Source organism: Bos taurus, chromosome 8, assembly GCF_002263795.3.
Source record: "Bos taurus isolate L1 Dominette 01449 registration number 42190680 breed Hereford chromosome 8, ARS-UCD2.0, whole genome shotgun sequence".
NCBI classification, from domain to species: domain Eukaryota; kingdom Metazoa; phylum Chordata; class Mammalia; order Artiodactyla; family Bovidae; genus Bos; species Bos taurus.
This window is the reverse complement of record NC_037335.1, coordinates 103782135-103853634: the sequence shown is the minus strand read 5'-3', so window position 1 is coordinate 103853634 and position 71500 is coordinate 103782135. Positions and strand designations below refer to the sequence as shown.

The 71500-nt window shown below is 46.3% G+C and overlaps 3 protein-coding genes across 7 annotated transcripts; 1 reads left to right on the top strand and 2 right to left on the bottom strand.

The window, feature by feature from the left end:
- Positions 1 to 1617: 1617 nt before the first annotated feature.
- Positions 1618 to 13542, top strand: TEX48 (testis expressed 48). 5 transcript variants are annotated; one of them, XM_059889535.1, is made up of 5 exons: positions 1618 to 1651; positions 8434 to 8536; positions 8776 to 8895; positions 11576 to 11701; positions 13214 to 13542. In XM_059889535.1, the coding sequence occupies exons 2-5, from the start codon at positions 8533 to 8535 to the stop codon at positions 13315 to 13317; spliced, it is 354 nt and encodes a 117-aa protein (XP_059745518.1). In that variant the 5' UTR covers positions 1618 to 1651; positions 8434 to 8532; the 3' UTR covers positions 13318 to 13542. The 5 variants fall into 5 exon arrangements, with proteins under 5 accessions (XP_059745518.1, XP_059745515.1, XP_024852120.1 ...); XM_059889532.1 differs by having other exon boundaries at positions 1620 to 1651; positions 8773 to 8895; XM_024996352.2 differs by lacking the exon at positions 1618 to 1651 and adding an exon at positions 3374 to 3462.
- Positions 13543 to 25901: 12359 nt separating this feature from the next.
- TMEM268 (transmembrane protein 268) lies at positions 25902 to 53206 on the bottom strand. Its single transcript, NM_001024561.3, is given in 10 exon segments — positions 25902 to 29472; positions 33796 to 33981; positions 34860 to 34940; positions 36863 to 36973; positions 40452 to 40539; positions 40542 to 40600; positions 41324 to 41431; positions 43940 to 44049; positions 49547 to 49733; positions 52941 to 53206. Coding segments are annotated over 9 exon segments (1032 nt in total). The 5' UTR covers positions 49656 to 49733; positions 52941 to 53206; the 3' UTR covers positions 25902 to 29292.
- An 8076-nt stretch (positions 53207 to 61282) lies between these two features.
- ATP6V1G1 (ATPase H+ transporting V1 subunit G1) lies at positions 61283 to 70273 on the bottom strand. Its single transcript, NM_174245.2, is given in 3 exon segments — positions 61283 to 62003; positions 65256 to 65356; positions 70053 to 70273. Coding segments are annotated over 3 exon segments (357 nt in total). The 5' UTR covers positions 70135 to 70273; the 3' UTR covers positions 61283 to 61829.
- Positions 70274 to 71500: the final 1227 nt, after the last annotated feature.

Below are 71500 nucleotides of genomic sequence, written 5' to 3'. Positions count from 1 at the left end.
TTGACCCCATCAATAATACTGTCCTTGAAAAGCTAAAAGATACATTTATACAAGCATCAACAAAAGTTAGGTTTTTAATATTTGTTCTGTAAGTCAGTAGTTTCGATGCTGGCTGCAACTTTAAAGTCATACTATATTATAAATCTCAAGGTTGGTAAGAGGCTACATCTTAATTGTTCTCAACAGGAAAAGGAAATAATTATGTGAAGTGATAAATGTGTTAGCTAACACCATCCTAGTAATCATATTGTGGTAGATAAATATATCAAACCATATATTTGATACAAAATGTACAAACACTGTTGTACATCTCAAACTTACATAAACTTATATGTCAATTATATCTCAATTTTTTAAAGGGTGGTGGGGAGAAATTATCTGGGGAGTTTTTAAAATTCCCATTGCCCAGAAATAGTGATTTTATTGGCCTGTAAAGTGGGCACTGGGCGTGGCATTGTTCTTTTGGCCACTCTGCACAGCGGGTGAGATCTTAGTTCCTCGCTGGAGACTGAACCCGCAACCCCTGCAATGAAAGCTCAGTGTCTTAACTACCTGATCACCAGGGAATTCCCAAGCTTGACATTTTTAAAACTTCTGCAGCCTTTGCAAGAATCACCACTTACGTGTATAATAAACAATCTCCACAACGTAATTTAGTAGTTCTCAGTCTTGATTACATATGAGAATCACCTGGAAAGCTTTTTAAAAATACTTATGCCAGGGTCCACCCACTGCTCCAGCCCTCCCCACCCCCAACCAGGATTCTAATTTATCTGGAATTAAGCCCCAGGGTGTTTCTACATTTTAAAAATATCTCAGATGAATCTCACTTTACAGCCAGAGTTGAGAACCGTCAACATTACTACACTTAGGAGGATTTCTTTACAAATGAGGTTTAAAAGTCTGTTTCGGTTAGGGCACCTCCCACTCCCACAACAACATCTAGCCACCCTCCACCAGGACACCAAAAACTGGGCGGAATCTTTGCTCCTTTCTGCTCCTTTTGTTTCAGGTGGCTTCCAGAAGCATCAAAAGATAGCACTGATTGAGAACATTTCAACCTAATTTGGCTTCCCTAAATAGAACTTGGTTGTTCCAAATAAAGGAATTGAGAGTGCCCCCCAAAGGGCTCAAATATAAAATATGCCTTTTCCTAGAAGATAGATTGGGAAGAGAATGCCACTTTATTTTTGCACCTATCATTAACAACAACCATTTCTTGAATGTTTACTATACCTAGGCACCGTGTTAAAGGTTTGCCTGATCCCATTTAATCCTAAAACTATAATTTCCAATTAAATAATAATAATTATTGCCATTTTAAAACCGAGATGCAAAGTACATTTGCCTGAGGTTACCCCCCAGCTGGGTATGAGACAGAACCTGGACCCAGGTCTTCTGCATCCAGTGCTCTACTGCCCCCTTCTGCCCAGCCATCCTCAAGAAGCCTTCACAAGAGGCACCAAGACTTCCATCCCAAGTGCCCGAAGGACATGGCATTGTGGACGAGGGAAGGACCACGAGAGGATCAGCAGACACCCTTCGCCCTTCCTGCACTGACCATCAGCCAAACCCCTCTGTCCCCAACATTCCCTGGTTCCCAGGCTCTGTGACATCACAGACAGCCCCATCTCTGCTCTGCCAGCTGCAGGTGAGTGAGGCTCAAGAGTTAGGTCTTAGAGCAGGAGGGGCATTTTTTCTCTATTTAAAGGGACATCGTCTCCATCACGCCTTTTCACTTTGCTCCAGGAAGCAGAGGCCATCTCTCTTACCTTGATCCCACTGCTCTGGGTCCCAGCCTCCCCACCTGTGTTGAATGACCCCCCCCCCACCCCCCACCAAGGGCTCCTCCAGCTCCAGAAGTCCTCCTCATCACACAGAAGTGTGACCTCATCAATCTTTCCTGTTCTGGTCAAAGTGCTCCAGGGTCACTGGAGACCTGAAGTTCACAGTCACAGCAGGGAGGGGTGGGGGTGGCGGGGTGGGTAACCTGATGGCCCTTTTCTTTAGCTCCTGCTTCCATCTAGAGGAGGGCATTGGCAGTGCAAGAAACACCACACCCAGCCCACCGAGCCAAATCAAGCCCACATTTTCATCAGAATCAGCTTTTACAATTACTGAGCCTTTCCAATGTGCCAGACAGCTGTGCTAAGCACCTCCCATTACTATTCAATCCTCAAGACCACATTCAAGGGTAGATACTATTATCATTCCCAGCTTACAGATATGAAAACAGAGGTTCAGGAGAGTTATATTCTTTTAAATTTCATAGCTAATAAGTAGTGAGTCCTTAGGAATTATATCCCCAAAAATGTGCTTGTAATTGCTACACTGCCCTTCCTAAGATCCTCTCCATTTCTGAAGAGGGTTCAAAAGTTCAAAACTCTTAGTTATAAACACTTAGAGGAGAAAGTGGTTCTACCTGTCTCCTCAGTGAACTGCTGGGGAGTAAAAATATGAAAATCATCAGTACTAGATTCAGATAAACTTATATTTGAAAATTTTTGCTGTGCTGCTACTACGGAGAGATCCTCAAGACACTGGGTATGTATAAGCTGCTTTAGAAGAAGAGATTTCCATTTTGTTCCATTCAGTGTGTGGAACAAAATCTGACTTTAGTTACACAAGGGAGACCTACGCTTTGATGACAAAGTCTCCGAGCAAAACTAATGGCTGGTGTCTTAAGGGTTTGTGAAGGCGCTGAGTTTGTGGTATTTCAGAGGCAGGAGTGCCTAGGGATGGCAGACCATCGGCCATGAAAGTGTTAACTACTGTCTGTTACTTTCAGGAGAATGGTCATTGAGGTAAAAGTTCATTAACAGATTGAAGGCTTTAAACAGGTCCTGGTGATTATCTGTTATCAAGGTTACAGAGCGATTGGTCTTCACTTAGAAGTGTAGGAACTCCCCCTTTTGGCCCTTCCTAAACCAAAATTGCCGGAGAAGGCAATGGCAACCCACTCCAGTACTCTTGCCTGGAAAATTCCATGGGCAGAGGAGCCTGGTAGGCTGCCGTCTATGGGGTTGCTAAGAGTCGGACATGACTGAGCGACTTCACTTTCACTTTTCACTTCATGCATTGGAGAAGGAAATGGCAACCCACTCCAGTGTTCTTGCCTGGAGAATCCCAGGGATGGGGGAGCCTGGTGGGCTGCCATCTATGGGGTCGCACAGAGTCAGACACGACTGAAGCGACTTAGCAGCAGCAGCAGCAAACCAAAATTGCAGGAGATACTCTTGGGGATTGTACAGATCTTCACCACTGTTACTGACTTTCCTTAAAGACACAGTTCCAGTTTTCCACTTACAGGGATCTGGTGTTCAGTTTGAGCATCAACCAGCCTGATGTCTTCTTGTTTCTGTCCTTAAATTATCTGCAGAACCATATATCGGGCCAGTTGCTGCATAGAAGTATTCAACTCTCTGGACAAGAGGCAATGGATGACTAAGACAATTCAAACCTGTGAGCTATGGATTTTCAATTGGTGGTTTGTGCCCTAGGGTGTGAGCAGAGAAGGCAATGGCAACCCACTCCAGTATTCTTGCCTGGAAAATCCCATGGCTGGAGGAGCCTGGTGGGCTGCATTCCATGGGGTCGCTAGGAGTTGGACACGACTGAGCGACTTCACTTTCACTTTTCACTTTCATGCATTGGAGAAGGAAATGGCAACCCACTCCAGTGTTCTTGCCTGGAGAATCCCAGGGACAGGGGAGCCTGGTGGGCTGCCATCTATGGGGTCGCACAGAGTCAGAAATGACTGAAGTGACTTAGCAGCAGCAGCAGGGTGTGAGCTGTTTTGTACTATGTCAGTAAACGTGAAGGAAAATGAGCACTTTGTGCTGTCCACCTCCTTTGGAGGGCTCACTGTCCTCAAAAGTCTAGGGTATTGATAACTCCATAAAGACGTTTTTTCCTTTCCAACACTGTGTAAGTCCACGGAGGTTACTGGGGAACTGGACACTTGGAAAGGTCCATGTAGTCATCAAAAAAAGAAAAACAGTCGCAGTTAGCATTGAAGACTGATGTTCCTACAAGAAATAAACCATGTCACCAATCAAGCAGTATCATTGTCCACTTTCATCAACTTTATTTGCAAGTTTAGAGGAAGGACAGGCAGGTGTTGAGTGCTAAGGCTCCTTAGAACGGCATCACTAGACAAGTCTGGACATTTGACCTTTGGCCATAATGGAACATGAGTTCTTCTAATGGTCTTTCTGCTCAAAGTATATGCAAGTATCTTCATCCATAGAATCCATATTCCCTAAGAACAGAGGAAATTTTGGTCCTGTTTTTATTTCAGAAACCAACTGTTTTATCTAGGAGGTCTTAAGTCATTTTGATTTCTAGTTAATATTTTAGGACTATTTGAAAATAACTTAGAGATCTAAATTGACATTTCTCATTCCAATTTATTGTCTCGAAGTCCACATTTCAGGTCTAAGTCCTTTGCAAGAAGAAAAGAAAAGTTTCCCTTAAGCTGTCGGTTTACCCCAGAATGTCCTGAAGTTTGTTCAGCCTCCTATTGATTCATCTTGGTTTTGTTTGCAATTCTGAATCTTTGTCCAAACTACCTTTCCCTTAAGAGAAAAGTTTTTATTCTTTTTTTAATAGCTTCTGAAATAATTTTATGTGGCATATTTTCTGTTTCTACACTTCTCAAGCCCTTGACTCTTTTAGGAATTATGCATGTGTGCTAAGTTGCTTCAGTTGTGTCCAATTCTTTGTGACTTCATGAACTGTAGCCCACCAGGCTCCTCTGTCCATGGGAGTCTCCAGGAAAGAATACTGGAGTGGGTAGCCATTTCCTTCTTCAGGGGACTTTCCCAACCCAGCAATCGAACCTGCATTTCTTATGTCTCCTGCATTGGCAGGCGAGTTTTCTACCATTAGTGTCACCTGGGCGGAGAAGGCAATGGCACCCCACTCCAGTGCTCCACCAGGCTCCTCCGTCTATGGGATTTTCCAGTCAAGAGTACTGGAGAGGGTCGCCAGTGCCTTCTCCGTCCCCCATGTTGAAGGTTAACAATTAAGTGAACTAACTGATACAAGTGTGATAATTCAGGGCAATAGTAGCTGAATAACAGAACCCTGAACTGGACTGCAACTTTCTGTTCTGAAATTTGGCATGATTCTAAATATTTCTCCTCAACTCAGCTCTCATCAGATTTTAAATTCAACCTCTATGGACCCACCTTCTTGTACAGGAGTTTTAGAGGAATATTGTGCAATGTTGACTGTTCGTTTCTATAGAAATGCCCCATAAAGAAAGTTTATGTAAGCAGTTAGGGAAAGGAACAAGAGAAGTTTAAGTGGGTGATAAAGATAAACCTGGGCTCTCCTGGTGGCTCAGACAGTAAAGAATCTGCCCAAACTGCAGAAGACCTGGGTTCGATCCCTGGGTCAGGAAGATCCCCTGGAGGAAGGCATGGCAACCCACTCGTCTTCTTGCCTGGAGAATTCCATGGACAGAGGAGCCTGGCGGGCAACAGTCCATGGGGTTGCAAAGTCGGACACGACTCTTTGTGCACTATTAACATGTGCACAAAGATAATGCTTCGTGGAGGAAGAGTGAGAGATGAAATGAAGCAAGTTTCAGGTTTGAGAAGGAGTAAGATTTTTTTTCTTCTTTCTGGGGTCAGAGTATATCAATCAAAGAAGCCTTCTATTAAGTATCTGAGTTTTTGTCTTCTCTCTTTTCTACTGTGCCTCTTGAATCTATTATTTTTGACACTGAAAGCTTGCCATAATGGACATTGTCATTTTAAGTCATCTAGCAAAATTTTTGTCATTAAGATAAACACATCAGAGTACATTGAATGAGACTATATATACAAAGCAAGAGTTTTTCTGGAAAAAGGCGGCAATTTCATATAGATGAGACCATGAGAAACAGGAAAGAATACACTGTGCTCTGCTTAGTAGCTCAGTCATGTCTGACTCTCTGCAACCCCATAGACTGTGGCCCGCCAGGCTCCTCTGTCCGTGGGGATTTTCAAGGCAAGAATACTAGAGTCTGTTGCCATGCCCTCCTCCAGGGGATCTTCCCAACCCAGGGATTGAACCCAGGTCTCTCCAATTGCAAGCAAATTCTTTACCATCTAAGCCACCAGGGAAGCCCAAGAATACTGAAGTGGGTATCCTATCCCTTCTCCAGGGGATCTTCCCAACCCAGGAATCAAACCAGGGTCTCCTGCATTGCAGGCAGATTCTTTTATCAGCTGAGCTACCAGGGAAGCCCAAAAGAATACACTACAGTTAGTCAAGAGTTTATACTTTGCATGGCATCTTGAATTTCTTGGCCAAGGAGAACCTTAAAGAGTTCATATGATCTATGCCCTGGAAATCACTAATTCCAGAATACAGGCTGAGAAAAGTGACCATTCATAGATGCTTTAACCTCTGAGCCACCAGGGAAGCCCCTTTAACAAGATAGACATGTGCTTATGAAGGTTTGGAGATACCCAAGGCAAAACTTTAGCAATTCCCTTCCTACAAACTGACCACCAGTCTAACAGACCTCCAACCATTAGATCCCAGGGCTGCCTGGTGGGGTGGTGGGGGGTGGCGGGGGGAGGGGGTGGCTGGCTAGACTTAAAGCCTCCATTCCCTCCTATGAAGCACTGCCTTCTACACTCACATACATGAGGTAATCTAGAACAGAGAAAAACCCCATGAAGCAAGAGTTTATATAAGTAGATGAAGAGAACTGAAACTACAGCAAGCAGCAGAAGAATCTGTATTAATGGCAAGCGTATTTGCTAAATGATGCATCTCCAAAACAAAAGATCTGATTGCCTCATATTAACGTCCATTTGTTTATAAATCCTAAGAAAATAAAACAAATTCATTAAAGAGTCAGTGAAATACGTCACAGCTCAAATTATGACAGAAAACTCAATTGGCAGCAGATCCAAAGGACTATCAGAGATTGAGGCTGCTGCTGCTGCTAAGTCGCTTCAGTTGTGTCAGACTCTGTGCGACCCCATAGACAGCAGCCCACCAGGCTCCGCCGTCCCTGGGATTCTCCAGGCAAGAACACTGGAGTCTAGATGGGCCCAGAAAGTACCCTTCTTGGTCCAAGGATCCCACATAGTGGAGACATCTGTATGTGTTTAGTCTGCTGAGGGTATCTAGCCACAATATATAAAGGATGCTATCAACATATTGAATAGCTTATGTGCAGGAAGTTAAAGATTTTTGTATTCATTATTAAGAAGTCAGTTGTGGCTCAGCTGGTAGAGAATCCACCTGCAATGCAGGAGACCTGGATTCGATTCCTGGATTAGGAAGATCCCCTGGAGAAGGGAAAGGCTACCCACTCCAGTATTCTGGCCTGGAGAATTCCTTAGACTGTATAGTCCATGGGGTCGCAAAGAGTCACACACAACTGAGCAACTTTCACTTTCACTTTACTAATAGAAAGCTATTGCCATAATTCAGGGTGGCTTGTTTGGTATCACAGTGGAGAAAGTGAGACAGAAATGCCTACGAATGAGACAACTCATCTACTGAATTGAGTATTGTGAGGGACATCTAACCAATACCATGAGAAGAATTTTCTACAAGGGGGTTTTACCACTGAAAGGGAAAGGAGAACAGGAAGCATCCAGAAACCTGGAAAAGCTGGTACACAATGAAAGAACTTTGGGATGAAAACAAGGCCTTTTTCTGGACTGTCCAAACTAGGAAGATGCTTCAAGTGATCATGCAACCTAACTTCCTCTTATTACTGGTGAGGAGCCTGAGACAAAGAGAGAAGCAAGGACTTACTCAAAGCCACACAGCAAGTTGGTAAGAGTGTGCTTCATCACCATGTTCTCCTGCGACCCAGACCAGCAGAACAGTTTTGTAGCCAACGAGCTACATGAAGGGAATGACCATTGACTAGGCACTTTGAGTACCCAGCGCCACAGAGGTCACTTTGTGTATGTTTAAACCTTTCCATCGGAGAAGGCAATGGCACCTCACTCTAGTACTCTTGCCTGGAAAATCCCATGGATGGAGGAGCCTGGTAGGCTGCACTCCATGGGGTCGCTAAGAGTCGTACACGACTGAGTAACTTCACTTTCACTTTTCACTTTCATGCATTGGAGAAGGAAATGGCAACCCACTCCAGTGTTCTTGCCTGGAGAATCCCAGGGACGGGGGAGCCTGGTGGGCGGACGTCTATGGGGTCGCACAGAGTCGGACACGAGTGTAGTGACTTAGCAGCAGCAGCAAACCTTTCCATTTGCAAAGCAGGCACTGCGATTCCCATTTCCCACAGGATAAAAGTGAGGCTCGAGAAAGTTAAGGAACCCACACCTAGAAACAGAATAGAATACAGGTCTGCAAACACGTTTCTGTGCATCTCTGCATGGCCCAGCATTTTGCTGCAGTGACGTCCGACCTGGAGCATGAGCATTTTTCATCCTCAGTCTTATGTTTATTTAGGAAACAGCCCTGCCCAAGAAACTGGGCTCAAAGATCAGCTGATTCAAAAAGGCAGCCCTGCAAGCAATGCTGAAAGAATAGAGGCTTAAACTCCTTTCCATGGGTAAGAAAATTTTGTATAAAACAGGGGAAATGACTTTAAGAGAACCACTACACTCCCCACTGTAGCTCCATGGGGGAGCTACAAAAGATTGGGGAAAGGAGAAGACTATTATACCTTGGGGGAGGCTGAGCCTATATGACCCCCCTGCTCCCTGCCATCACAGTGAATTTCCAACGGGGCATCTGGAATTCAGGCCCTGGATCCCAAGGGCCCCCATTCCTTTTTCTTCATATTAGCAGCTCACCAAAACCTGGCCTCGAAGATCTTCTCTTCATGCTGCAAATGCTGTGAGAAACCTGATGCTGCAGATGACGCCAAGATCCCCAATCAAACCCAAGAGCTTCAGCTGTTGAAGCATGGTAGGTACCAGGCAAGAATGCCCTGCCCGGCCTCGGGAGACCTCATATTGCTCATCCCCCTCTTGCTGGGATGCCCTCAGATTTCCTTCAGCTTTTGAGTGAATAATGTCAACCTAAAATGAGGTGAAGACTGACCGGCTAAGTAACAAAACTGATAAACAATAGAGCTTAAAATCTTGATACTTACAGTGGGATACTTGGACTAGCAACATCAGCATTCCAGGGAGTTTGTTAGAACTGAACTTTCAGACCCTACTCCAGACCTGCCAAGTCAGAACCATTATTTTAATATGACCTCAGGGAAACCTGAATGTATATCATAGTTTGAGAATCACTTGTCTAAAGACTATAAAGATAGTGCTTAAGAACCCTGCCTTAGGTATATCTATGACTGATTCATGTTGAAGTTTGGCAGAAACCAACAGAATATTGTAAAGCAATTATCCTTCAATTAAAAATAAATAAATTTAATTTTTTTATAAAGTTTTTTTATGATTTTTTATAAAAGTTTGTTTTTTATAAACAAATCAACAGAAAGAGCCCTGCCTTTGGGGCTGAGGTTAAATTCAATCAGCTCTGCTACAGAACTGGACAAGTCAAGTACCCTCTCACTCCGAGCTTGTGTCCTTACCTGTAAAACAGGGATACTTATACGGTATTATTGCTTTTCAGAATCACTTGGAGGGTTAAAAGAGGGAATGTATAGAAGCAAAAAGCACAGGGCTTGCACAGAGTAGGAATTCAACAAAAGTCAACAAATGAAGACTATAGTATAAGGTATTGGTCAGGAGAAGACAGGCTCTGCTGCTGCAACAAACATGCCTTTAAATCTCAATGGTTTACAAAACAAAAGTGTATTTCTTGCTCATGCAAAGTCTGTTACATATTATTTTTCACCTTTAGCCAAGGCATATGGAACACACAGTTTCCAAGACTATCAGGTATAAGAGGGAAGAGAGAAAGAAGGCATCCTGGCCTTCAGTTTGTAATTATATCCTTCTTAATGATCCAGGACAAAAGATGATAGTGGAGAAGACTGGGGGTCAAAATCAGCAATTTCAGACCCCAAAAAATATGCATTATTGTCAAGATCAGGCAAAGCTAGGACTAACACACAGCTGAGTGGTGAGTGGTGGCATGGTCCTACTGGAGACGTGGCAGTTCAATGGCAGGAAAAAAATTCTCATGGCATATTTTGCCAGAAATCCATACCTAGGAGCCTTTAAAACATTTCCCCTGGGAACATGGGATTGGCCAAAAAGTTCATTCAGGGTTTCCCATGTATTTTATTCCATTGGGTTTTGACCAGCCAAATAATTTCATGATAAAAAAGAAGAATCTTAAAAGCGTCAGCTCCTTTTTCCAAGATGATAGTAAGTACTGAGCCCCTGTTAGATGCAAGGCACTGTCTAGGCACAGGGACCCAGCTGTGACCAGGTAAGTCCCTGACTGTTTCAGAACTTAAACACTAGAAAAGTGGCCTTATTTAAGTCCCATAATAACTCTAAGAAGTGGATCTGATTATCCAGAATGAATGTATTATTTTGCAGTTCTGAAAACAGAGGCAGAGAGAGATGAAGCAATTTGTTCAAGGTAGGCAGCTAGAAAAGAACAGAGCTGTTTATTACAGAACACTGCTTAGTCTGTTGACAAGACTGTGTTACACAAGAATCTAGGAGTATATAAACAAAGTCTTATATACAATGTGCATCACAGTGGTGTTTATGGTAGAGAAATTTGAAAATAGTCTAAACACCCAAAAATAGAATATTGGTTAAATGAATCCTGAATTATCCATAGAATATTATGCAACCATTGTTTTTAAAGCTTACTGACATAAGAAAACAGCTTATGATACGCAGAAAGTAAAAGCATGCATAACATATAGGATGTGATGGACTATGTAAAAATTGTTGTTGCTCAGTCATTAAGTTGTGTCCGACTCTGCCACCCCATGAACTGCAGCACACCAGGCTTCCCTGTCCTTCACCATCTCCCAGATTTTGCTCAAACTCATGTCCATGCAGTTGGTGATGCCATCCAACCATCTCATCCTCTGTTGCCCCCTTCTCCTCTTGCCCTCAAGCTTTCCTAGCATCAGGGTCTTCTCCAATGAGTCAGCTCTTTGCATCAGGTAGCCAAAGTACTGGAGCTTCAGCTTCAGCATCAGTCCTTCCAATGAATATTCAGGGCTTATTTCCTTTAGAATTGACTGGTTTGATCACCTTGCTGTCCAAGGGACTGTCAAGAGTCTTCTCCAGCACCACAGTTCAAAAGCATCAATTCTTCAGTGCTCAGCCTTCTTTATGGTCCAACTCTGTTAAAAACATCCATAGGCAAACCCTGGAACTGTGATCATATCTGAGGGAAGTGGTGTTTGGGGCATTTTTTTCCTACTTCATATTCTTCAATATTTCCTAAGCTTTTGTATAATGTATATGAATTATACTTATAAATGGGGAAAAGTAAACTTTATGCTTGTAAAGAAATACATATTTTGAATCCAGTACCTGCTTATGAGGGGGGAGAACTTAGAAGACTAGCCATGCTGATTCAGGTACACCTCATTCCATAAGTATCGCCGCCAGTCCATGTGTGCGCTCCAGAGTTGACAAAACACTTTGGCCTCTGTGACCTCCTCTGAGCACCCCACATGACCACGTGGAATTACCATTGCCAGGTGTGCAGAAGGATGAGCTCAACAGACAAAGCCTCAAGCACAGTGATGCAGCACCCTGCATGAGTATGGGGAAAGCCACGCTCCCCTCAGAAAAGACAACTTCTTGTTTCAGCAGCAGTGAGTATGGTGAGTTCGAAACCGGGGCCCTAACGCTGACCGGGAACCTCTTGGGTAGGGAGCCTTGTCCTCATGTCCAAACCCGAGTTCGATACTGAGCTCAGTGGGATGACAGGAGTGGCAGGACTCCTCCCTTTAGGATGCTGCAGTCACATTCTAGAACACACCAGACAGAGCCCAGAGAAAGACCTGCCTGTATGATCCTCCGAGCTGGGAATTACATGAGGAGCAGGAGCCCTGAGAGGAAAGAATACACGTCCATACTTTCCTTCTAAGTCCCCGTGGCAATGTCTTACATGTGTACAGTGTGTGAGTGTTTGCGTAATGTCTGCTTCAGCCTCCAGATGGTAAGTTCCAGGAGGGCAGGGCCTACATGAGTGTCATTCCTCCAAACTCAACCAGATTCATAGCAGATAAACACGCCAAAAAATGCCTGTGCATTGAGAGTCTCCAGGTGGAGGAGGATGCCTCTGAGTCCTGGACTGTAGCCATATCCAGGAAGAAGAAATGTGGCTCCCTTGATGGGCACCGACGCTGTGCCCGGGTGACCTCACATAGCTCACAACCACCCCATGAGGCTGGCTGTTGAGAGGTAAAGGTCCTCCAGCCCAGTCACTTCAGAGGGATTCGCAACAGGGACTTCCCTGGCAGTCTAGTGGTTAAGACTCCACACTTCCAACGAAGGGGGCACAGATTTGATCCCTGGTCAGGAAACTAAGATCCCACATGCCATGCACATGCCACGGGGCACAGTCAAAACAACAACGAAAAGGCTACCAACCCCTTCTTGGAGTAATGTATTTATATGCATTTAATAAAATACACGGAATTAAAAAGGACATCAATTACATATCATATATATGTAAGATAAATAAGATTCCACATTTGAAACAAACAAACAAAATTCTCATAACAGCTAAACCTTCCTTGCAACCAAAATCTCAAAGTCCAATTTCTATAAAAAATCAAAGAGGTCCTGCTGTGCTTGAATTGGGCATGAGTGTCTGGGTGCCCCACTACCTCCCCTCCCCCCACAGGGCTCCATGGTGCATAGTTTAAAAGCCCATCTCTGATTGTATAGAGGAGGCTTCAGTCCCTAGTGGGAAGGGGCTTTCCCAAAGCTCAGCAGCTGCTGCTGCTGCTAAGTCGCTTCAGTCGTGCTAGATTCCGTGCGACCCCATAGACGGCAGCCCACCAGGTTCCGCCGTCCCTGGGATTCTCCAGGTAAGAACAGTGGAGTGGGTAAGCTCAGCAGAGAGAGGTGGTAATGTCAGAACCAGGCTGGGCCCAGTTCTTCTATTTTCTAGGCCAGTGCATTTCACAAGACAAACTGCTGTCACTTCATGCTCCGATAAGAGTACCAACACGTCCCAGACCGGGAGTGGAGGTGGGGGGGCGGGGGGCACATGACTTACAGACTATTCCAGAATCTGATCCTGAACAGGGATGGAGGTGACCGCAACAGTCCATCCAGGCCCAAAGCAGAGTCTTCGCTCAGTGTTCTTCCCTTTCTCCTTTCAGATGTAAATTTACAAGTTTCCAAAAGAGGGTTTCACAAGAGAAGGCTCAGCCGCTACTCCCAGGATCACTGGCCGTACCAACCATGCCTCATCGGGAGGCCCTGATCATTCTAGACGGCAACCCCCTCGCAGGTCTGGGAGCCTGCGCAGCTGCGGAGAGTTTTCAGGAGAAAGAGGGTGGTGCACCGGGGCCATGAAGACTGATTCGGAAACTCCCTTCCAAGAGGAGAAGATGTCTGAGCCAACGCTGTGCCGCCAACAAGAGTCACTTCAGACCCCAAAAAGCCACTTGGGAGGAGCTGCCTCCAATTAAAGTCTTTGGTGACGTCACAGGACTGTGTACCTCCTCTCTCCCCTCCCCCTTACCCGTACATCCAGTTTATAGAGGAGTTCATCCATGTTTGTTACATGTTGTGGGCCTTTATTTCTTACATCTAGATCCTTGTTCCGTTTCACATTTATCATTATATATATTAGGTATGGATCCATATCTTTTTGGACATTTATTTCAAAGACCATCTTTGGCCCAATCATTTGCGATGACTCCTTTATCCTCATGTACAAAAATTTCATATGTATTTTGCTTTCTTTCTGAAATTTCTATTTTATTCCACTGTAAGTCGGTCTGGTACCACCTCGTCTTATTCCTCCATTTTTTTAAATTTATTTTTTAGTTGAAGGATAATTGCTTTACAGAATTTTTTCTGTCAAACCTCAACATGAATCAGCCAAAGGTATACATATATCCCCTCCCTTTTGAACCTCCCTCCCATCTCCCTCCCCACATTCCTCCATTTTTTTAAAATATAAACATTAGTATCTATTTGTCTAGATCCATTTAAAAAAAAACATTGATATTTTGGGGGATTTGTCTGGCGGTCCAGTGGTTAGGACTGTGCTTCCCAAGCAAGGGACACAAGTTTGATCCCTGGTTGGGGAACTAAGACCCCCACATGCTGTGCAGTGCAGCCAAAAAAAGAAAGAAAGAATTGATATTTTATTGTGACTGTACTAAATTTTAAAAAGACGCTTACTTCTTGCAAGAAAAGTTATGACCAACCTAGATAGCATATTGAAAAGCAGAGACATTACTTTGCCAACAAAGGTCCGTCTAGTCAAGGCTATGGTTTTTCCTGTGCTCATGTATGGATGTGAGAGTTGGACTATAAAGAAAGCTGAGCACCAAAGAATTGATGCTTTTGAACTGTGGTGTTGGAGAAGACTCCTGAGAGTCCCTTGGACTGCAAGATCCAACCAATCCATTCTAAAGGAGATCAGCCCTGGGTGTTCTTTGGAAGGAATGATGCTAAAGCTGAAACTCCAATACTTTGGCTACCTCATGCGAAGAGCTGACTCATTGGAAAAGACTCTGATGCTGGGAGGGATTGGGGGCGGGAGGAGAAGGGGACAACAGAGGATGAGATGGCTGGATGGCATCACTGACTCGATGGACGTGAGTCTGAGTGAACTCTGGGAGTTGGTGAGGGACAGGGAGGCCTGGTGTGCTGCGATTCATGGGGTCGCAAAGAGTCGGACAGGACTGAGCGACTGAACTGGAACTAGTACTAAATTTTAAAATTAACCTAGGAAATAAATATAAATTAACATAGGAAGAACGAACACCTCTACAATTTTGACTCCTCCCATCCACATACAAATGGCTTTTCATTTGTTCAAACCTACTTTTTTGTCTCTCAGGGCTATTTTTCAATGTTCTTCATATACATTTTGCAAATTTCTTGTTAAATTGGTTACTGCCATGATAGCACAGAGGCCAAGACAGGAGGGGAAGTAGCAGCAGCACTGCCACCCCAGCAGAGAAGGAACTAAAATGGTATAACCCACTTGTAAAGCAATTTGAACCTTTTAATATTCCACCTCTGATCACTTCATTTGCCAATTACTAGCAGTATCACTTTAGCCAAAATACCTAATAAATTTTGTGCTTCAGTTTCCTCATCTGTAAAATGGGTACAGCAATGACATCTACCTGTGGCACAGCAAACTATTAGCCAGTTCTTCACCTTTCTTGGCCAAATCTTCTTGGTGAAGTGTCCTTTCCTCCCCCTTGACTTTGAACTTCATCATATGACCTGCTTTAACCAATGGAAACCTAGTAGATGGAATACCAATAGAAGCTTAGAAATGTGTTTTCACAGTAGGGCTTGCTGTCTCATGCCTCTAGAATCCCCCTGAGAAGAACATGCCCCAGCAACCTATTCCAAGGAAGGAGCTACATGAGGCAGAACCACCCCAGCCAGCCTGATGAACATGGGCAGACGCCATGGCATCGTGAACCGAGGGAAGGTCAACGGGACAGAGGGTCAGTAAACGTCCTCCCCCTTCTTTAACTTTGTGGTCTAGTCAAACCCTTCTATCCCCAACATTCCCTGGTTCTCAGGCTCTGTGACATCACAGACAGTCCCATCTCTGCTCTGCCAGCTGCAGGTGAGAGGGGCTCAAAGGTTGGGCCTGAGAGCAGGAAGAGTACTTTTCTGTATTTAAAGGACAACATCTCCATCACTCCTAGGCACCTATCCACTTTGCTCCGGAAGCAGACGCCATTACTCTTCCCATGACCCCACTGTTTCTCTCCCTGGGTCCCAATCTCCCCACCTGTGTTGAATGACCCCTAAGGGCTCCTCCAGCTCTAGGAGTCTTCCCCTCTGACCTCACTGATCTTTCTCGTTCTGGTTGAACTGCTGTGGGGTCACGGGAGACCTGAAGTTCACAGCCCACTTGGGGGCAAACCAACGGCCCTTTTCTTTAGCTCCTGCTTCCATCTAGAGGCTGTCATTGGTAGTGCAAGGAATACCACACCCACCCCACCCCAGCCAGCATTTCTCCTGGGAAGACAAAGCCCATGCAGATAAACTCTTGGATGTGTTGGAATGCGCCAAGGGCTCTGCAGAAGAATGAACAGGGACTGCCAGGGGAGGGGGAGGGCCATTTAAATAGGGTAAATAATTCAGGTGACTTGGCCAGAAGACCTCACCAGAAAGATGACCTTTAAGCACAGCCTTGAAGGAGGGAGGGGTGAGCTTGCGGATCTCTAAGGAAGGGCGTTGCAGGCCAAAGGTGGAGCATGGAGCATGTGCAAAGGCAGTCGTGGTGGGGTGCTGGGTGCAGCTGGATAAAGGAAGGATGAGAGGAGACCGCAGGGGTAGCAGTGAGACTGTGAATTTTTGAGGGAAGTCCCAGAGAAGGACTTCAGCATTTCCTCGACCTCACACGAGAAGCCAAGGAGCAGAGGGGTGACACGATCGGACTTACACTCTCAGCTGTGTTGACACTAATGGAGACTGGGCTGGGAGAGGCCAGGAAGCCATTGCAATAATTCAGATGAGAGATGGTGCTGGCTGGGAAGGGTGGGGAGCCGGCGCCCACGGGTGAGGCCAGGAAATGAAGCCAGTGTGATGTTAGTAAAGACAGCCACCAAGACGGAAATTCCCAGAGTGGGGCTTTGGCCAGAGGGAAGAGGGAGCAAGGGCAGGAGATGACCAGGCATCTGGGAGAAAGAAAGGAGAAGCTGGGACTGAGACAAGGGCTTGCAGCTTGTGTCATCAGAGCCGGAAGGATCCCTGGAGAGAAGGTGCAGCCCAAGTGCCTCCTATTACAGACGGGAGCCTGGACTCAGAGCTACTGAGCAAGTGAGTGATGGAAGCAAGAGTTCAAGGAGCAAGGCTGAGCTAAGTTACCTATTCCAGTGGGACTGGAAAAAGAATGCGTGCTGAGCCAGCATCTATACGCACCTGCCACCCCAGTGGTCACCGTGCATAGTTAATCACTTACTCCTTTAAGGTGGGTACCACTCAACACTAGTGTTTTCCAGGCAGGAAAGTGAGGCTCAAAGAGATTACAGAATCCACCCAAGAGCACAGACCTAGAAAGCAAAAGACAGATCTGACCCCTAAGCATGGGCTGGCCTGTGGGCGCTGCCAAAAGTCCTGGCAGAGAAGGGACTGGCTTTCTCTGGCTGTAATCTTCTATTCATTTAGGAAACAGCCTTGTCCAGAGAACTGGGCCAGACTCTAAGATTTGCTGATTTCAATAAGGCGACCCTGGGGTAAAGACTGGGCTTCCCAGGTGGCGCTAGTGGTAAAGAACTCGCCTGCCAATACAGGGGGTGCGGGAGCACGAGGGTTCCCTCCCTGGGTCGGGAAGATCCCCTGGAGGAGGGCATGGCAACCCACTCCAGTATTCTTGCCTGAAGAATCCCCATGGACAGAGGGGTCTCAAAGAGTCGGACCTGACTAAAGCCACTGAGCACACACACACGTGGTAAAGACTGGCAGAGCAGAAGCAGTACTTCCCATGGTTAAGTGACTTTTGGGCAGAAGAGGGCATGGATCTGCTGGCGCTACAGGAGATTTGGGAGAGAAGAGGGGGGTGATATCTTGGGGGAGGCTAGTCCAGTATGACCCACTGCTTAAATAACAATGGGCTTCTGGATTGAGGCCCAGAACCAGACACCGCAGTGCCCTTTCCTCTTCCCACCACCCACCAAAGCATGGTGTCAAGGATCTTTTGTTGCTGCTGCCCTGATGAGGGGTCTTCCACCACAGGTAGCTCCCACAGTCAAAATGCCTGCCAACAGCGTCACCCACGGACCTTTGGTAGGTTCCACACATGGGTGTGGTGGTGCTTTGGTAAAAACACAGAATCATTTCTCTGGACTTCTGACTCCCCACCCAGCTTCTGCTCTGGGTCATTTCAGATTTCTTTCAAGTCTTTTGGGGGTGTGGTAGGGGATTTTTTTTTATTCAAACCTATAACAGCACAGCTAAAAACTACATCAGTTATTAAATAGACACTTACTCCTTGGAAGGAAAGTTATGACCAACCTAGATAGCATATTAAAAAGCAGAGACATTACTTTGTCAACAAAGGTCCGTCTAGTCAAGGTTATGGTTTTTCCAGTGGTCATGTATGGATGTGAGAGTTGGACTATAAAGAAAGCTGAGCGCCAAAGAATTGATGTTTTTGAACTGTGGTATTGGAGAAGACTCTTGAGAGTCCCTTGGACTGCAAGGAGATCCAACCAGTCCATCCTAAAGGAGATCAGTCCTGGGTGTTCATTGGAAGGACTGATGTTGAGGCTGAAACTCCAATACTTTGGCCACCTAATGAGAAGAGCTGACTCATTGGAAAAGATCCTGATGCTGGGAGGGTTTGGGGGCAGGAGAAGAAGGGGATGACAGAGGATGAGATGGTTGGATGGCATCACTGACTCAATGGACATGAGTTTGGGTGAACTCCAGGAGTTGGTGACGGACAGGGAAGCCTGATGCTGCGGTTCATGGGGTTGCAAGGGGTTGGACACGACTGAGCGACTGAACTGAACTGAACTGATGACGGACTTAAGTCCTACACACCAGTCAGAGCTCAGTCTCAGCTACTTACTGTGCATGTCCCTGAATCTCTCTCTGAGCTTCAGCGTCTTCTCTGCAAAATGAGGATCATGAGAATATACCACCTGCTTTTCAGGCTGTTAGGAAGATGAAATGAAGCGACGTATATAAATGACTACAGCCCCACTCCGGCACTCAGTAGATGGTAATTGTGTATCCGTCAGAGTCAGGGCCAGACAGGCTGTGCTAAAGTGACAAAGAAATTCTAAGATCTCAATTCCTTAACCCAATTTGAGGTTATCTGTAGCTTGAGCAAGCAGAATATTTTTTTTAAGTCACTAATAATATGCAAATATCCCAAGGAGGATATGACCAAGACCATTTATTCATATGTAATTCAAAGCCTTTACCCGGGATAAATATTTTCCTCCACTCTTCCAGATCTGAATGCAGACCCTCAAAGAAATAATATGTCAACGAGATACCAACATCATCATCACCATCACTTCAACAATTTTGCGTTGAAGAAGTGTGTTCCTGGGAGACCCTGATTTGTATAGATGGCAGCCCCTTGCATGCGTGTGAGGCTGCACGGTCACTAGAGTGTCTCCAGGAGGAAGAGGGTGGTGAACAGGGACCATGAAGACTGATTCAGAAACTCTCCAAGAGGAGCAGGTGATGTCTGAGCCATCCCTGTGCCACCAGCAAGAATCGCCTCAGCTCCTGGAAAAACCATTAGGAGCTGCCTCCAATTAAAGTCCTTAGTTGCATCGTAGGCCTGTGTTCTTCCTCTTTTTTTCCCCTCTCCCAGCCCTGTTTCTGAGATCCCCTTCAGTAGGGGACAATTAGAATCTGGCATCCCTGATTACAAAATGAGGTTTGATAAATGTCCATCCACAGAGGAATGGATAAAGAAGATGTGGTACATATATATACAAGGGAACATGACTCAGCCATTAAAAAACGAAATAATGCCATTTGCAACAACATGGATGGACCTGGAGATTGTCATACCGAGTGAAGTCAGACAGAGAAGGAGAAATGTTGCATGACATCCCTTAAATGCGGAATCTAAAGAGAAATTATACAAATGAGCTTACTTACAAAACAGAGACTCACAGTCTTAGAGAACGAACTTGTGGTTGCTGGGATAGAGGAAGGATGAGGTGAAGGGATAGGGAGTTTGGGAGGGACGTGTACACGTTGCTGTATTTTAAATGGATAACCATGAAGGGCCTACTGCATATTATTAAAAAAAAAAAAAAAAAAAACTAAGTAAAAGAAAGCAACAAGGAAATGAGGCTTGATTCTAAGCACTTTCAGTCACTCCTCACCCACCTGACGAAGGGCTTGGGAGAGGCTGGTCAGCGTGAGGGGCAGCTCTAAATAGACGTGGCAATGCCTGTCTGGAGCTGGAGGGCACAATACTGCTCGCCTATGCAGGTCTCGATTTGGTGCTCGGGGCCCTGATGAACAGCGGGGCAGGCAGCAGCCCTATAGAGATGCAGCGCACAGCCCATGCAGATGTAGGAAGCTGTCTGTGCTAAAACACAGAGCATGCCAACATGAGTAACATGCAAGAGCCCCCAGGTGGCTTCAACTTTAGCCAGGGAGCCAGGCACAGAAGCAGTCGCTTCACACAGCAGACCACGATTTGGAAACAATAGCACTGGGAAATATGGCAACCAACTTGGGGGGATGTGGTGGAAGGTTTCCTGGTGCTTGAGCTTCCTGAGAGTCAAAGGGAAAGAAGAGGCAGGAATGGTATTTCAGAAGAGGGGAACAAAACAGGCAAATCTGGGAAATAGAGACACAAGCTGATAGGAGTACAAGGTGGTGAACTTCGATGTTTGGAAAGATGAAAGTGAAGACCTGAGCCAGGGCGTGGGGGGAGGTGAGGGGAACAGAGCGTTAAGAATCTTAAATCCAGGAAAAGAAAGTTAGACTCTGTCTGGAAGGTAATGGGGAGTCAAGAAAGGTAATGTTTCGGCAATAGTTGCATAGCCATATTTCTAGTTTTTGCAGTGTGAACATGGTGAGTTGTTAAGGCAACATTTACTCCTTGTGTCTGCCCCCAGCACAGAAGAATAAGGGAAGAGGATGTCTTACATCAGGATATCATAGATTACAATTCATACCTACAACAGAAAGGTCATCATGGCTGCAATTTGAAGGATGTGCTATTTGTAAAGGAGTGTGAGCAATCCTGGTAATGTATAAATCCGGTATATTGCTTACTTTTCTAAGTACTTTATAAGTATAAATTCACTTAGCGTAACAATCCAACAAGGACAGTACTGTTACTGCTCTGTTTTTACAAGTCAGGAAACTGAGATACAGTGCCTAAGTCTCTGCAATCTACACTAATAGTATCAGGGCTGAGATTTGAACCCGGGACTCCTGGTTCCAGATTCAGTACTCTTAACCAACCGGTTATGCTGCCCTTCACAATGATGGTAGAATGGCAGTCAGTGATTGCTTGTGGCTCCCAGCGGACTATTTGTTGCCTGCTCTTCAAACCTGGTGCTGGGCCCTTTGAACTCTTTCCCCTCGGCAGCTAGTGCAATGCCATGCTTTGTTATTATGGGGTGGTCCAGATAGTGGTAGACACAGGGTTCTCCTTCTGCTCTGGGGAGCTCCTCTTAAGAAGGCTCCTGTAGCAGCTCCTTGGGTATCTGGCTCTGGCAGTTCACATGGCTTCTCCCGCACCCAGATCCAGAAGCATGCGGTGGTGGTCAGTAACACTTAGCAGCCAGCAGCTTCTCCCATGCCTTCCCCCAGCAAATGGAGCAGTGCCCCCATCTCTCCGTGACAGCTAGAGATATCTAGCTATCTATCTAGCACCCTAGAGGGCATATTTCTAGAACATTCTGTCAACATGGCATCTCAGAGACTTCTCTGCATCCAGGGGGCCACAGCCATATCATTTCCAAGGTCCATACTTCAGCTGGGGATGGAGCAGGGGTGGGAGGGGGTCTCTTCCTAGGGGGGCTCTATCTCAGCCCTTTGGTGGTGGCTATGCCTTAGATCTTTTGTTTCTATATTCTTTATAGGAGATTACTTCTTATTAACTAATCCATTATTTCGACCCCCCATTAAAGTTAGTAATTCTCTATATTAAATGCCTTATATTCAAATGACTGTGTACTTTCTGTCTTCTGATTGGCCCCTGACGGATACATCCAAAAAGAGGCGGCCTAAGCAATCAGGACAGTGACATACGTATGCACTAGGTCAGCAGCTCTAGGATGGAGAAGAGAGTCCCAAGTTACAATATATATCTCAGGTAAAGCCACACTGTAACTCAGAACCGTATGGGGAAGAAGATTCTGTACAATGAGGTTCTTGATTTCTTTTGCAAAGCACAGAACTGAGAAAAGGGCGGCAGTGAGGCCAAGTTGACCGCACACAGGCAATCATGTCATCTTGGGCTATCTCAAGCTAGAGGAGCCTATAGGACATCTAGGTGGCCACATCCAGAAGAGCTTTAGAAATGTGTAGCAGGAAAAGGTAAAAGAACAATGGCTGGAAGGGAACCTCTAGAAAGCCCTAGGTTCCTCATGTCTTGGAACTGTTTCCTGCAACAGATACAGCACGTGATCTGCACATAAAAGATGCTCCGTAAATGAGCATCTCCTGCATTGAGAAGCCACTTCGCAGAACCTGTCAAATGGCTCTTGGCCTCAGGATGATATCTTTCTTTAGAGGATTTTCAAATAATAAAAATAATAAGGAAGCCACAGTTGGGCCTCACCTCTGAATATGGCACACTAGCTGGTATCAGACTAACCCTCCTGATGAGAGTAGCTTAAAAGCCTGTGGTTTCTTTTTCCTTAAATCTGTCTGAATGTATCAGAGAGCTACCAAGGCAGTGAGGACTTGAGGAGCTAAGATTCTGGAGAGAAATGAAGTCCAGAGAGATGAAACGGACATCAAGGTCTTCTCACCTACTCCAGGCACTTGCCAATTCCTAAAAAGAGTCTAGAAGGCTGAAAAAGTGGGCGGAGCTTCCAGCAGAATCACAGCTTAGAGGCTGGGGGCTCACCCCGGAGGAAAAGATTGGCTGTTAAAAGCTTTTATAAAATAGGTTTCTAGTTAAAGTTCCCAAAGAGTGAGGACCTGAAAATCAATGCTAACCAGAAACAGACTAAATCTCACTAGGACTAAAACCCAGAGTCAAACTATTTCAATTTTACCTTTCTCAGAAGCAAAAACAAATCCTTTCTGAAGGAATATCCAGAGTCTTGTACATTTCTTCAATCCTTCATTTTTTTTAAGAGTCTAGCATTCAATCAAAAATTACCAGGCATACTAGAAGATCAGATCAACTGACCAAAAACAAAAGGAACATATTTACAGAAGAACCAGATATTGGAATTAGCCCATGTGTACTGAAGAAAAAAAATTTTTAATATTGAAAAAAATAGATGATAGGATGGAAAATTATATCTGAGAACTGTAAACTATTTTAAAAATCAATTAAAAACTATAGGACTGAATATTACAATAGCTGAAACTAAGAACTCAACTGAAAGGACTTCTCTGGTGGTCCAGTGGTTAAGACTCTTCACTTCCTGTGCAGGGGGCTGCAGGTTCGATCCCAGGTCTGGGAACTAAGATCCCCACATGCTGCATGATGTGGCCAAGAAAACAACAACAAAATCAAACAAACAAAAAACAAAAGAGAGTAAAAGTAATGGAGTGAAGATAAGTCAGTATAAAAAAAAAAAACTCATACTAAATCTTGAAGAACCAAAAGAACAGAAAACACAAGAGTCTTAGAGATACAGTGATAAGACTTTAACACACATATCCTTAGAGTCCCAGAAGGAGACAAGAAAAAAAAAGGTAGAAGCTATGATGAAAAATACTATGTCCGATTTCAAGATGTGCTCTGAACCCCAAACAGGATAAATATAAAGAAATCTATACCTAGGTAGATCAAAATACAATTGCTGAAATGCAAAGTGTAGAGAAAAGTTTAAGAACAGCACAGAACTGACAAGTAGTGAAAACCAATGACATCTTCCAAAGGTTGGGGGCAGAGGGAGTGCGGTAAGCTGTAGTACTCTGGAATTCTTGACTTCCCAAAAATTTCTTTCAAAAATAAAAACACAATAGAGACCTCTCAGCAAACCAAAACTCATTCTGTCACCAGAAGATCTGTACTGGAAGGAAAATACTAAAGGTACTTTTAAATATAGTTAACACTATGCTGTAGAAATTCCAAAGGCAGTTTCTGGAGAAGGTGAATGAATGGAGACTAATGTATGCAAATGCAGGAGGGACAAAGGGTCACAACAAAGTAACACATGAAGAGTAACAAAAAGTAAAGACGTGGATAAACCTAATGAACACCGACGATATAAAACATTAATAACGATGTCTGTTGTGGTTTACCATACAGCAAGAATTGAAACTCATTGTAACCAGAGCATCACAGGCAGAAAAGGTGAGAGAGTTCTAAACTCTTTGGATTGTCCAGAAAGTGGTAGAAGGATTCTCTTGTAACATACTTGATAAGTATGGTGCTGGTGAAGATGGTGCTGTGTTGTGAAGTGGGAGCGGAGGGCTTGGATTGAGTGAGTCAAGAATGTATGTTGTAATTTAGGGTACCACTAAGGGAGAAGAATGCATACCTCACAAGCTAATAATACACAAATCACAAAGCCTTAATGCAAATGAAGGCAAAAGAGTACAGAAAAAAGAACACAGAAAGGGAGAACCAGTGGAAAGTAAATAGTAAGATGGACTATTTAAGCTCAAATCTATTTAACATATCAGGAAACACACTAGACATAGCATAGTAAATACTGTAGTTAAAAAACAAAGACTGAATATTTTTAATCCCATGTTTATAAGAGGGGTATCTTAAATATAGGGATAGAGATAAGTTGAGAGTAAAATTACGAAGAGATATACTACATAATCACTAACCAAAAGAAAGCTAATGTATCAGACAAAGTAGATTTTCAAGGCAAAAATCTAGTAGAGATAAGGAGGGACATTTCATCAAAATAAAAGGGTCAAATCAGGCAGTTTTAATGATTCTAAATGTGTATGCATGGAATAAGAACAAAATTTGTCAGAAGTGAATTAAAATACGTGTTCACACAAAAACCTGTACACAATTGCTCATAGCAGCATTATTCATAATAGGCAAAAAGTAGGTTCACTACCCCAAATGATGAATGGATAGACAAAATGTGGTGTATAAAAGAAACGGGGTCATTAAAAAGGAGTAAAGTACTGATACATGCTACAATATGGATGAATCTTGAAAATATTATGTTTCGTGAAAAAACAGTCAGACCTAAAAAGCCACAAACTACATGATTCCCTTTATACGAAATGTCCAGAACTGGAAAATCCATAGAGAGAAAAAGTAGATCAGTCATGGTCAAGTGCTGGGGAGAAGGCATAGGGGGTGACTGAATGGGTAGGGGGCTTTTTTTGGTGGGGAGAGGAAGAGGTGATGAAAATGTTCTAGAATTAATTAGTGGTAATGTTTGTGTAATCTTGTGAATATACGAAATACAACTGAATTTTATTCTTTAAAATGGTGAATTTTGAGTCGACCCAGGGAGCTGCGCGCGGCAAGCAGCTGGCTCTCTTGCTTGAGGCACTAGGGCTCGGGCGGTCGGACAGACGGAGTGAATAGAGAGACGCCCAGCGGCCGCGAGCTCCGCGCAAATCCCAGGAAAAAAATAAATAAATAAATAAATAAATAAAATAAAATAAAATGGTGAATTTTATGGCATATTAATTACATCTCAATATGTTAAACTCTGCAACTAAAACAAGAAAACTTGGCAAAAGTAAAAGGAGAAAACAGAACATCTACAATCCTAGTTGGAAACTTTCCTCTCCTGATAGAACCAACCAACCAAATTCAGTAAGGATACAGATTTGAATAACGTAAGTAACATCTTACCAAATAGACACAGATAGAAAACAGCATGCAGCAGCTAAAGAAAAGACAGCGTTGGATGACGGAGGCCTTCCTATGGACCACACTATGGACCAGACCTGTGCTTGCCATGCATCACCTCAACTCATCTCCCTGTCATCACACACGCCCTTAACAGATGAGAAGCAACAGAGGATGAGCATCCAAAATCTCCAACCAGCTTGTTCTTAAAACCCCACCAGGCTTCTTCCAGTACTGAATTTCAGAGAGATCAGACTGGAATCTTTATTCATATAAGTACACCTCACGGTGCTGGGGTAACTGAGCTCTGATGCAGAATGAATAAACATGAACTGTTAATGAACCATGTCATCCACAGAAACATACCTGGGGCACCTACAGCACACAAGACATAGTGAGAGAAAAAATAATAATGACAGCCACAATTTATTGAGGTTTTACTCAAGTTTGCAACTCACAGTTGTAAGCACTTTACAGTATTTTTCCTATCATTTAATCTTCACAATCAGTTGCCAGGTAGGCACACTTATCCCCACTCCACCTTTGAGGACTGAGACCCAAGGATGGGAGGCACCTCCCCTAAAGTGGCAGACCTTGGATTTGAATACATGCAGCTCTGGAATCCAAGCCCTCCGCTCCCACTTCACAACACAGCACCATCTTCACCAGCACCATACTTATCATTAACACAGAACCTTGAAACAGCCCACACGTTCTTTTATGGAATCTCATCTTCACAGCAACCTTGTAAGGTCTAGGCAAGACAGAGATCACAGAACTTTCTAAAAGAAGAAATGAGGCTTGAACGCAAAGAGACGTATCTTGTGGGCATACCTGAATGGCCCATCTGCCCGGTGAGACCACCAGAAACTCTACAGAGAGGGAAAGGCAGGAAAGAACACATCAAGGGCCCTTTAAGGAGAAACTGCTGTTTTCTCAAAACACACACATTTTTATTCTCTATTATTATACTTACCAGGGCTTTGTGGTTGGATGATAAATGTGGGCTTCTACTGGTCACATTCACAGCCCACACTTCCTCTGTGGCAGGTAGAAGAAGGCAGTGATCACTTTTATGAATAAATCTCATTAAGCAAAGCAGGCCACAGCATTGGCCGAAGAGAAATGCTTAAAACAGCCATTTCTAAGAGCTGGTCTGTGCTAATGCTTTCTCTTCTCTGGCCCAGAGAAAATGGTCAGATTCATCTCTTACATGGTAAGTCAGCCACATAATTACAGTTCATGTTCACTAGAGTCATTTATAGAGTGAACTGACATTCAGAGAGGTTAACCTAGCCAAGGTCACACTGCTAAGAAGAAGCAGATCTAGGATGAGAATCCAGGTCTCCTGCAAGCCTATCCAAATGATGATCAAGTCTGGGCACCTTATCTGTGTGAAGCTATAGAACCTTTCTACATGTAGACAAAGGCGTAACAGACAGAAAGGCCAAGGGCAAGAATGGAACAGAAAATGCTGGAACTTTCCAGATATTTGACTTTGAAAGGGCCAATTAAAAAAAAAAGGAAAATCCAAGCTACCCATTATAAAGATGCATAAACTGAGGACCAGCCAAAAATTACATAGCTAAAAGTGTTAGTTCAAGACCAGAACCCCAGTCTGTGCCAACTGTACTCATCATTCAACTGAGTACAGAGAGTGTTTTGCAAAAGCTACTATTGAGGTGACAGCACTCGATCTACAGGAATTTCTTTTCCTTAGCAGGTCTAGGTCATACACAAAAAGTATAAGTCTTTGTCCTTGAGGGGTTTATGGGCTAGCTAGAAAAACAGGCCTGTGCACAGGAAATCAGAATTAATAACAAAACGGCAGTAAAGGCAGCTGCTGCTGCTAAGTCGCTTCAGTCGTGTCCGACTCTGTGCAACCCCAGAGATGGCAGCCCACCAGGCTCCCCCGTCCCTGGGATTCTCCAGGCAATAACACTGGAGTGGGTTGCCATTTCCTTCTCCAATGCATGAAAGTGAAAAGTGAAAGTGAAGTTGCTCAGTCATATCCAACTCTTAGCGATCCCATGGACTGCAGCCCACCAGGCTCCTCCATCCATAGGATTTTCCAGGCAAAAGTACTGGAGTGGGGTGCCATTGCCTTCTCCGGTAAAGGCAGCAGCTACATCAAAAACTCAAAGGAGGAAATTCCCGGGGGGCCCAGTGGTTGAATCACAAACTTTCACTGTAGAGGCCCAGGTTTAGTCCCTGGGCAGGGAACCATCCAGCATGCCATGTGTCACAGCCCAAAGGCAAAATAATAATAGTAATTTTTTAAAAAGAGAGAATTTAAGGGAGGCAGAGTCAGGAATTCCCTGGATGCCCAGTGGTTAGGACCCAGTGCTTCCACCGCCAAGGGCCTGGTTTCAAGCCCTGGTAAGGGAACTCAGATATGCAAGTCCTATGGTGTGGCCAAAGAAAAACAAGGTGAGATGATTTGGATTAATAGATTAAAGAGGTAATTTTAAAAAACAAAAAAATAGAAGTGGCAGCGATGTTGGAAGGCTTCCTGAGGAGGGGTAAGGACAGCTAGGCTTTAAAACATGCAAGGACGAGGGGCAATATGGAGGAGGAGACTAAGAGGAACAGACTCCCATGTATAAAATAAATAAGCTACAAAGATATACTATACAACACAGGGAATACAGCCAATATTTTATAGTAACTATAAATGGAGCATAACCCTTAAAAATGAGGAATCACGACATTGTACACCTGAAACGTACATAGTATATCTTACATCAACTATACCTCAATTTTAAAACATCTTTTTAAAAAAAAAAAGCATGCATAGGAATCCAACAGATGCAAAAAATAGCTATGTCAGTTCAGGAAACATTTTCAACCTATGAAGGATTTTTATGGGCGATGAGGCCAAAATTGCAGATAATGGCAAAGTCCTCGGCACTGGGGAGCCTTTAAATGCCAGGCTGGGGTCTTTAGATTCGGGCCCAGGGAACAATGGGTCTTCATATTTTTTCAGAAGCAGAGCACCTGGAAGCCTCTGAGCTCTTCATGGAATTCCACGAGGGAGAGATCTCGCTTCACTGCAGGACAGCGTTAGTGTGAGGGAACAGGACTGCTGTTCTCTCTGCAGTGAGACCACACCCACAGGCATGTGTGCCTTGGAACAAAGTAAGTCCTCTAATCAGACAGGATCAGTCTCTTCCAAATCTCATTAGGTACATACTGTTCGTTCCTTCCTTCTGTCTCCTGAAGGCCTGCGTGCTAGCAGACAAGCCCAAGTGACATCGTTTTTCAGAAAATGTAGGGCAAGAACAACTTAAAAGTGGAGAACATTCTGAGAATTTACCTCTTTGCTTCAGACTGGGAAGGGGGCATCTTATAATTTAAGGGGCTCGAGGCAACGCCACACAGAGCAGAGTCCTTCCGGAGTCTCCATCTGACGCGAAGCAGGTGAGGACCGGAGCATCGCCTGAGAGCCAGCTTTGGGCCCACTTTCAGCCCCGTCTGGTCATCTTCACATTTTCAGGGCTCACCAGACAATGAAAGGGATGGGCGAGGGGCCCCTTCCACTCATGCCAACAGTTCTAAGCAGCACAGAAAGTAGCTCAGAGTGGGACCATCCGCTTCTGCAAAGGCCAGGGGTCAGCGTGGACTGTCGACAAGCCATTTTGGTGCAGGGTCCTGGAGTGAACACCGGATCCCCAGTGCTGACATGACTGACAGCCTCAGGGCACCCCAGAGCCTCGCCATCAGCCACCCCGGGGCTCCAAGGCCTCCCTGACCTCTCACCTTCAGTCCTGGAGGAAGAGGAGTACCTTCGTTCCAAGGTCACCTGGTCAGGAATGGGCAGCACCCGGTGCCCAGGATGTAGGCCTCTATGAGCTGGCAGGGGCACGGAATCCTTGGAGAGTCCATGTGTCGTGTCCCCAGTGCCTGGGGAAGCTGAGAGGTCACGAGGAGGCGGGTGTAGTAGCCACCAAACACCGCCAGCAGCTGCTGGGCCATTTCCTGGAAGAGACAGGGAAGCAGAGTGAGGCCCACAGAGAAGTATCTAAAGAGTGAAGAGAAAGCCAAGTGGTCCTCGGCTTTGACACTGGTCCCGCAGTGACACTCACTAAGAAGAACCCGGCCAGGCCCTCAGCCGAGGTTCTTCCAAGATGCCTGAATGGGTCCGGAACTCTAGCTCTCAAGCTCTGTGGGACTACTGCAGTCTCAATTTCCTCATCTCCAAGGTGGGTAACCTAACTGCTAGGAGGCGATAATATGCACAAAAAAGCTTCCCTAGCGGCTCAGACGGTAAAGCATCTGCCTGCAATGTGGAAGACCTGGGTTTGATCCCTGGGTCGGGAAGATCCCCTGGAGAAGGAAATGGCAACCCACTCCAGTACTCTGGCCTAGAAAATCCCATGGACGGAGGAGCCTGGCAGGCTATATAGTCCATGCGGTTGCAAAGAGTCGGACACGACTGAGCAGCTTCACTTTCACTTTCATGCACAAAAAAGCTAGGGAGCACTACAGAAATTACCATTAGCTTATAACAGCCAATTGCACACACACAGAGAGACACCCTGTCTCTTTCTCTCTCTTCTTCCAGTTGCAAGTGATTTTGTAAAGTACAGAGGTCCAGGTAATGCACCTGAAGAGAAGCGCCAGTAAACGGAGGCAGGGTTTGGAGAATACCCCTATGACGGCAGATTCTTCAATTTACACAGGGTAGTACCTGCTGTATTACTTCAGGCTAGTATTCCTATATTAAAAGTGCTCATCGAGGCTACCAGATCACGCTTCTCTCCTCTATGCTGTGTGAGCCCCCTAGAGAAAATAAAGGATGCTCTGATCCAGGGAAAGCGGGGTTTAGGGCCTGACTCAGTTGGATACTTAGGGGCAAAAAAAAGCTGAGCCTAAGAGCGTGAGGGGACCATCCCCGTCCCACTGAGAACCTGCCTTCACTTCCTGTCCTCATGCACGTGAGAGGAGCAGGTTTCTCTCCAATAAACTACAATGCATCATTTCACCCTGTTCACACATTTGTTTTTGTTTGCTTGTTGGCTGGCTGAGGCCAAAGACCTCTTCAATCAGAGGTGTGTGTACAAAGGATCCGACACAAGACAAACACAGTATGATTCCACTTAAAAGAGACACATACAGCAATAAATTCAGGAAGCCCAGGTGGCTCAGCGGTAAAGAATCCACCTGCTGATGCAGGAGACCCAGGTTCAGTCCCTGAGTCCGGAAGATCCCTTGGAGAAGGAAATAACAATCCACTCCAGTATTCTTGACTAGAAAATTCCATAGACAGAGGAGCCTGGTGGGCTACAGTCCATAGGGTCGCAAAGAGTCAGATAAGACTGAGTGACCAAGCACGTGTGTGTGTGTGTGTGTGTGTGTGTGTGTGCATGTGTGTGTTAGTCGCTCAGTCACATCCGACCCTATGGACTGTAGCCCATCAGGCTCCACTGTCCATGGCATTCTCCAGGCAAGAATACTGGAGTAGGTTGCCATGTCCTTCTCCAGGGGATCTTCCCGACCCAGGTATTAAAGCCAGGTCTCCTGCGTTGCAGACAGATTTTTTACCACTGAGCATGCACACACAGCAATAAATTCATAGAGACAGAAAGTAGCATGGTGGTTCCCAGGGGCTGGGGAAGGTAAGAGAGTTTGTATTTTAATGGGTATGTGGTTTCAATGATGAACAATGAAGATAAAACGGGTTTGGAGGAGGATGTAGTGACGGTCGCACAACAATGTGAATGGACTTAAATGCCCTTGAATCATACACTTACAAAGAATTACGGTGGGAAATTTAATATTGGGTATATTTTATTGCAGTGGAAAAAAAATTTAAGTAAAAAAAAAAAAAAAGAATTGGAAAAATTGTGTTTACTGCATGCTCTTATTAACACATTTGGTCTCCAAAGTTCCATCCACCTGTCTGGCAGCTGGGATTCCAGGGAAGATGCTCTAGCTCCTTAACGTGCAGCACAGCTTAGGTGGTAGCACCCAATAGAACTTTGGAGCAGGAGGAAATGGAATTCAACAGAGATGCATATAAGATTTCAGTATCTAACTGCAATTTAAGGAGATAGATTGATGACAGACTGGCTGATAAACAGATTTTAAAAAGACCCAAATACTTATCAACATGTTCATGTTTAGGTAGGCTTACCATCTATGGACCCACAACTACACATCCCATGGAACTACACAAAAAAAATACCAAGACATTTTTTAAATGGGGGGGTACCTAATAAGTATTTTTTATTTAAAATTTTATATTTATTTTCCTCTTTCAGAGATCTTTCACAGTCTGAAGGTAATGCAGTAAGGTGTGGGTTACACCCAGGCTGTTTATGTCGGTACAGTTAGGCATCAAAAAAAGTGGGAATATCAGCTCAGCCACCCTGGGACAGACCAGAAACAAGTCACTTCACTTTGCTGAGCCATTTCCTCAGCAGCAAAAGACAGAAAATCGAAACATCTTTCTGATTGTGCTAGAGTAAGGATTTATTAAAGGAACTTATGGAAAGAAAGCCCAGTGTGCAGTACTCAATAAATGCCATCAATATCACTATCATTATCATTATTCAAAAAGCAGAAACTAGCTCTGTTGGATCAGTGTTTCCTTAGAGTTATCCTTTGTGCTAGAAAAATGCTGAAAACATCAAATAGCCTACCACTTACTAATTCAGATTGAGCTTTGCACCCATTTACTTCAAAATTGATTAACATAAGCAAAGAAACTCAACAAGAAAATTTGCCTCCTGAAAATCATAGGCTGGTTTCTGCCCTGGATTCTGCCATATTCTCCCTTGTTATGTGACCTTGAGTAAGTCAGCTGACCCCCTGGAAGTTTATTTCACCCAACAAGAAAAAAGGGAAAATAACCCGTATTTTAGAGGAAATGCTAAAGAATTTTATGCATGACAAAAATCTATAAAAATGTAAGAGGTCATTATAACTATTTATCTGCCTTTCACACATCCTGGGTTCCTCCTGAAATAAGACAGTCTGGCCCAGGCTGAGACTTGGGCATCGATTGTACTTTCCCTCACTACGTTGTAAGGGCAGCTACTTTAAAAACATGTGCACACGCACTGAGACTTGATATTCATGACAGGAAATTGTATTACTATTGGTTTGAGTGAATTTGAAAAAAATCATTTAAAAGACCCATCATAGTTAATAGGCTATTTCACATAAACCCAGACATGCATGCGCAAGAAAGAATGTGACCTTATATTTTCAGCTCTTTGAAGAGATTAATATATTTATCATTTTCTCTCATAATGGTCCTGTTTGCAGGCTCCCCACTCCGCATCCATGCAAAAGGGAAAGTCTGGACTGGACTCGACTTTTCATCTCCAAATCTAGTGGCAAAAAACCAAAGGCGAGTGCTCTCCCGTATCACACCCTGCCGGAGATCACCCCTCGCGGCTTGTCATCCAGACCATCTGTCCTCACGGTGAGAAGGGGCTTCCACAAGCTGCAAACCATATTACCAGACTTCTGGTCTACCAGCTCTTAGCCATCCCAAACAAACAGCTTAGCTAGCAGGACCCAACAGAACTTTGGAGCAGGAGGAAATGGGAATTCAACAGAGATGCACATAAGATTTCAATATCCAACTGCAATTTAAGGAGATAGATACATTGATGATAGATCGGTTGATAAACAGATTTTAAAATGACCCAAATATTTATCAACATGCTCATGTTGAGACAGGCTTACCATCCATCAACACACAACTACACATCCCATGGAACTATACAAAAAAATACCAAGATATTTTTTAAATGGGGGGGTACCCAGTAAGTATTTTATATTTAAAAATTTATATTTATATTCCTCTAAGCTATCTTTGGAGAAGGCAATGGCACCCCACTCCAGTACTCTTGCCTGGAAAATCCCATGGATGGAGGAGCCTGTAGGCTGCAGTCCATGGGGTCACTAAGAGTTGGACCCGACTGAGGAACTTCACTTTGACTTTTCCCTTTCATGCACTGGAGAAGGAAATGGCAACCCACTCCAGTGTTCTTGCCTAGAGAATCCCAGGGATGGGGGAGCCTGGTGTGCTGCTGTCTATGGGGTTGCACAGAGTTGGACACGACTGAAGCGACTTAGCAGCAACAGTAGCAGCAAGCTATCTTTTAAACTGCTGCAGTGAGGAAAAAAAATATTAAAAAAAACTAGTAGGCTGGAAGAGGTGTATTGTCCCAATCAACTCAGTAAAGGCACGTCCAGGAATCTACAGTAGAACTTGAGAGCCATGCACGGACTCTATGCAAACACCCGGTGAAGGAGGGCGGCCCTACCGGCCCGGGTGCCTGTTACCTCCGGCTCAGCCTCAGGAACAAGCTGGCGAAGTTCAGTCTGCATGAGCGGCTTCTCCGTGGAACCTGGACGGTCGGGCAGGAGAGGAGTTTCCTCCAGCAGGTTCTCTGGCCCCTCGTTGGCTGTGGGGCTTACCCCAGTCTCCATGACAACACACAGCTGGCTCAATCTGCTTCTCAGCAAGGACTACAAAGGAAATAGAGAGGGGCTCAGTGGTGTCCTCAGTTGGGTGGATGTAGGAGGCCAGGTGGCTAGCCAAGCATCAGACCCACAGAGGATGGGTGGACTGTCTACAGATTCAGATGCTGACCTCAGGAGACCCTGGAGCTGAGCCACATTGGAGAGATCAGATAATTCCTGCAAAAATACAGTCAGAAGCACTTTTCCGTCCATGCTCTCATCTGTTCCTCAGCGTAGCCTGGGACATGGAAATCTTTACCCATATTTGCAGATGAGCAATTGAACTCAAAGGCCTTCTCCTAAGCCACACAGGGACTAACTTAGCTGGATCGGGGCTAAGCCACAATCCTGAATTCAAGACCAACTACAGCACTTTCGGGACTGAGGAAATGGGTCCCATGAAAGAAGCACAGGGCTCGAGGATGGGAGGGCTGGGCTCCGAATCCAGCATTTCCAGCTGGCTCTGGGCCTTCTCAGAGCCTCAGTTTCTGCTTCTGTGTAGGTGAAGCAAAATCTCCCTGTTCTTTCCCAAAACACTGAAGATTCTAAACCAGGGAAAGTCACTTAAATATATGGTATTTTCCTCTGCCAGAATCTTGATCATTGTTGTTGTGATAAATGAAATCTATTATTATTTATTACTATTATTATAATTAAAATAAACATTCACTATAAGAAATGTGGCAAATGCAACTAGTTATACAGGAAGAGAAAAACAGCCATAATATCCTGGGCAAAAATAGCCATGATTCCACAGAGGTATTCTTCCTTCCAAGTAACTTTTTCCTTAGACATTTTCCCAACACTGAGATAATGCAATCTATACAATTTAGCCTCCTGGTTTATTTTCTTCTTTTGTTTTTCACTTAAGGTATCTTACTTACTTCTTGGCTCATCTTCATCTCTCGAATGTGATCAGACAAAAACTGCGCACAGGTCTCCAGGTCAAAATAGACAAACCAGAGCTGGGGAGAGAAGCAGTCATGACCACAGAGGACAAAGCCTGCCGGACCTTGAACTCTCCATCCCCAAGACGGGCCTCACCCCCTGCCTCCTCCCCACAGGCCCGCCCTTCTGGGGATGACCAGATTCACCCTGGTCTCAGATGGGAGCCATTCTGCTGTCTCTGAGTTCCCCTACATAGCCGATCCCCTTTGGATGACTGGCAGACAAATGGCTTTGTGTGCAAAATTCGGAAACTGTCAAACCCTGTCCCAAATGGCTGAAGTCCCATCTCTCTCAAGTCACTGAACATCCCAGATAAACTCTGGACCATCCTGGACATCACATATCCACCTGGGATGAACGCATGTATGTACCCCCTCTATCCACAGTGGTTGGGATGCCCTTCTGTCTGGAACCTAACAATCAAACGAGTGAAACCCTTCAGAGCTATCACCTCCACTGTCCGTGGCCAGGTCAGAGGTCAACAACCTGGGGGCTCTGGAGGCAGGAGCGGCTAAGAAGTCTGCTGGCCCCTCGCCATCACCTCCCGTTCCACCTCCACCTCCACAGTCCCCAGGAGGCCGGGGTAAACTCAGCCAGGTGGAAATCCTCCATGTTCACACATCACAACCTGAGTTCTGCAAGAAACCACTGGCGCCTGGCCCACGCCCCTGGCCACAGACCCACTCCTCTGGATCTCGGGCCTCCCTCTTCCCGGTGAGACCCAAGGTCACATCTCTCCCACTACCTCACCCCCAAGGGAATATTTGGATTCCTTTTTTACTTTTTATCATGAACATATATACACAGAAGAAGAGCACAGGAAGTCATTAACTTCCAGTCACCCATCATCTTGGTTCAGTGATTACCTCTTCACGCTGCACTGATTTCACCTCTACCCTCACCCATTACTCACCCTGGACCCCTCTATGCCGCACATCCCCCCAAAAAATCCATTATATCACCCCATCTCAAGATGCTACTTTGTAACTGGAAGAACCTGGTTTTTTAAAAGATGTGTCCACTCCTTAGTCAATCCAGCCAGCCAGCCAGCCATATATCCAACTAACACTTGCCAAGTCGCTCCTCTGTACCAAACGATAAAAGAGGATTTAGAGGTAAATGAGGCTGAAAAGACCCCCAGATTCAAGAAGCTTCTGATCTACACTATCACGCTTGACCTACCAGTAGTCTAGTGATCAAGTTCACCCTTGGTGTCAAGCAAGATCCCTTTACATCCTACACCATCTCGGGCGTGCTTCGTAAACTCAGGACCTGCCTATGTCTGTTCTCTGCCATAGCCTCAGTACCTAAAACAGTGCCTGGCACATTGTGGGCTCTCGGTAAATATTTTGGGGATGTACAGGTCGTGTGCCCAATGGGCTTCCTACCAAAGACCACCTGTACCCCCACCCCGGGCTCCCACTGGGTGAGATGCAGGCGTGACACTGACTGAGGAGATGCACCAATCCCACTGGCAGAGCACAGCCAGGATCGGGAGCCCTGAGCCTCATCCAGCCCGGCTGTGTCCCAGACACACTGCGTGACCTCCTTCTGGTCGCTTCAGATCTCGCATTTCCCTGGAGCCAAGGAAACAACCAAGCCAGGGGCACACAGCCTCCAGGGTCTGACCTGCCTCTCCAGGGACCTCATCTGGGCACTGAGGGCTTGAAACAGGGGAGGCCCCATCTCTCTGCTGAATAAATGTTGAAGGCAGAATGTAGCTTGGCTTCCTTCAAACTGTCCTTCCAGCCCTGCCTTGTGGAGGTTCTAGGCTGCTGCTAACCACAAAGAGAGGAGTCTCCAGAAGGGGACACAGGAGCAGGGAGGAAGGAAGGGCTGCTGATGCCGTCTCTGTTAGCAGACCCGGGCAGACACTGCACAGACCTGGGGAGCCCGGCCTCAAAGCTCCCACAGAAGGGGTCGCTCGATGACGCAGTACCTGAATCACACTCTGGCAACCTTCCACCGTGTCTGTAACCCCCAGCAGCACCCGGTGTCTCAGGAGGGCTCCGTTGGCAGCTGTCAGCCTGAGGTCTGTGTTGGTGTTGGCCTAGAAGACAAACGCCAGCCTCACGGCCTGAACTTCATGTTGTCGGGGCACTCCTGGGCCCAGGCAATAACCATGCACTGTCCCAGCCCAAGACACCACGGGACAATCTTGGTCTTTAAGACACAGCCACTGTCTCCCCTATACAACAGACTGTGGGGTTGTTGGGACAATAAATTCAACAGTGTCAGCAAGCCTGGGGTGAAGCCCAGCTCCGCTACTTCTGGGTAGTGTGGTCCTGGTCAGCTGTGTCCCTTCTCTGAGTCTCGCTTTCTCCAGTTCTGAATAAGGATAAAAAGTGTCCCCAGCCCTTAGGAAGGTGGTGAGATTGAATTGAGACTGTGTGTGTGAAGCACTTCACCCAGTGCCCAGGACACAGTCATATGCCACAGGTATCTGCAGGAGGAGGGGCTCCTACCTCTCCCAAACAGGGGAAACCAAAGCGGTGTGTACAAATGCTGAGGCTCTCAAGGATGTTGTGTGATGCAGGTTGAACACAAACAGTCAGAGTGACGACGGTCAGGGAGGGGGATCTGCAAGGTCCTGAGTAACAAGGGATTTGAGAAGAAGTCCTTGAGCTGAGGCTCAAAGGAAGACATAAGGAAGGCTGTGTGACCACAGACCAGTTACTTAACCTCTCTGAGCTTTGGTTTCCCCACTAGTGAAGAGTTAATACGTTATATAATACCAGGTAGGATTATGCACTCCCCTTGTGGCTCAGATGGTAAAGAATCTGTCTGCAACGCGGGAGACCCAGGTTCAATCCCTGGGTTGGGAAGATCCCCTGGAGAAGGGAATGGCAACTCATTCCAGTATCCTTGCCTGGAGAATTCCACGGGCAGAGGAGCCTGGCGGGCTACAGTCCACTGTCTCACAAAGAGTTGGACACAACTGATCAACTAACGCACGCACACAAGTAGGAGTACAAGCACGCTGCGTGTATTACATCGTTTAGTTCTCCCGGCAATCCTATGAGGAGCTACAATTATCATCCCATTTTACAGATGAGAAAACTAAAGCCCCGAGAGGTTAAGCCATAAGTCACCCCAGGTTGTAGGGCTAGCAAATGGTAGGGGTATCCTGCCTTCTTGTCAGGTTGTTGGGCATAGATATCAGGCCCCAAATACAGAACACATAATAAGTGCTCATTAAATGATGGCCATATTAGAAAGTAAAGGATCCTGGAGGATCAAAAAACAGCAATGAAAGAAGAGCCATTATGCACCTGGGGCCTCCATGCTGCACCTACGAGGAAAAACAGTTTTGTTCATCTCTCTGCCCTATGCCCAGCACATCCCCTGGCATTGCTGAGCCTTCGTGAATACCAGCTGAATAGGGAAGAAACAGAGGAAGGAGGCAGAAACCCACAGCAGGCCTCCCTGAACTGCCTCCCTGAAGCACTTGCCAGGCACCAGATATTTTTCTTGCTCCTGATAAAGCAGAACACTTAGCATTTTCCCCCTCCCCAAGAGAAGGTTCTTATTGCAAAAGCAGCCAGTTCAATTTATTTTTTTATAGGCCAAACACAAGACCATGAAAGCATTAACGGAGCCCAAGGGCAGCATTATTTTGTCAGCCTCATCTCGAAGCTCAACAAAGATCCTTTCAGAATGATTGAGCCATAAAGTTCCTATTCGTTCCCGCGAGCACAGGCGCTAAATGGAATTCATACCCTAAACTCTGACCACATTTCCTCACATCCCGCCCTCTCCTCCTGAGTCAGGCAAGAGTAGAGTGTTTACTAAAGGTCTCAAAGTCCATCTCTGTGCCAGGTGCTGGGGAGCTTCCTAAAGTAGCTAGGAGAACAGTGGAGGGGCTTCCCTGGTGATCCAGGTGTTCAGAACCTACCTTCCAACGCAGGGGACACGGGTTTGATCTCTGCTCCAGGAAGATCCCACATGCTGCAAGGTAACTAAACCTAGGCGCCACAGCTACTGAGCCCACACTCCAGAGCCCATGCTCTGCAACAAGAGAAGCCGCCACAATGAGGGCCTATGCGCTGCAACTAGAGAGCAGCCCCTGCTCGCTGCAGCTAGAGAAAGCCATGTGCAGCAGTGAACACCCAGCACAGCCAAAAATAAACAAATAGATTTTTTTTAAAAAAAGAAGAAAGAATGACGGTGGAGGTGTGGTAGGCAGAATAATGACCTCCCAAGGCTGCTTAAATCCTACCGCACAGAATCTGTGAATTTATGTTATATAACACAGAGGAATTAAGGTGGCAGATGGAATTAATGATGCTAATGAGTTAGCCTTAAAATAGGAAAACTGGCCCAGATTACCTAGACAGCCCAAAGACCCAGGGATCAAACCTGAGTCTCCTGCATTGCAGGCAAATTCTTTACCATCTGAGCCACCAGGGGAGCCCTAAAGTCATCACAAGGGGCCTTAAAAGTGGAAGAGGGAGGGAGAAGACTCAGAGTCAAGAATGTGAGGACTCAATTCACCACTGCTGGCTCTGAAGATGCAGGAAGGGGCCATGAGCCAAGAAACGCAGGAGGCCTCCAGAGCTAGAAAAGACAAGGAAACAGATTCCCCACTAGAGATTCTAGAGAAGAGATAGCCCTACCCTGTCAAAACTTTTAAACTACAGAACTGTAAAACAAAACATTGTTTTAAGCCACTACAGTTATGGTTATCTGTTACAGCCACAGAACACCGATGCACTTGGGTATTGGTCCAGAACATGGCTTGGCATCTGAGCTCCTGGCTTTGAATTCCAGCCCTGCCATTTATTAGCAGCTTGACCTTGGACTACTCCTTGGGCCTTTTGGAGTCTCAAGTACCTCACCTGTAAAATGAATATAAAAGACTCTGCCCAGAGATTTACTGGGGGGTTCTGAGTTAAGGTATGTAAAGCACTTAATAGATGATCTACCACATATGAAGCGCTCAACAGTAACAAAAGACTGATGCTGAAGAAGCAGAAGACAGTTAGCAAACCATGCATTAAGCCAGAGGTATCAATCTCCTTTGTGAATGGAGGCACAGGAATCAGAGGGTTCAAGCTCTGAACTCCCAACTCTGCCAGTCAGACTGGGATTGGCACAAGTTACCTAAACTCCCTGATCACCCACTCTTGGCCTCAGAGGTCGCTACTGAGATTAAAGGTGATGCAACTGTCAACTGAGAGCCAGGCTGGAGTCCACCCACGCACACGGCTATCGCAAGCACACAGGCAGGGGGAGGCGCATGGCAGGGGAGACCCAGTCGCCTCAAAGGGCCGTCCCTGCCACTCCCAGACTCGCTCAAAACCCAGCCCGCTTCCAAAAAACAACACACAGGGATCAGAGGGAAAAACAGAAAGGACCTGATCACACGTGTGACTGGACTTCTTTGAGTCACTGGACACATGGGCCAGGGCGAAGTTTCACAGCTGGGGAAATTCTTTGAAGCAGGTGGAAGAAAGGTCTGACTTGGGGTTCTCCTGCTGGTACAGCCTCTCTGGAGGGAGCATGGCTGGGGTCCCCGGAGGGCTCACCTTCCTCTGGTGTCTCTCAAAGATGACCACGAGAGTCAGGGTGAGGCTCGTGGCAGCCAGGGTCACGAGCAGCACGCCTGCCCAGTGGTTCCCAGGGCGAACATCTGGCTGGTGGAGTAGATGTTGGCCCACACCACCACGTAGAACACCTGTGAGAAGCCAGAGAGAGGGCATGGTCAGGGACACCTGTCCTTGGGTGGAGCAGCTCCACTCCCAGGGCCACCCTCTGGCCACTTCAGACACCCTCTTCGGATTTAGAGAGCTCACAGTGCCAGACAGACCAATGCGGGTGTGGGGGCCTGTGAGAACAAGCCCTTGTTCCTTGTTCATAAGCAGATGGAGAGGCAAGGGGTTAGAACAGGTATTCCAAATTCCTTCTTACTCTGATTTTAAATAAAACAGAAAAGGGCAGGGCTTGGGAGTGAGATGAATCTGAGTCAGAAGCCCACTTTAAATGCTAAGTGGACTTGACATGTTATGGCACCTCTCTGAGCCTCAGTTTCCTTATCCATAAAATGGGGACAATAATACCTCCCTCATGTGGCTGTTATAAAGGTCAATAAAATAACCAAGTCCCAGAGAGCAGAAAGGTCTTCACAAGACCAGATACTAAGACTGGGGTCTCGGGGGTAGGTCTGCAGATTCCCAGTCCCCCATCCTCTGCCCTTAGTAAATCTGCCATCCACCCCTTACATGAGGAGCTGGTAACAACTCTCCCCCATAAACCTCCTCCTACACCAAACCCAGGGCCGTGGGTACTGCTCTCTCCCCGGCAGCCTGGCCACCAGCCCCTAAAGGCGTTACCAGCACCCACAGGCTGCAGGGCGTGGCACTGAATTCAGCAGTGTCTCAGGGGACCCCGCCCTCCTTACCACAGCGAAGGCCAGCCGCATGGGCCTCGAGTTGTAGATGATGTATCTCCTCACTTGGGGCTCTAAGAGGGCGCTCTCAGCCAGGCTCCTGTACTGGTCAGCTGGGACCTGTTTGGCCACCCAAGGGAAAGAGACCCGTCGGCCACAGAGAACCATGCCCCTTCTTCCCACCAGCAAGCATGCTGTGTCCAGTTCACGTGGCTATCATGTGGAAGTGGGGTGAGTGCATCCTGGGCTGCCCTAGAACGCAGAACAAGGTGCATGGAGCCCTGAACGGCATCACAGGGTCAGAGAAGGACGGGCCCTAATGGGGAGGCGGGACAGCTCAAGACCCAGGGAGACGTCCAGGAGAGGGATCCCCATAACCCCAGGCTCAGCACCTCACAACAGACCCAGGAGAGCCTAATGGTTAAGGGGCAGGCCCTGGAGTTGACCAGCCCTGGGTCCAAACCTTGGCCCTGCCCCTCATGTGCTGCGTGACCCAGAGCAAGGAAACCCACTTCTCTGAGCCTCACTTTCCTCCTCTGGAACATGAGGGTAATAATTGTACACTTTATAGAGGTGGTGTGCATATTAAACAAGATAATACATATAACACTTATATATGTATTATACCGAAGAAGGCAATGGCACCCCACTCCAGTACCTCTTGCCTGGAAAATCCATGGACAGAGGAGCCTGGTAGGCTGCAGTCCATGGGGTCGCTAAGAGTTGGGAACGACTGAGTGACTTCACTTTCACTTTTCACTTTCATGCACTGGAGAAGGAAATGGCAACCCACTCCAGTGTTCTTGCCTGGAGAATCCCAGGGACGGGGAAGCCTGGTGGGCTGCCGTCTCTGGGGTCGCACAGAGTCAGACACGACTAAAGCGACTTAGCAGCAGCAGCAGCATGTATTATACAGTGAGTGAAAGTCGCTCAGTCTTGTCCGACTCTGCGACCCCATGGATTTAGTTCATGGAATTCTTCAGGCCAGAATACTGCAGTGGGTAGCCTTTCCCTTCTCCAGGGGATCTTCCCAACCCAGGGATCGAACCCAGGTCTCCCACATTGCAGACGAATTCTTTACCAGCTGAGCCACAAGAGAAGCCCATATATTATACAGTAAATATATGTATTATATATATATATATATACACATATTATCTGGACATCCCTGGGAGTTTCTGCTCTCTTACTTGGGGCTTCCCTGGTGGCTCAGATGGTAAAGAATCTGCCTGCAATGCCGAAGACCTGGGTTCGATCTCTGGGTTGGGAAGATCCCCTGGAGGAGGGCATGGCAACCCACCCCAGTATCTTGCCTGGAAAATCCCCATGGACAGAGTACCCAGGTAGGTTACAGTCCATGGGGTTGCAAAGAATCAGACACGACTGAGAGACTAAGTACAGCACAGACTACACACAGAGCCGCTCTCTTACTTAGACGGATATCTGTATCTAACTATCTGCTTATCCAAGCCCAGGGCACCCTTCCAAAGTGAACACTTGATATACAAGTATTAGTATCAAACTACATCAACAGCTATTAATGCAGTCCAAGATACTGAAAACTCACATTTTTCTGCCCAAGCAAAACGCCCTAGAGCATAAAGGTCTTACGAGAATGAACTGCTTAAGAACACAGAATTTAATCATTAGAGATGATAGTTAGGAGCATGGTAAAACAATATGCAAACTGTTCACCAGTGAAGAAAACCCCATCTGAAGACAACTGTTTAAGGAAAATGTCCTTTTGTACAAAGGCTGAAAGGAAGCGTGGGAAGGAAAGCCAGCTGTCATGCTGATGTGGGGTGAGTCCTGTCAACTTGGAACGCTTCCCTTTAATGGTGCTAAAATGTTTTAAACCATAATACAATTCTGTGTTAAAGGAGTAAATTCTCAAGTCTTCAGGGTAAAATTAGCATTGTAGCTTCCTTATCCATAAATAATCCATCCCAGGCAGTGATGATCAGACCTCATACTCTAAAGGATATGAGAAGAGTGAGAATCACACCTGTGGGAACTTAAGAGCCACAATTTATTGAACATTTACTATGTGCCAGAGTCAGTGCAAGTGTTCCTCGAGCATTATGTCTTCTCATTTGCACAAAAACCCCAGTGTGTGACCCCAGGCACGGGGACCTAGTCACCTCTGTAGCAATCACTGAGCAGCTGTGATTAAGTGCCCAGCACAGGGCGGACACCCCCAAACACACGTCTATTAAGTGAATTAACTGGCATATCAAGCACAGGGTAGGTGCTTAAAAAAATGTTGTGAATCACTGCAATGTTTAACATGGATGACCAACAAGGACCTATTGTATCACACATGGAACTCTGCTCAGTAACATGTGACAGCCTGGATGGGAGTGGAGTCTTGGTGGGGGCGGGGATAGATACATGTTCGTGTCTGGCTGAGTCCCCTCACTGTTCACCTGAAACTATCACAACATTGTTAATTGACTACACCCCAGTATAAGATACAAAAATAGAATTTTAAAAGAACAATGAATGAGCCAGTAAAAAAAAGAAATGTTGTAAATAATGAGATGATAGAATAGATAAGACAGACAGATGGGTGGATTGATGGGTGGATGGGAGAAAAGGTAATAAGGACACAGTACAGTCAGCACTCACCTGAATACCCCAGGTCTGCAGCTGCTCTTCGGCGGCTCCCAGGTCAAATGAGATGGGCGCACAGGTATTGTCGATCCGGAGCACCGTAAGGACCTGGCCACTGCGGAGCTCTGAAAGCAGACAGACGCTTCACGTGGCTAAGCGATAAAGACTTGGGGTGAACCCAGATCTTGATGGCATCACCTCCTCCGGCCTTGAACATTCGCATAGCAAAGAAGGACTTGCCATCCTTAAACCTTCCGATGAAGGCTGCAGGTAAGAGTAAGGGTCTAATGGGGCCCGAAAGAGGGAGATTCCTAGGTTACCCGGGGGAAGTGGAAAGTGTTAGCTGCTCAATCATGTCCAACTTTTTGCGACCCCATGGGCTGTAGCCCACCAGGCTCCTCTGTCCATGGGATTCTCCAGGCAAGAATACTGGAGTGAGTAGCCATTCCCTTCTCCAGGGGAATTGTCCTGACCCAGGGATCAAACCCCAGGCTCCTGCATTGCAGGCAGATTCTTTACCTTCTGAGGCGCCAGGGAAGCCCAGATAATCTGGGGAGGGGCCCACTGCAATCACAAGGATCCTTAAAAGTGGAAGAAGGAGACGGCAGAAGAGCCAGGAGGGCTGTGACTACGGAAGAAAGGTACAGCGATGGCACACCTCTGGCTTTGAAGTGGCAGAAGGCTTCAGGAGCCAAGGCGTACGGGCAGCCTTCAGACGCTGGGAAGGAAAGGAACAGTCTCTCCCGGAGCTTCCTAACACAGCCCTGCTGACCTCATGATCTGAGCTCAGTGAGGCCAGTGTCAGACTCCTAACCTACAGAACTGCAAGAGGATACTGCATTTTCTAAGCTCCTGTTAGTGGTCATTGTTACAATAGCCACAGAAATCCAATCCACTAACTTACTGGCAAGCCCTCCCCAATATCTCAGCACTCGTTTGACACTTTAAAAGCATAAATTGCGTGAAAGTAGTACCTCAAAAAGCACATCAACTCAGGCTTATCACAACTTCTCACTCTTGCCCTGCAACATTGCTTGGAAGCCAGACCAGGAGCCAGAGTGAGGTTAATCCCCTCAGGCCCAGGGAGGAATGGCAGCAGAAGGAAGCCACACCTACTTCCCTTCTGAGCAGAGAAACTGAAGGAAAGGACTGAGCTCTTCTCTCACCTATGAGGCCCCGGGAGCCACCCGTGAGCAGCCAGGGCAAAGCTGGGGCTGGCTGAGCCCTGAGATACTAGGATCCTAGAGTTTAGCCACTCGAGGATGGAAGCTGAATATTTCAGCACATTTTCTGTAGCTGTCATTCAGAAGAGGAGCAGGACTGAAGGGGTTAAACCACAAACATGTTATCTACTGGCACAGAGCCCAGCTCTGGGCAATACTGGAGTCTTAAATCTCCACCTTCCTGGGGATTCCTGCCCACCACCCTCCTCAATCGCTCCTCCACCCCCTCACCCAGTCCATCCCTGGGCCCTGCCAATTGGGCCCAACAAAATCTCTCCCAGCTCCATGCACCCCTCAGCATCTTCCCCACAACCCTCACCCAGGCTCCCTTCACCTCTCCCTGTACCCCTGTCTCCTAACTGGCTTCTTCAACTGCTCTTCTTCTCACAGTGCATTCACACAGCTGCTGCTGCTGCTGCTGCTAAGTCGCTTCAGTCGTGTCCGACTCTGTGCGACCCCATAGACGGCAGCCCACTAGGCTCCTCCGTCCCTGGGATTCTCCAGGCAAGAACACTGGAGTGGGTTGCCATTTCCTTCTCCAATGCATGAAAGTGAAAAGTGAAAGTGAAGTCGCTCAGTTGTGCCCGACTCTTAGCGACCCCATAGACTGGAGCCTACCAGGCTCCTCCGTCCATGGGATTTTCCAGGCAAGAGTACCAGAGTGGGATGCCATTGCTTTCTCCGATTCACACAGCTGCCAGGGTACAAATCAAACGATGTGAATCCTCTGAGTAAAAGTATTCAACAGGGGCCTTCCCCTGGTGGTCCAGTGAGTTAAGCATTTGCCTGCCAACGCAGGGGTCTCGGGTTCGATCCCTGGTCTGGGAAGATCCCACATGTCGTGGAGCAACTAAGCCCGTGTGTTGCAACTACTGAAGCCCATGTGCCCATGTGCCCTGGGGCCCATGCTCTGCAACAAGAGAAGACATTGCAATGAGAAGCCCGCACACCGCAACTAGAGAGTAGCCCCCATTCCCTCAACTAGAGAAAGCCCGCCCGCGGCAATGAACACCCAAGCTCAACCAAAAATAAATAAACGAATAAATCTTTAAAAAAAAAAGCTAACTTTCAATAGCTTCCCAGTGCTCTGAAGAAAACCAAGCTTGTTACCATACTCCCCCAGTCCTTAGAAGAACTAGCTTCCTGCCAAACTCAGCTTGAAGGCTCAGCCTCATCCTGCATCTTGTCACTTCCTTTGTTCCTGGGACTGCAGTGTTCTCTCCCACCGCACGGCCTTTGCATATGCTCTTCCCGCTCTCTCCCTAGAACACATCCCCCTGGCATCACTCCCTTAGACCCCAGTCATCATTTGCGTTCCAGTTCATTAAGCCCTTTCCCACGGAGTCTTCCTTGATGCTCTAAACTCTCGCCAGGTCAAATGTCTGATAACCCTGCCCATCACTGCCCTTCTCCTTTACGCTCACTGAAGATGAGTTCATGTACACCCAGTTACTCAATCAGCCACTGTCTCCATCCGAACAATATTACTCCCACATGGGTTTCACACATCACTGAATCCCCTTGAACTGGGTTCAGTGCCAAGTATACAGCAGGTACTAGATAAATGTTTCATGTATGAATGAAGTGGGGGAAGCACACGCTAAATGGTTTGGGGTTTAAATTGTACGTGAGCCTGTCACTAACAGAGAAACCTTGAAGAAGCCATTTAATTCCTGGCCATCCCCTTACAGGATGATGATATCCACTGCAGAAGATTCTGCAAATAATTAAGACAATGAAAATAAAGCGTTTAGTGTAAAATGGGTGCTGACTAACTGGCTGCTATGGTTGTCATCATTTAAAAGCTTGTCAGAGCACCTAAGTTACCATAAAGCCACACTGGTTTAGTTGTATTGTTTTTATCTTCTCACACCTTGTTCCAGAAAGGATTTCATAAAAATAAAATATAAAAAGGCAAAATTATAAAATAAGATTTTAAAATAAGTAAATGAGGGAAAACAGATAAAAAGAAGATAAGGGCTGAAATAAAAATAGAACAATAAAATAAAATATGAATAGTTTCCGGGGACTGAGCCCTTCCTATGCAGTAGCCACAGTCACAGGGTCACAGTCCTGATTCCATTTAATCCTCCAAGAGCCCTGTGCTTAGTCACTCAGTCATGTCTGACTTTGCAACTCCATACACCACCAGGGTCCTCTGTCCAGGGGGGTTCTTCAGGCAAGAATATTTGCCATGCCCTCCTCCAGGGGACCTTCCCAACCCAGGATCAAACCGAAGTCTCCCATATTGCAGGCGGATTCTTTACCATCTGAGCCACCAGGGAAGCCCAAGAATACTGGAGTGGGTAGCCTATCCCAGGGGATCTTCCCAATCCAGGAATCAAACCAGGGTCTCCTGCAAAAGCCCTAGAAAGTGGAAAACAATTACTATGGGAAAGGAAACAGAGCCTCTGAAAGGAGAACCAGCTTGACTGGTGGTACCAGGGGAAATGAAAGTAAGAAAGAGAAGAAGTGAAAAGAAAGAGGAGCACAGAAAAGGCAGCAGCTATGCTGTAGGAGCCTCAGACTAGCCCTTCACCGCACAGCACAGGGTGGAAAACCCACACTGCTCCGGACCTCGGGCGTGGAGACTGTGAACTGCTCCCCTAGCCTGGCTCTTTGCACTCTGTGGATGGTGTTTGCCCGAGCAATGCAAAGACTTCTCACAGTGATGGTATCTCTGTTTCCCTTTCAAACCATGAATTCCTGGATTCTTGGCAATAATCTCTCTCATCTGTTTCTTAAAGTGAGAACTTAAAGTCCTCCACTTAGAAATCCTTATTTTCACACTTAAGTTAAAAAAAAGGATCTGAAAAGCTACCAAGAAACATGCATGTGTACAAGTGTGTGTGTATGTGTGTGTGCATGTGTATGTGTGTGTGTTCACATACAGAAAGCTATTTCCTATAAAGGGGCAAGAACTGGCTTGCCAAAAACCAGTGGAGCAATGTCTTCAAAGAGCTGAAGGTAAATTATTCCATTCTATTTCATTCTACTGGTATGCGTATATGTGTGAATTGCTTTCCTAATAACAGTAGACATAAAAGGAAGCCTTGTTTTTAAGTTTGAAATCATCTAAGAAACCAGCCACAATATAAAATGCCATCTCCACTTGCCTATGCCCAGCCACTCATTCATTCATTAATTCATTCATTCAAAATACTTATTGAGTTATGACCAACCTAGACAGCATATTAAAAAGCACAGACATTACTTTGCTGACAAAGGTCCGTCTAGTCAAGGCTACAGTTTTTCCAGTAGTCATGTATGGATGTGAGAGTTGGACTATAAAGAAAGCTGAGCACCAAAGAATTGCTGCTTTTGAACTGTGGTGTTGGAGAAGACTCTTGAGAGTCCCTTGGACTGCAAGAAGATCCAACCAGTCCATCCTAAAGGAGATTAGTCCTGGGTGTTCATTGGAGGGACTGATGTTGAAGCTGAAACTCCAATATTTTGGCCACCTGATGCACACAGCTGACTCATTAGAAAAGACCCTGATGCTGGGAAAGATTGAGGGCAGGAGGAGAAGGGGACGACAGAGGATGAGATGGTTGGACGGCATCACTGACACAATGGACATGGGTTTGGGTAGACTCTGGGAGTCAGTGATGGACAGAGAGGCCTGACGTGCTGCGGTTCATGGGGTCACAAAGAGTCAGACACGACTGAGCAACTGAACTGAACTGACTATGTGCCAAGCTATGTGCTAGGTACTATAGACACAGGGATAAACAAAGCAATACAGAGCCCCTGCCCTCATGCAGCTTACATTTTACTTAGGAAGCTGGACATTCAACATGTTATTACATAGGGAATTAATTTAATTACAAACTGCCAAGTGCCATAGGGAGAAGCAGGGATATATCAGAGGGTCTGGCTTAGGCTGAGCCATCAGGGGAGGATTCCCCATGGAAGGGATATCTGAACTGAGCTCTGAAGGATGAGGGGAAATTAAGCAGGGGAAAGGAGACAGGGAAAGGGCATAACATGCAAAAGGGACAGCAGGCGCAAAGGTCCTGGGGCAGGGCAGCACAGCCGGGGCAGCAGGAGCCATTAAGGCAGGCCTTGCAAGCTGGCGAACGACAGAAACGGAAACAGAAAGGTCGTGCATCTTTAAAAACCCCTCTGAGACACCACGAAGAGACAGTGGAAGAGGCAAGGAGCAAGAGGAAGCTATAGCATCCTAGCAGAGGGCAAGCTAAGGAATTCGGTGACAGAGACAGTAAGTAGCAATGACAGAAATGCCTGGAAACACATCCCCAAATGCCCACCCTTATCTCAGGCACTTCTGGGCCCTTCCACTCACCTCTCCTCAAGCATACTATCTGAGTCCAGCTCAGCATCCTAGGGGCGGGGGCAGGGGGGTAGAGGAGGAAGGAATTAAGGGTCATGACCCTACCTTGCCCCCAGCCAGGAGGGCTTCCCCCAGGCAAGGGACTCCAGCCAGGGGAAGAGGTGGGCAAGGGGCCAGCTGCCCCACCGGGGTCCATCTGCGGTTCACACGCCATAGCAGCACCAGCAGGACTCCTACTTCCCCTTCTCGGAGCCGCAGTTCATCCTGGAGCAGCCAACTCAGCTTCGCCTGCCTTCAGAAAACAACATCATGAGAAACAACTTCAGGCCTGGTCCTGGGCTGGCCAGCTTCCTCAGACTCTCAAGGCCAAAGCCATCACCAGACTGAGGAGAGCCACCCAGAGTCTTTCCTCGGACTGTGGTCTCGTTGATCAGGCTAAGGAATGTTCTCAGAGGGAATGAATAGGAGGAGCCAGAACCCTCCAAGGCCTGGGCTGAGAACTTCCCTCTGGTCTTGGATCTTCTCCAGCTCAGACTCATCCAGGAACCACAGGGAACTCACGAGCTGACCAGACCCCACTCTCAGGCATCTGGGATTTCCCTTCCTGACTGAGTAGAGGATAGGTCTATTCATGACAGGGAGCCTTGTTTATACAAAGCAACAAACTGTTATAAAAAGAAAAGCAAGGACTTCAGCACCAAAGGACCTAGATGTGAACCTTCACTTGACCCTCACGTGCTCTGGGATATCCACTGTCAAGGTACTTAGCTCCCCAAGCCTTGCTGACCTCACCTGCAAAATGGGTGCAAGGAGGCCAGCCCGGCATAGCTGCTATGGGGCTACACAAAGCAATACAAGTGTGGCATCCAGTATCCTGCTCACCATCAGGCCACTTCCTCACAGGTTTTTCCCATTTCCCCGGAGACAGAACTGCGAGTCAAAGATGTGACGTGACCCGCCCACAGTGGGGTGGCTGGGAGCTGTGGGGACTGGAGATGAATCAGGCCATCCAGCTCCAGAATCCAAGCCTATCATTCCCACATCTTTGAACCTCGGAACCCAAGTCCGGCTATGGCTGAGCCTCTTCCTTAAACTGCCTTAAAAAAGAGTGGGTGGAAGGAGACTGCATTTCCCAGGTGTGATCCAACAACACATTCGAGTTGGCATCTGAGCTGCCAAGCTATGGGAGGGCAGGGACCATCTCCCCCAAGCCTGGCGCACAGTAGGCACTCCCAAATACTGCTGAATATCAGTCAATCATATCATCCCTTACTTCCTTCCTCTCCCCTGGTACCCCCAAGAGGCATGAAAACAACAGCCCAAGGATGTCTACACTGTACTTGGCGATAAACGAGGTTCTGCTCCATCTGATTGGGTCTTAGGCCTATGGGACAAAGAGAATCCGTGGATCTATGCTCCAGACCAGGAACCCAGGGACATCCTAGCTAGGAACCTGTTTCCCAGAGAGGCTATACTGCAGTCTCAGAAACATTTGTGGGGCCCAGGAGCCCCCTGTCCCTCCTCCAGGCAGAAGGGACCATCCACAAGCTGGAGCTGCCCAGACAGCCTTCCAGACAGCGTGGACGGTTCATTAGCTGCAGAATCCCACAATTAGACGGTGTTTTGGGAAGAAATCCCCATCACCCCAGTTGGCCCAATTAGCCTCCCACAAAGTCCCAAGCAGGAGAAGTCATGCACCTGTAGGCTATTTAGTGTAATGGAGAAAAGCAGCCTGCACAGTCCTGCCACTTCCCACATGAATGACCTGGAGCAAGTGCTTTGCACCGCCTCGGTTTCTTCACGTGTGCATGGGAATAATGCAACCAGGTTGTTGTGAGGCTTAAAGAATTCAAACTTAAATCACTTGAGAGCAGCAAGGGCAAAACAGAACATATCAATCATTATTTTTACTCCACAGACACTCCCTAAGAATCTTCTGGTGCCAGGCCCTGTGCTTTCTAGACTATAAAGCCAGCAATAAAATCTTGAGTCCCTGTTCAGCCCTCTCTGATGGGTACCACCATCTGGTAGAAAAGACAAACTCAGAGAAAGAGAAACAAGAAACAGAGAAACAGACAATGATCAGAGAAGGCAGTCAGAGGGAGCGGGCAGTACCTTGGATTGAGGGAAGACTTCTTCTGGAGGCTTCTCAGAGCACAGAAGGAGGATCCTGGCTTGGCAAAGGTGGAGGGAGAGAAGGAACTGCCAAGTAGGGAGAGGTACAAACCAGAGGGCAGGATGGGGCCAATCAAGGCGGCCTCTGCTCTCACCCTGTAGCCTTTCATCCAAACTGGAGGCTGCAGAGGGCAGGAGGGGTGTTGGCCAAGGGCAGGTGCTGACCCATCACCCATTAGTGTATTCTGAGCTGCCACCCCCTCTCCAGCTCTACACTAGCCCTAACGGGACAAGGGGGGGCGAGGTCAGACACCAGGATGGAGTCAGGCAGGGAGTGAGCCCAGCCCTGAAGTTCCTCAAACTAACTGGCCATCCACTCCCCAGCTTCCTAACTCCCCTTGCTGATTCCATTTAACCAGACCTTCCAATTATCCATCTTTCTGATTTGGGTAGCAAACCTCTGCAAAAATCTCCGTTTCTGCAGACACTGAGTGCCCAGCATCCCCAGAAGAGCCCCAAGCGCCTCCCTGAGTTGTGTGTGTGTGTGTGTGTGTGTCTGCTGGGGGGACGGGGGAATCCTACAGTTTTCACAAGTCAAGTTTTGTTTTGTTAAACTGGAAAGTCCCAACAAGGGGCCGTGATGGAGGGTCTGTCACAGAAGTTTAGGGGTGGAAAAGCCTTCAGAGACAATAGCTCCAAGCCCTCCATTTTACACGTGAGAAAATTAAGACCCAGAAACGAAAGTGAACCATCCAAGGTCAAGGAGCCAGGTTGGGGGATGGAGCCACAAAGGAACCAAGCTCGATCGGGCAGGGGATGTTCGGCCACCTCTGGCCTCGGCCTGGGCGGCTGAGTCTTGATCCAGGGTCTGCTGCCCCTGGGCCTCCCTCCACCCCCGAAATCAGCCCCCCGCCCCTCTCGCCCTCCCCCGCCCCCTCACAAGGGCCGCCGGAGAGCGGCTCCCACGCACAACAGGGGCCCAAACTCAGCCCTCGGCGCCCACACCAGGCCAGGACCGGGGCACCCAGGCGGCAGCGCGGCTGAAATCTGGACTCGCGGCCGCCCGCGCCCGCGCCCGCGCCCGCGCAGACACAGGGGCGCGCGCCCCGGGCCCGCGCACACTCACCCGTCCGCGCCGCCGCCGCCGCCGCCCGCACCACCGCCCCCCGGGGACGCGGAAGGTCGGGGGCACCGCCGCCCCACCGCGCCGCAGCCTCTGGGCACCGCCGCCCGCGCCCCGCCTGCCGCCCGCGCCGCCCTCCCGAGTCCCGCCCCCGGGCCGGGCCGGCCCCGCGCGGTCACCCCACCGGGAGGAGCCGCCCGCAGGGCTCGCCTCCGGGCCTAGAGGGAAGCAGGTTCGCGTCGGAACCGAGCTGGGAGCTACCTTTCATCAGCCGGGCTCCCTCCCGGGACGCGGGGAAGCGCCTCCGCCCTCGCCGACCACGTGCGTTGCTTCTGGGGCTCTCGGGGAGGTGGGGTGGGGGGACCAGATCCCGGGCCGGGATGAGTTTCCGCCCAGCTCTGAGCCTCGGTCCCCGGATCCTGAGAGCAGCGGCTTGCGTCTGAGGTCCAGCCCGCGTCTGACAATCATGGGACCCGATGGATGAAGCAATATTAGGAACCAGAAATTCCTCAGGGACTTGTTTTTTAATGAAAATTACATGTGCATTGTATTAAGAGCATCGGTTTGGGGATCAGGCTCCCTGAGCTCTCAGCCAAGTGTCTCCGATTTTTAGATCATCTTGAGTATAGAGTTTTCCCTCTCTGTGCCTTAGTTTTCTGTTAAAAACAAAAGCAAATTATTCTGCTTCATGGGATTATATGAAGCTTTAATGAGATAATCTGTGTGAAATGTACAGAACTGCAGGACCAATGACGGTGGCCACCACCCCCATCTGCATCACTCGGGATTTCAAGGGGTCTACAGTGAAAAGTACCTCCTTCCCTGAGGTTTCTGTAGACGGCTTGTGGACGGGTGGGGTACACTGTGCATTTATACAGAAGGGAATCTGTTCTATTCTTGCTTTTTCTTTCAGCTGAGTTCCTTGGCATTCACCTCATTCCAGAACACTCCACTCTGGTTTGTTTTTAAGGGGGTACATAAGACACTTCCGTATTTTGTAGCTGTGTGTTAGTCACTCCGTCAGACTCCCTGTGACCCCATGTACTGTAGCCCACTAGGTCCTCTGTCTCTGAAATTCTCCGGACAGGAATGCTGGAGTCGGCTGCTATTTCTTTCTCCAGAGAATCTTCCAGACCCAGGGATTGAACCAGCGTCTCCTCTGCTGCAAGTGGTCTCCTGCGTTGCAGGCAGATTTTCTACCAGCTGAGCCACCAGGGAAGCTCTATTTTGTAGGAATAGAGCTATTTTTCCTTGCCCCTCACCAGTGGTGGGCATGTAAAGGGTTCCCACTCTTCCTCAACAGCCTTCCTCATATGGTCATAGCCACCATGCTGTGTACATGCCACAGCCTGCGTATCTACAAGTGGACTTGCTGAGTTAGTTGCAATTTTAATTTCAACAGATACTGCCAAATTGCTAGGGGCCTCTCAGATCACCTCTCAGATTCCCTGGAGAAGGAAATGGCAACCCACTCCAGTACTCTTGCCTGGAAAATCCCATGGACAGAGGAGCCTGGTAGGCTACATACACTCCATGGGGTACCAAGAGTGGGACAGGACTAAACGACTTCACTTTCTCAGATCACAGGACCTAGTTGGCTTTGGGCTCTGCCAGAGGCAAAGGAGTGCCCGGGGACATGAGCAGTGACTGAGGAATAAAGCAGCCATGCTGCCCTCATTCACCAGGCAGGTGAGGATCTAGGAAGTAGGCTACTAAAAATGAAGTTCATTGGTTTATTCATCAACAGATAGACGTCAGGTGTGTGCTGAGTGGCACGCATTGTTCTGGGCACCACTGAGCAAGACATACAAGATCCAAGATATTTATTTTGCGTAATTTCTGTAAGCACAATGTAGGGGCACGAGAGCAGGAGTCATGGAATGCTGGAGCTTTCCTACCTGCTGATAAGATATTGAAAGGGAACCTTGGACCGGGGTGTGGCCTGGTCATCGCCTAACTCACTCCTGCCACTCCAGCAAGGCCTGCCTTCTCCATGAAGCCAGATACCGTCCTCCTGCGCTTTCTGCCGGGCTACTGTCACTCTGCGTTCTCACTGCTTGTTGTTCCAGCTTGAACTTCTATGTTGACACATCATCTCCTTTGCTAGGGAGGCACAAAGGACGTGGCCCTTTGGAACTGCCTGGCTTGGCTCCACCACTCACTGGCCTGTGAACTTGCACGGGCCAGTTCCCCTCTCTGAGCTCCAATTCCCTCATTTATAAAAGAAGAATATCTGCTAAATAGAGAGGTTTTAAGAATTAAGTGAAATGGTGAGGTGCTTAGCAGGAAGTGCTCAGTAAAAGTGAACTGAATTTCTGGGCAATTCTTTTGCATCTCCAAAACCACAGCACATGGCAAGGCCTGGCACTCCAGTGTGAGGGAACGGGGCTCCGTGGAGAATGGAGAAAAATGAATGAAATCCAGTGCATGCATGCTTAGTCATGTCCAACTCTTTGCAACCCCGTGGACTGTGGCCCGCACTCCTTTGTCCACAGGATTTTCCATACAAGAATACTGGAGCGGGTTGCCATTTCCTCCTCCAGGGGATCTTCCTAACCCAGGGATCGAACCCATGACTCTTGTGTCTCCCGCATTGGCAGGCGGATCCTTTACCACTGAGCTACCTGGGAAGTCCAAAATCCAGTGAAATCCAGTGAAAGGTGACTGATAACCTCTGAAAACCCTAAGCTCCAAGAACAGTGACCCCATCTCTCAGTTCCTCCTACACCCGTGCTCTCTCAGTTTCGGTTCTCAGTGGTTGCCATCCTTCTCCTTCTGGGAGAGATGCCTCAAACCTCATCCCCACCTCCTGGCCTGGTTAACTGACACATTCTCAGACCTCGGCTGAAAGGGCCCTTCTTCTAGGAGCCCTCTCCTGTCCTGAGCCCAGGCCAGTCCCGCGTTCTCACAGTCACTCTTGATTAATCTGTGGCCACACCTAGCACACACTACGGTCATTGTTCAAGATCCCCTTTCCCAAAAAGAGAATCAGCCTTGGGGGCACAGGGCTGTTTCTGCCCGTGCTCAAAAGCGGGCCCCCAGTAGGGTTACATGCATCTGAACTGGTGAATGAATGGCTATGAATGAACTCATCAGGGCTTCAACTACAGATAAATCCAAATAACCACAAACCCCAGCCAAAGCCACCCTTACTCAGCACTTGCCCCATTCTGTTCCGTCATGTGGGTGAGAGTTACAGGCCCGTGTCTGAAGGCCAGCTGCCAAGTATCTGGCAACTTAGGTGAAGCATGAAGGAACTTCTCAGCCTGGCAGAATTTTCACGTGTGGCAGCAGACGGCACAGGAGAGCACCTCAGAGCCGTGGGATAAGTAAGTAAAAAGGCAAAGATCAAAAATTAGATCTTGTTTTTGGGACTGGTCTGCCAGTTGTAGAGTCACTGACTTTCTCTTTTAGAAACGCATTGCTTGAAACACAGCCATGGCCTGAACATACTAAGCCATACAGCAATTCAGGCTGGACGTCCGACAGACTTGGGTTCAAGTCTTAGGCTTAGCCACTCATTAGAGCGCTCTGAAAAAAGTATTTCCACAAGCAAGTCCCACAGAAAGTTCTATTGCTCCTGGCTCCACTACATTGATTCTAGATCCTGGAGTCACATCTCTCAGTGAGTTCTCCGCTACAAGATATGCATGTGAGAGCTTGGGGCTAAACACACCACCATCCCTGTCAGCAGCGTGCAGATAGACAAGTCATATGCTATCTGTCAGGAAACTGGGTCAAAACCAGCAGAGATACTTTGAATTTTCATCATAAGGCTGCCAGTCACCTGCGGGGTCAGGGATCTGTCTTGACACTGTGGGTAGAGGCAAGTGCACGGACAGGTACAAAGGGAACGAGGTGGGGCAGGGCCTGAAAAGGGAGGACTGGCATCTGGTTGGCAAGGGGAGGGGAGGGAAAGGCAACTGAAGGTGACCTGGCTTTTAACGAGAAATTTCAACTGTCCCGTCTTCATAATTTTAAAAACCCTGTAAGACATAGTAGACAACCCAATCATGATCTCAGAACCACCAGCGTAGTTTCTCTTCTATTCTTATCTTCAACAACTGTCATCTGGTCTAAAATGCTGCCACTCTACCCTTTTATTTTCAAAAAGAAAAAAAAAAAAGGAATTGTCTGCCCCAGCTCTCCAAGCCCATTCATCCCCATCTCCACAGACATGGCCTTGAATTCACACTTGACCCAGGAGCCAGTCAGTGTAATTTGAAATTTCTTAAAAGCCAAAGAAGATACATGTTGACATGATTCGGCAGCATTCTCTCCCTGAATTACTGACCAAATCTTTCAGTAAACAGTGTGCTTCTCCTGCTCCTAAAGATCTGCCCACAAGGTGCCTCTTTTTATTGGGCTTCATCTTTTTGAGCTTCAGAGGTAGTGCCTTTTATTCCCCAATTGAAGGTTTGTGGCAACTCCGTGTCAGGCAAGTCCGCTGGCACCATTGTTCCAACAGCATTTGCTCGCTTCATGTCTCCTGTGTCACACTTTGCTAATTCTCATAGTATTTCAAGCTTTTTTGTTATGGTATTTGTTACGGTGATTATCTCTGATGTTACTGTTGTTTTGGGGTGTTAAGAACCAGGCCCATATAAGATGGCAAAATTAATAAATGTGTGTCTTGATGGTTCCACTGAACAGGTGTTCCCTATTTCTGTCCCCTTCCTTGGACTTTTCTATTCCCCAAGACACAATATTGAAATTAGGCAGATAAATAACCCTACAGTGGCCTCTTAAGTATTCACATGAAAGGGGGAGTTGCACGTCTATCATTTTAAGTCAAAACCCAGGAATGATTAAGCTCAGTGAGGAAGACATGTTGAAAGCCAAGATAGGCCGAAAGGTAGGCCTCTTGTGCCAGTTTTCAACTTGTGAATGCAAAGAAAAAGTTCTTAAAGAAAAGTGCTATTCCAATGAACACACAAACTGATAAGAAACAAAGCAGCCTTACTGCTAACTGGAGAATGTTGCTTTTTTTTTTTTTTTATTGACTATGTGGCTTTCAGGATCTTAGTTCCCCGACCAGGGATCGAACCCAGGTCCCTCCTGCAGTGGAAGTGCAGAGTCCAAACCACTAAACCACCAGGGAACTCCCTGGACAAAGTTGGAGTGGTCTGGATAGAAGATCAGCCACATCCCCTTAAACCAAAACCTAATCCAGAGCAAGGCCTTAACTCTATAATTCTGTGAAGGATGACAGAGGTGAGGAAGCTGCAGAAGAAAACTTTGAAGCTAGTGGAGATTGGTTCATGGGGTTTAAGGAAGGAAGCCATCTCCATAATATATGAATTGATGTAGAAGCTGTAGCAGATTATGTAGAAGATACGGCTAAGATAATGGGTGGAAGTGGCTACACTAACAACACTCAGTGTAGACAGAACAGCCTTTTGTTGGAAGATGCCACCTCGGACTTTCATAGCCAGAGAGAGGCCAGTGCCTGGCTTCAAATCTTCCAAAGGACAGGTTCTCTCTCACTAGGGGCTAATGCAGCTGGTGACTTGAAGTTGAAGCCAGTGTTCATTGACCATTCTAGAAATCTTAGGACCCTTAAGAGTTGTGCTACATCTACTCAGCCTGTGCTCTAATGGAACAGCAAAGTCTGGGCAACAGCACATTTGTTTACAACATGGTTTACTTAATATTTTAAACCCACTGTTCAGGCCTGCTACTCAAAAGAAAAAAGATGTCTTTCAAAATACTACTGCTCATTGATAATTCACATGGTCACTAGCTGGCATGGAGGAAGCTAGTTAGTATTTGCAGCACAGAGTTTTTACTCACCAAATAACCACAGGTTGGTTATTTCTTAGCCTCCCTAGCAGTCAGGTTTGCTCCTGGGCCTGACATGCATAGATGAGCTGAAAACAATTGTTACGTATTATTTCAGGACCAAAGCATAGAGCTGCCTGTTTGCTAACTTTTCCTTCCCTTGTCTCAGGGATCATGGAAACCATGTGCTAAAATGATAGAGCCACAAAGTGGAAGTAATCGGAATCACTGTGTCACCGTATGGAGGACAGCTGCCTGGTCCCCCAACCTGTATCAGACATAAAAAATAAACCTTTGTTGTATTAAGCCATTGAGACTTCCGAGAACATCCAATCCGTACCATTTAGAGCTATTATTAGACTTGACATAATCAAGGATGAGAAAAGCAGCAAATTTTAGAAAATTAGGAAATGCTCATTGGTGCGTACAATGTCCCAGGAATCGTGTGGAACATTCAGTAATTCTCCTGTCGTTAAGTGGTTGTCCGCTGGGTGGTTTTGGACCCCAAGGGATATCTGACAATGTCTGGAGGTATTTTTGGTCATTACATTGAAGGGGTTACTACTGGCAGCCAGTGGGTACAGGTCAAGGACACTGCTGAACACCCCAATGGGTAAGTGTACTGAAAGTAACTCTCCCACAGCTGAGACCTTCTGAGATAGTCACTATTAACCAGCAGCGTATAACCACCAGTCATATGCTCTGCATATGGAAATACAGGTGTGTTTAGCTTTTCATTCTCAATGAGAACCAACCACACACTGTTCGGCATGTCTTGAGGTTCATTCTACATCAGAACCAACATATCTGCGTGTCTTTGAGGTTGAAGAACCTACCAGATGCTACTTTCTCAAGTCACACCTCCAAAGGGAAATTTATTTTTGGTCACACTTCCCAGCTGGCATGCAGGACCTTAGTCCCTGACCACCACACCACCTGCATTAGAAGTGTGGGGTCTTAACCACTGGACCACCAAGGAAGTCCCCAAAGGGAAATTTTTTAAAATGTTACTCCAGACCCCACTCCCAGAGACCAGTTCCACTGCCTGGGAGGGGCCGGGGCAGGCACCATTTTTGCTGGGTACAGTCAAGGTTGACAACCAAGATTGCCAGTCTCTTGGCCTCCCTCAGGGCTCTCTCCCCACCCGGGAACATCTCCAGTCTCCCTCCTTCTGTCCCCTCACCCACAAGCATTTAAACCTGCCATCGCCTTCCTCAAACCACCTCCCCCAACAGCCACTGGGCACCCGTTTGTGCTCTCCCCTTACAGCCAAGTATTTTTCTGCTCACTTTACATTCAGTTCCTTCTTCAGTCTCTTTAGGCTCCTGTCCCTTAGTTCACGCACCAAGCTCTGTTCGTGTCTCATCTTGTGAGCCTAGATTACACCCCTTTTGCTTGTAACTGGAAGGTTAAGAGTCAAGCAGTCAGGTAAGTACAACCCTACAGATTCAGGGTAAAAATACTGGTGGACACCAAGTTGAAGATACTGGGTCTTAACTAGTGAACACACGACGTTTCTCCTTGGTAGTCCTCCAGTTTGGGAAATCTGTATCTGCAGTTAGGTAGAGGCTTGGAGTTCTCTCTTTAACCATACCAGGAGTAAAGGCCTAACAAATCCAGGTACTGTTTGGGACACATTAGTTAGGGTGGAGATGCTTATCAGATGTCAAAGCAAAGCATCAAATAAGCAATCTGAGAATTCTGAGTTCAGGGGAGGTAAGTTAGAGATAAATTTGGGTCTTCAGTTGGAGATATAAATTTGGGTCTTCAATATAGATGATATTAAAGCCACGAAATGTAGATGGTCTCAACAAGGAAATGGATGTAGAGACATCCAAGAACAAGACTTCAGGAAAAGGGGAGTAACCAGCAAGAGACTGGAAAGCAAGGCAGCACACTGCTGCAAAACGGAGGCTGAGAACATGGCTTGAGAGGACCGTGTCCCATGATAATCAAGGTCAAGCAGGCAGAGGATGGGACTCCAATCTGGTCAGCACCGCTCACCTGACAAGCAGTTACTGGAATGCTTGAACACCAAAAAACAGGAACGCTCATATGGAAAGTTCTTATGAGGAACTCTATAAAAAGGGACCAACTGGAGACGGAAGCGCCCAGAGAACAAACCATCCGGGGTAAACAAAAATAATACATTTTTAAAAGGTCATCTAATTCTCCTTTAGTTTCAGGATGATGTTCTTTCCATTGTTTCCACCTACCAGAAATCATCTTGCCCGCCAAAGACTATCAGTTTACAGTGGGTTGGCGGTAGTGGTTTAGTCACTAAGTCATGTCTGACTCTTGCGACGCCATGACTATAGCCCACAGGTTCCTCTGTCCATGGGATTCTCCAGGTAAGAATATACTGGAGTGGGTTGCCATTACCATCTCCACTACAGTGGGTTGGGGGCATTTAATTCTTAAGTGCTAGTGTGAAGTTACCTTAGGTTCCACACTAAGCATTTAGCCCACCAATAAGGAAATACAAGGCTGCCCCAGAACAGGGGGCTCTCGAGAAAAGGCAAACTTCAGGCTTACTAGTTGACTGCTGTTTTTCAAAACAGCTGCTGGATGAAGTCACAAGTGATTTCCTTCCTGCTAAGGTGCATACCATGAATATTTTCTCAGTATGCACGCAAATGTGTGTATGATGCATGTACTAATTTCCTTAGTGAAATTCTGGGTCAAAGAACATCTGGGTCAAAGCACATTTTGCATTATCAAAGAGCATGCAGCTGAGAGGAGGAAAACGCACAACAGTCTTTACTTTTAAATGATTATCAGTACAGTATCAGTACACAAGTAGTAAAATGTAACAAGTTAGTGAATTCTACCACCTAGTAAGTGTGAATAAGAGAAACTAACAGCAGCCCAACACTAGGACCCATTGTTCTAACCCTTAGTTGGAAAGGACTATTTTAAGGCTGGCTGTTGTTTAACATGGGTTACAAATGACTATTTACTACTTTTTCATAGATAAAGCCCCTGACCTTAAAGAAAGATTTAGGGAAAAAAATGCTTTAATCCCTTTCTTTCTTAGGAAAATTGGGTTTTAAAGAACTATCTAAGAAAGAAAAAGTCAGTGTTGATAATATGCTGCTTGAGAGAAAAGGCATAGAAAACAGACAACATATATCCATTAAATTTCTAAGAAATATGAGGTAAAAAGATACATCTTTGGATAAGCTCCAAGCCTGTACAAAGAATCCACGTTGGTGATTCTGCAAAAAGTGAAGGGACCTACTATATAATATACAGAAATAATTTAATGCCTTTTCGTAAGATGTAACTCAAGCCTTGCTAAATGAAGCCTCATGTTCCATGAAGGCGTTCAAAACGCCAATCCACGCAATAGGCACTTTTCTTCTGCCTCTATCCATTTATGCGGTAGTTCTCATGGATTTCCGGCCGGATGTCGCAGACAAAGGCCAAGAGGTTATCCAAGACTTCATCCCTGTTCTGCTGGAAGTAGGTTTGAAGGATGGTCATCTTCTCCTGGGTGTCCTTCTCTACTTCAGTGCTGCAACTACCATGGGATCCCAGAGCCTAGATTCGGGGAATGACAACAGAGGGAACATCAGGATGAACATTTAATAAGCAGCTTTCAGACTTTTAATAAGCAGCTTCCTGACCAACCCAGACAGCATACTAAAAAACAGAGATATTACTTTGCCGACAAAGGTCCATCTAGTCAAACCTATGGTTTTTCCAATAGTCATGTATAGAGGTCAGAGTTGGACTATAAAGAAAGCTGAACACCAAAGAATTGATGCTTTTGAACTGTGGTATTGGAGAAGACTCTTGAGAGTCCCTTGGACTGCAAGGAGTTCCAACCAGTCAATTCTAATGGAAAATAGTCCTGAATATTCATTGGAAGGACTGATGCTGAAGCTGAAACTCCAATACTTTGGCCACCTGATGTGAACTGACTCACTGGAAAAGACCTTGAGGCTGGGAAAGATTGAAGGCGGGAGGAGAAGGGGATGACAGAGGATGAGATGGTCGGATGGCATCACCTACTCGATGGACGAGTTTGAGCAAGTTCCGGGAGTTGTTGATGGACAGGGAAGCCTGGCCTGCTGCAGTTCATGGGGTTGCAGAGTCGGACACGACTAAGTGACTGAACTGACGGACTTCAGACTTTTGAAGAAACCCAGTTTCATCATAAATATAATGATCAGCAGCAGGAAATGTAACATTGTGACCAAAGAGCATGTGAGAAGTCAGCGTTCCCATGGTTTGTGGGAGCAGAAGCTGATACAGTCAACTTGGGTGGCTGACTTTTCAACATTGAACAAAAGGTAAACAAACTGCACAGCATTTCCACTCCTGGGAAATTATCCCGGAGAGGGACACAGTCACTTCTCTCTAGAGTCTAATGTGCAGCCTTAACCAGAGACTGAAATGAACCTGAAGACCCAACCACTGAGGCCTCGTGGTTAGTAGTATCTCCTAGTGCACTTTTAAAAGGGAGAGATATATGTGGTATTTAAAAAAAAACAAAACCTCTTAAAAAGTAACACTCAGTTCAGTTCAGTCACTAAGTCGTGTCCAACTCTTTGTGACCCCATGAACCGAAGCACACCAGGCTTCCCTGTCCATCACCAACTCCCAGAGTCTACCCAAACCCATGTCCATTGAGTTGGTGATGCCATCCAACCATCTCATCCTCTGTCGTCCCCTTCTCCTCCTGCTCTCAATCTTTCCCAGCATCATTGTCTTTTCCAATGTGTCAGCTCTTCGCATCAGGTGGCCAAAGTATTGGGAGTTTCAGCTTCAACATCAGTCCCTCCAATGAATACCCAGGACTGATGATCTCCTTTAGGATGGACTGGTTGGCTCTCCTTGCAGTCCAAGGGACTCTCAAGAGTCTTCTCCAGCACCACAGTTCAAAAGCATCAATTCTTCGGTGCTCAGCTTTCTTTATAGTCCAACTCTCACATCCATACGTGACCACTGGATAAACCATAGCCTTGACTAGAGGAACTTCTGTTGACAAAGTAATGTCTCTGTATTTTAACACTAGGGAGATGCAATTTAGGAGGAATATACAGTTTTACTATGACTAGTTAATGTTTTAGCACTTCAGCAGTGGATTCACCAGTATTATGAACACATGACATTCTAGAAGAATACACAAGAAACTGTTAACAGTGGTTATCTCTGAGGACTGCAGGTCTGGGTGAAAAGGGAACTATCCTCTCACTGTTGCTGTTTTATTGCTTGAAATTTTGGTGCACTGATGTCTTACCTCTTCAGTTTCTATTTAGAACTTCACACAGTGATAAACTTTCATTTACTGTCTTCTCATTGTTAACTGTTGCACCTACTTTATCAGAATGTGACCCATCAGGTTCTTAAGGCATCACTTTTTTTGTGCCTGACCCTTTCCAACACCTAAGCTGCTGTCACCGCATTACATATGTTAATTACATTCCTTCACTCAAAAAGGTTCACGTGAACAGGCAGAGATTCAAACGTAGGGCTCTTCATACTATCACTGTTCATACTGTAGGAATACCTTGGAGCATTTCATAATGGTTGGCTCAGCCGCCTACCCATATTTTAAAAGTCCATAATCCTTACTCAATGGGGTGGGGGGGGGGCCGGAAAAATCCACTACCTCTATTCTATGAACATGTCAACTATACAGCAAACCTCAGAAGTCACAAAAGTGAAGCAGTTACAATGGAATACGGCTAGAAAAACTCATCTCATGCACGAGGCCATCACTATAAGCAATGGCAGCTTCAATGCAATAATAGGACAAGATGGCCACCCCTATTTCTACACTGTCTTGTGGGCAGTCTGACAACTTACAGCACCAATTCATGAGTAAGAGACCCAGACTCATTTTAAGTTTAAATAGCAGTCACTGCCCAGTGCAAAGATGAACGAAACTTCGGCTACTTACTGAGAGAGAGGCATGACCCTTTAATCTGGACTTGGACCTGGGAGGGTGTGTACCTGGATCTAGTAGGCCACAATGAAGAACTTGAGAATGAAGCCCGTAAAGGCAGAGAGGAGAGATGGAAGTAGCCCTGAAAGCATTATTTAAGCTCATAGATCAAAATGAACTCAGTCTTTACCTGGGTTTCCAATCATGTAGGTTGACAAATTCCACTTTGCTTAAACCAGCTTGAGCTGTTTTCTATTACCTATATCCAAAAGTCCAGATGGAGGTTTTTTCCTCTATAAAGCCTCTTCCATCCTTTACCTTTTCCCTAACTCCCCCTGCTTCCTCTGTACCTTCTGTGATCTGTTTCTGTACTATTATTATATGCATCACGTGCATCGTGGTCTAGCCTCTACTGGTAAGTTACTATCTATACTAAAGCGGGGCTCCATGGAATTCATGTTTATGACCATCGCAGTCCTCTTCAGTTGTCCATTTGCGTGACTTGTGTTTTATTACTGAGTGTCCCTGACCACCAGACTGTAAGCTAAGGACCATGTCTATTTCTGTTCACAGCTGATCCTCTGCATCTGGCACACGTTCACCATCTAAAGATATTTGATATTATCTACATTTAATATATATTAAATAACATATCTCCATAAAGTTATCTATATTTAATATCCATTAATAATTTCATTATTTATCTAAGTGAAGACTAGAATTCAAATGTTAAAAACTAATCATCCTGAGGGATTCTGCCTAAGTATCCAATAACCCAGTTTTCAAATTTTTACCAGAATCAGAATTGCTGAGCTATGCTCTTTTGGGAGCCTAAGGGGAAAAGGAGAGGAAGGAAGCCTCAGGAAACTAAGGCAATAATGAAAATTCACTGGACCCACCGCAGCTTCCTTGGCCTTGAACTCCTTCTCCCTCTGCAGGCGGTACTGTTCAACTTCAGCCTGGGCTTCTTCTTTAGCCTGCTTCAGCCTCCGGTTCTTTCCTGTTTTCAAAGGAAGTGGTTAACAGACAAGAAGAAGAGGAAGCAGAGACTGAGATGGTAAATTCTAACCATAAACAGTGACAAAAGTTTGAAGATACAGTCTCAAGAGACACGTGTAGGGAAGAGGGAGAAAGGGAATTGAGAGCTAACCAATGGTAGAGGTTCCTGCCTCCTGTACTTAACTAGACTGTACTTCACTGGGAAGTGACTTGATAAAAAGGACCACCTTCTATACTAACAGACTGTAAAAATTATGCAAAACACTTTGGAATGTGCCAGAATATTTTCTCAACCTCAACTACTAAGAATCAACATAAAATGGGCGACATAAGCCATCTGGGGAATTCTCTCCCTGAGAAGTAAACACTTAATATGCTGCTCATTACAATCAGAGCTCAGCTAGCTTACCGAGGCGGCTAATATGCTCCCAAAGGACGTCAACCTAAACTGTAACTAATGAAACAGATGATGTAATATTGGAAACTAACATCCATGCCTGTGCACAAGGAAATAAGCAAGAAATGTTCTGAGAAGGAATTCTTCTCAGATATGGAGCCCTGGGCATAAAACTGTACAAACATCTAAGTGAGGAAACACAGAGGCTCTGGTTTCTAGAAGAGCATAGTTTAACAGACAGCTGGGAAAACTCTCTAGCTTCTGTCAGAGTCTCTATTAAAATGGACCACAAGATCAGTAAGTTTCTCTGTCCAACTTCTCAGATACACAAATTGGGGGGTGGGGTGGGGTGGGAGGTCCTAGGCAATCAGTCTGAACACTTATTTAATTCAGAGTGAAAGACATTCTGCATCTTAAAAGCAAGCTGTTGGGAGGGCAGCTAAGAGGGAGGGAATATATGTATACTTCTAGCTGACTCATGCTGTTGTACAGCAGAAACCAACACAACATTGTAAAACAATTATCCTCCAATTAAAATTTTAAAAAGAATTAAAAAATAAAAGAAAACTTATAATTCATTGCATATCAACTGCCCAAATCCCACACAGTCCATATAGATGAATGAAACTGAATTTAACCTTCCACCTCCTGATCTTGCCTAGGAAATCCCTTGGACAGAGGGGCCTAGCAGGCTACAGTCTGTGGGGTTGCAAAGAGTCAAACACCACTTACAGACTAAGCAACAGCAGCAGCAACAACTCCTGATTAACAACAGAATTTTGGACTGGTGATAACCCCAGGATATTAATACTAAATGAGGCTAGTCTAAACCAACCAAAAGATGACTAAGCCCCTCAAGGAGTATTTCTCCAGGTTTCTCCAGTACTATTTAGGGCCCACCACTTAGGATCTGCTCCGACTGACCTCTACTCCAATACTCCACATGCCATCCTCCTCATCAGCTATACATTCGAGGCCAAGAAAGCCAAGATTATTTCCCAAACCAACAAATTTTAACTTGGCCTGAATATTACACAGTAGCCCCACATTTTCACAACACCACTTGCAATCACTCCCAACTCCCATGGCTTCCCGAATTAATTACTTAAGGTAAACCATTTTCTTGTTACTGTTGTTCAGGCACTCAGTCATGTCTGACTCTTTGAAACTCCATGGACTGCAGCACACCAGGCTTCCCTGTCCTTCGCCATCTCCTGGAGTTTGCTCAAACTTGTGTTCATTGGATCAATGATGCCATCCACCATCTCATCCTCTGTCCTCTCTGTCTCCTCCTGCCTTAAATCTTTCCTGGCATCAGGATCTTTTCCAATGAGTCAGTTCTTCACATCAGGTGGCCCAAGTATTGGAGCTTCAGCATCAGTCTTTCCAATGAGTAACAGTGTTAATCTGCTCTAGGATTGACTGGTTTGCTCTTTGTGCTGTCCAAGCGACTCTCAAGAATCTTCTCCAGCACCACAGTTCAAAGGCATCAATTTTTTGGCGTTCAGCCTTCTTTATGGTCCAACTCTCACATCATATATGACTACTGGAAAAACCACAGCTTTGACTAGACAAAGTAATCTCTGCTTTTTAATACGCTATCTAGGTTTGTCATTGCTTTTCTTCCAAGGAACAAGTGTCTTTTAATTTCATGAAAGCAGTCACTGTCCACAGTGATTTTGGAGCCCAAGAAAATAAAAGTCTGTCACTGTTTCCATCATTTTCCCATCTATTTGCCATGAAGTGATGGGTCTGGAAGCCATGATCTTAGTTTTTTTTGCTGAGTTTTAAATGAGCTTTCATTCTCCTCTTTCACCTTCATCAAGAGGCTCTTTAATTCCTGTTCACTTTCTGCCATAAGGGTGGTGTCATCTGCCTATCTGAGGTTATTGATATTTCTCCCAGCAATCTTGATTCCAGCTTGTGATTCATCCAGCCCAGCATTTCACATAATGTACTCACATGTAATTTAAATAAGCAGGGTGACAATATACAGCCTCAATGTATCCCTTTCCCAATTTTGAACCAGTCTGTTGTCCCATGTCCAGTTCTAACTGTTGAAGATCCAGTTTTCCCCACAGCCAGTCCCTCCCGTCAGGAAGCTTGCACAAGCCTACTATCCTCATCCATCAGAGGGCAGACAGAATGAAAACCACAATCACAGAAAACCATTCTCTCCCTGTCAGCAAACATCTTCAAAGTTCAATTCTGACTGGCTTCTCAGAAAACCAAAAAGTATTTGAGCAGGAAGTAATTTCTTTTAACTCTGGTTTTTTCTGTTTTGTTGAGAGCCTTACACGTACAGGCCAGCACTGCTGTTTCACTCCAATGACACAATGATTTCACGAAAAATTGGGCTGGACCATTTTACTGCATCATGTATGTCTCTTTCCAATTCCTAACTGGGCATGTCAACCATGATTACAAATCAAGAAAGGCAGTAACTTTTTCAAATTGTAGGTGTTAATAATTCTATTCCTAACTACTGCAAATCCTGAGATATATATTAGACATAAATTTACTCCTTTAAAACAATTTCTTTCCATCACTATGTTATAGCTACCGGAGATATACAAGTCCCTGCACCAGGTCTGACAGGAAAAAGGAAGGTGTAAATCACGACCCCTACCTCCAAGGCACTCAATCATTTTTAACCATATGCCAAGTAACTGTTTCTGCACTTTCCCCAAATATTCTCACACATTTCCCAACAGATACAACTTCTGTTGCTGATGATCCATCACAAGACATACTCTGAGAAGTCATTCTGGAAATACTCATCAAGGGCATGATGAGAATACTCCATGAGCAACACAGAACTTTCCAGTCACCAGAGCGACAAGATTTCTTCCTATGTCCAGCCCCCTCAAAAAAAGCTCTTTCAATGAAATACAAAGTATCATATGACCCCTAATTGAAAAAGTACCAGAGCCAGGCTTGAGTATGGGTGAAGAGTGTAAATCTTATGATTTAAAAAAAAAAAAAAAAAAATCAAGAGAATACTGAGATTACCAGTTTTTGATATTTTTACCCCAGCTATATTGTGTCCCAGGGTATGGTCATATCATTTTTCTCTGGGTCCCAACTTTCCCATGGGTAAAATAGGAATAGAAACATCTCACCAGATGGGAAACTGAATAAATAAAGTTTAATTAGACACAGTTCCTGTTATCCAGGAGCTTATTCTAGTAAGTGAGCCATATAAAGAAACAGGTTACTGCACTGTGACAACAGAAACAGGCATTTGGGGAGGAGGTCTAACCTAGTCTGAGGAGTAAACACCAAGTTAGGCCAAGTTTCCTGGAAGAACTATTGCCTAAATTTTAAGATCTGAAGGAAGACTATGTGTTTGAGAATAAGGAGAGTAAACTAGGAAAAGGCTTTTCCAATCAGGAACCAACTGTGCAAAGGCTTGAAGGTGATATCAACCTACGTGTCTTTAAGCAATACCTAAGAGATTAGAGAAGAGCGAGCGAGCCTGATTCAAAAACACCTCCTACACCCTCCTACGGAATTTAGGTTTTATTCTGCAGACACTAAAGGTCTGGTGACTATAGGAGGAAATCAGAGTGGCAACTGAGATGTATGACTCTGACTACAGTGAGAAGAATGAATTGGAGGGAGGAAGTCTCCCATTCAACAATTAGATTCGATCCTCCTATTAAGTTCTTTAGTAACCTCTCATTTCTCAACTCTAGCCCTCCTCTCAGCCGCAATTAATCTACCCAATAGCTGCTTCCTTCACTGGGGCTTTGAAAACTGCAATAAAAGACCACAAATGAACGGCGTACTGCGTTTGGCACGTATTAAGGAATTAATGAACTAGGCTGCTATGGGCTTCTCAGAAAACGGCGTCCTGGACTAAGATGCTGGCTGCAGAGATGGAGAAAAGTGAACAAATAACGCCTTGCCGAGTGACTAAACATGGCGAATGAGGGAGGGTCTGAGACGTGGCGAAGAGGACTGTTTCCAGGCTGGGTAACACGGTAAACGGTGGAGACAACGACTTCCGTTTGGAATAACCCATTTTATTCGCCTCCCAGACCCTAAGAAAGTCATCCACCTATTATTGATTCCACACCCTATCTACTAGCCCACATCGCAGCTCTCAGGCGACCTAGAAGACTTCCAGAGGTTCGGATCCGGAGAGCTGCGAGTCACACAAGCTTCCCCGACTGTAACCATCCCCCTCCCACGCCCAGTCCGCAGTTTTTCGGTCCTAATGCACCTACCACCCCTCGCGGCCTAGCCGCAATCCCTGGACTCGCACCACGCCGGGCTGCCTCAACCCCAAACTCACGCTTGCGGGCCTCGGACACCTTCTCGGCGGCCCGTTTCTCCGCCTGGAGCAGCTGCTGGATGCCCTGCGACTGACTGGCCATGGCTATGGCTATGGCGCCGGCAGCGGCGACTCCGAGGCGGCAGACTGCGGCCTACTTCAGCCAAATCGCCCCCTCGGGTTAGCTGATCCAGACGCGCACAATCTGCGCTTGCGCCCGTAGCCCCGCCCACTGTCACGTGACCTCCGAGACGCCGCGTCAGCTGACTGCGCTGCGGGCCTGCGACTTGGGGCGGGGAGGAGGCGGGAGAGTGGAGCGGCTTGACTGCGCCTGCGCAGCATCTGTCTTCACCGTCTTCTGTCTCAAGAGCAAGCTTCGGCCTAGCGTTTGTCTGGTTCTATATTTGTGGTTGTTTTGTCACGTCGTTATTGCAGTAATCCCCCCCTTCCCTTTACAATAAACTTACATTGAGATCCAGAGAAGTAGGGCCAGGTCAAATCACTTTCTCCTATTCTGCACACTGCTTTACTCCTTCCTGTTTCTGAAACTTTCCTTGGCACTCAGAATGTATTAGGAGGCAGGCTAAACGTCTTACCCGGGCTCTTGGGTTGGAATCTGAATTGGGATAGGGAGACTTGGGGGTCAAGTGTGCCACTAATCCGTGTGGTTTGAGGAGAGATGCGTTCCCTCTCTGAAACTGAGTTCAGGAAAGGATTGGAATGTTTTCTGTAAATATTTGATGAAGGCATGCTGCAAACCTAGACCACGTTTATACTGAGGCTACTGAGGAGAGCGAGACACAAGGTCCCTGGTGGAGTGTCCAGATGATGGACAAAAACAGAGTCGGTCAACTAAATAGAAAATTACAAACTGTGGTAAAGTAATGAACGAAAAACACAGGTTGTTCTGAGAAGAAGTAAGGAGAGGGAGTTGATGAGGTGTCTGAAGATGCTTCCAAAGAAGTGATATTTAAAATGAGATCAGAAGAATGAGAAGCTAGCCAGGAAAGAATAGTGGGGATGGTGCGGGTGGAGGGTGATTAAAGGAAAAGACCCACATATGTGGATTTTCAGGGAGCAACAAAGACATCTCCCACCACAAAGAGGGAGATAGGAAGCCAGGGGTTGAGTTTATGATATGACAGTGTCCTGAACGCTTGACAACTCCTTATGGTAAATTAGAAGTAGCGTTCAGTTCAGTTCAGTTCAGTTGCTCAGTTGTGTCCAACTCTTTGCGACCCCATGAATCGCAGCACGCCAGGCCTCCCTGTCCATCACCAACTCCCGGAGTTCACTCAGACTCACGTCCATTGAGTCAGTGATGCCATCCAGCCATCTCATCCTCTGTCGTCCCCTTCTCCTCCTGCCCCCAATCCCTCCCAGCATCAGAATCTTTTCCAGTGAGTCAACTCTTCACATGAGGTGGCCAAAGTACTGGAGTTTCAGCGTTAGCATCATTCCTTCCAAAG

What these genes read in the sequence shown, in the direction of transcription:
- TEX48 (XM_059889532.1), top strand. An exon ending in GCTTCAGCTGTTGAAGCATG is followed by an intron (nt 8,896 to 11,575) that starts GTAGGTACCAGG and finishes TACCATTGCCAG; the next exon opens with GTGTGCAGAAGGATGAGCTC. An exon ending in TTTCAGCAGCAGTGAGTATG is followed by an intron (nt 11,702 to 13,213) that starts GTGAGTTCGAAA and finishes TTCTCCTTTCAG; the next exon opens with ATGTAAATTTACAAGTTTCC.